Source organism: Pseudophryne corroboree, chromosome 1 (assembly GCF_028390025.1).
Source record: "Pseudophryne corroboree isolate aPseCor3 chromosome 1, aPseCor3.hap2, whole genome shotgun sequence".
In the NCBI taxonomy this organism is placed as follows: Eukaryota; Metazoa; Chordata; class Amphibia; order Anura; family Myobatrachidae; genus Pseudophryne; species Pseudophryne corroboree.
In genome coordinates, this window is record NC_086444.1 from 44,134,532 (window position 1) to 44,206,620 (window position 72,089).

The 72,089-nt window shown below is 45.4% G+C and overlaps 1 protein-coding gene and 1 pseudogene across 1 annotated transcript; both read left to right on the forward strand.

Annotated features, from left to right (window-relative positions):
- The first annotated feature begins 21,709 nt into the window (after positions 1-21,709).
- LOC135055194 (perilipin-2-like) lies at positions 21,710-26,330 on the forward strand. The gene is made up of 8 exons (XM_063958950.1): positions 21,710-21,809; positions 21,993-22,032; positions 22,772-22,967; positions 23,759-23,841; positions 23,951-24,203; positions 24,375-24,559; positions 25,320-25,454; positions 25,749-26,330. The coding sequence occupies exons 2-8, from the start codon at positions 22,009-22,011 to the stop codon at positions 26,124-26,126; spliced, it is 1,254 nt and encodes a 417-aa protein (XP_063815020.1). The 5' UTR covers positions 21,710-21,809; positions 21,993-22,008; the 3' UTR covers positions 26,127-26,330.
- Positions 26,331-35,089: 8,759 nt separating this feature from the next.
- Positions 35,090-51,899, forward strand: LOC135055214 (perilipin-2-like; annotated as a pseudogene).
- The last annotated feature ends 20,190 nt before the right edge of the window (positions 51,900-72,089 follow it).

Genomic DNA, 72,089 nt, shown 5'->3' on the forward strand with positions numbered 1-72,089 from the left:
ACATTAAGGTATTCTGTGTATTTCATTGGTATAAGGTTTAGACATAAAGGTATAGCATTGTGAGCGTCTGCGCCGCTGGTGATCTCCTCGTGGTCTCGAGCGTCCGCTACGCCATAGCGAATCATTACTCTAGTCATAACCAATAACGTGTCCTGTGATCACTGGGCCGTGAGCGAACGTGACGCTTGAGCGTCTCGCCTACGGCGGAGCGATCGTTACGCGAATAGCGTACCTTTATGGTACTTCTTAAGTAAGCAGCGTACAGTGTTCTTAGACTTCATAAAGGGTTGTTTATACGACAAAGGAATTTAGCATTGTCAATTGGGGACTCGTCCGATCCTTCTCATATCTGCACTAGGTAGATCAGCAGACATTATCCCTCCAGCAAAGGGTGGGAGGTTGTCTCGCAGTGCTGACGGGATAAACGTCTGCTTCGCTTAGATAAAGAGTGCTGAAGGAATCCGGGAACCGGAAGTAAGAACAAAACGCTTGTGTCTTTTAAAACTGTTTATTTCTCTTCTGTCTTGCGTATACACGCACGCATACAAATATATCTGCATTTCTTTTCCGATTTCGTATATCACTATTCCTGTTTGCCAATTTTTATAGTTGATAGAAAGTGCTAAAAGAGATTTGCTGTTATTTCATAGTAGAGGTGATAGTTAAAATATAGACCAACACACGGCTTGTCTGGGAGATAAGGCAGTCAGTGTGGTGTGCGGTAGATGATCAGGGATCATCTACATTGATAAAGGTAGAAATTGTGTTACGGTGGATCTTTGTTTTGCGTACACGTGTCCCTAACAAAAGACTTGCGTACGCAATCCAAAGGCAGACGCACGCAGCGTACATTACGCAACGTAGCGTCTGGTTACGCCCACGTAGCTCAAAGTCACGAAAAGCGATAATTAACGCAAAGGCGATAAGTAACGCACAGCGGTAGATAACGCGACGCGGTAAATAACGCAAATCTATTTTTGGAAAATCTGAAATTTAGTTTAACAGATCCTGCTCCTAATTGGTAACACAGTTGGACTGAAGACAATTTCTGCGCAGAAATAGATATAGAAACAAAGTGTACATGTGTTGAGTGAGTGTGTTTTTATCACATAAGTTTATATAACTTAGAGGTTGAACCAAAAGGAAAGTCGGGTACTCGTCAAGGGACATACGTGTAAGTGACATATACGGTGGCTAGGGAGGCATCCTTGGTTAAATAATATTTGAGCATTAGAGTATAGCGGACCATAAGGTAACAAGACCAGGAGGTCATAAGGTAACAAGACCAGGAGGTCATAAGGTAAAATAGACAAAAAGGTCCGCTATAAAGGTACAAGAGGCACAACGCCTGGGGTGTTGGTGCAGAACCCATATAGGCCATAAGCTCTTGCTGAAGGAATCGCGGCCGGAAACATCGATTCCATTAATCTCTCAGTACATAACAGGTAGTGCTTATGTACTGAACGATTGGACCGCACGTAATTGTGTGCAGTAGTTAGTAATCTGACCTAATACCATTAGAGTAAAGTGGTCACAAACGCTATTTGTACATTCTGACGTGATTTGTGTAATTTTTTATTTTTAAAGGGAAGTTCGCTGGTCACTCAGGAACTATCTAACAACCCCACCTTTACTGGAAAGAGTAAGTGTCCTGCGGGTAACCCTCACATGTTCCAGTAAATAAAGGTTCACAGGGGCCCTGGGTTGGGTACAGCAGCTCTGGTTACAGTGATTGCAGTACTGGCCAACGTGGGCGAGAAGTAAGTGGGGTACTTGATAAACCACCACCGCCGGCCTGCCCAGGACATCTTGGTTTGTTTGTAAGGGTTCGCTGAAAACCTTGAGATAAAGATCCAAGGAGGAATAAGCAACACCTGCAGATTATGGGGGCCAGTTGTTCAGGTAGGGGGCGATCAACCTCGGTTCGGGTTGATTCAGAGAACCGACCAGTCGGGTCGGCAAGATACATCATGTGTGAAAAATACGGTAGTCACACAGAGGTTTTATGTGATGAATGGGAAAGAATGACTGTACAAGACAGGGACAAGTTCCCAAGAATAGGTAGCTTCAGTCCAGAAGTGTTACAAAATTTAAGGAGGAGGATATGTCTCGTAAAATCAACAAAGAGACGAATTCAGCATCATGATTATTTACAGTTATGGCACCAGGAAGGTGAGATACAGAGAGGTTTGGCTCTGGCGGCGGGATCTGGGGCAGTAAGGAAACTGATAGCCACAGCCCCGCCACCACCATATATAGCAGGAGAGAAGTTGATTGCGGAGAGAAACGCACTGGGTTGTAAAACACAAACACTTAGTAACCCTGTAAATGTAAATGATGTTAACCAAGTAACTCATGCAATTATTAACCCGTGCAAGTTGTACCCTGTTTTGAACCTTCCTCAGGAGTGTGATCAAGAAGACGATCCAGCAACAATTTCAGCTCTCTCTCTTGCGGCCACCATAGCAGAGACCACAGTAGGCACAGCAACCCCCACGAAATTAGCGAAGGCCCCTAGCGGAGGGATAGGTGAGGTCGTGTCAACGGGTGAGTACGGCACCATGCACTACACTGAAACAATTGTACCACAAGTTGTAGAATCTACGCAGAATGAGGCTGTTAGACTTGCTCCTGTAAGGGTAATAGCAGTTCCCAACGGAAAAACAGATGTGTCTGGAGCCACTCCCATAAGGAACATCGCCATGTACACTCCATTTTCCCGAATGGAATTAAGAACAATAGTGTCCGAATTTCCTGACCCCAGGAAGGACTTAGTTGCTAGCCAAAAATACATCAGGGATCTAGGTAACACTGTAGAACCCAACAACAAGGATTGGCAGATACTGCTAAGAGCTTGTTTACCTTCCAATGTCGACGCAACTCAATTCTTAGCTGACTGTGCATTGGATAAAGATGTACCGCTTACAGACGTGTACAATAAGGATAATGTAAAGAGGATAAATTTACAGCTAAAGGAGTATTTCCCAGCCGTTGTTAAATGGAACAAGATATTCTCCATTAAGCAAAAGGAGTCCGAAACGGCAACAGAATATTTTCACCGGGCACTATTAGAAATGGCAAAGTACACTGGTATAGAAGACATTAAGACCAACCCAAACCATCGAGAAGTAGCAGTATCCGTACTGATGGATGGTTTGAAAGAAACATTAAAAGCTAGGGTACAGACCACGCAACCATGCTGGCGAGGTCTGTCGGTGTCCACATTGAGAGAGGCTGCTATTGATCACGACAGAAACATCACTAGGCACCGGGAGTCGCAAAGTGATAAGTTGATGTCAGTAAGTATACAGGCGCTGACCACAAGGCAGCCTGCGTATGTACCACCGAATCCTGTGGGTAAGGCAAGTGTAATAACATGTTTTTCTTGTAACAGACCAGGACACTATGCACGAGAATGTAGAACAAAGAGTGTACAAAGATCTTTTCAACCCCCTAGACAACGACACGACACACGACATTGGGAGCAGGGTCCACAGAGGCGGAGTTTTGAGCCACATACAGGGGAAACAAAAAGATATCCCCCGAACAGAGATTGGCATGCCTCTGGTAGTCCCCAACTAACTCCCTCACAAGTAGTTGCTGCCAGCGGGATTCAGGGAGGTCAGCATACCCAATAGGGGTGTGGCCATACCTGTAATCTGCAGCCAGTTAAATTGATTGCCAGTCTTGGAAGCGAACCAGAGATTGCAATCAATGTAGCTGGTAAAACTTTAAACTTTCTTGTAGACACAGGGGCGGCCAAGTCAGTGATAAATTCGACAGTGGGCATGAGAACCACTGGTAGGACAGTTCCAGCCATGGGAGTAACAGGAGTAGTCCAGCACTACCCTGTTAGCAAACCAGCCGAGATTACAATAGGGCCTTTGCATACCAAGCATTCCTTTTTGCTGGCTGCATCGGCACCAACTAATCTCCTGGGTAGAGACTTACTATGTAAAATGGGTTGCGTCATTTATTGTACTCCTGAAGGTGTATTCTTGGACATCCCTGAGAATCACGCTCAGGAAGTGCGAGACATGTTAGACTCCCCATCAAAATTAATGTTACATTCCATTATGACAAATAGGAATCCATCCCAAGTAGAAGAGATGACATCTCAGATACCAGAGTCACTTTGGACAAAAGATGGACAGGACACTGGATTAATGGCAAACGTAGCTCCAGTAGTTGTACAAGTAAAAGATGGTAGGATAGCTCCAAAAATCCCACAGTATCCTCTGAAGCCAGAGGTGGAGTTAGGAGTTTTCCCAGTAATAGAGCGCTTGCTACAACAGGGCATTCTAGTAAGAACGTCCAGCACAGCAAATAGTCCCATCTTCCCTGTTAAAAAGAGTGGGGGGAGGGGTTACAGGCTAGTGCAGGATCTAAGGGGGATTAACAAAATAGTTGAGAGTCAGTTCCCCGTAGTGCCTAATCCAGCTGTCATCCTAATGCAAATTCCTCCCACTGCCAAATTTTTCACTGTTATTGACCTCTGCTCCGCTTTCTTTTCGGTACCTCTGCACCCTGACAGCCAATATTTGTTTGCATTCACATACAGAGGAGTCCAATACACGTGGACTCGACTACCCCAAGGTTTCATAGATAGTCCAAGTATATTTTCTCAGGCTTTGCATGATTGTTTACAGTCTTTCCAACCAGAGAGTGGATCAGTATTGATACAGTATGTGGATGATTTACTGCTGTGTTCAGATTCACTGGAAGCTTCCCTGAAGGATACGAAACAGCTCCTGTTTCATCTTTCAGACACAGGTCACAAGGTTTCCAAAGACAAGTTGCAATTATGCCAGACTAAGGTAAAATATTTGGGACACTGTCTAACACAAGGACTGAGACACCTGACCGCTGATAGAATCCAAGCCATTAGAAACATGACACTGCCACAAACCCAGCAACAGATCAGGACGTTTTTAGGAATGTGTGGGTATTGCCGTAATTGGATCCCAGGGTTTTCCATATTGGCGCTACCTCTGCAGGAAATGGTCTCTTCAAACAAACCTGATCGGATTTCGCATACAGACGAATCCGAAACGGCATTTGAGAGACTAAAGCAATGCCTAACGCAGGCACCAGCACTAGGTATGCCAGACTATGGGAAACCCTTTGAACTATACGGAACAGAAAGTGCTGGGTGCGCAGCAGGTGTACTAACACAAAAACACGGTGACGCCAGCAGACCAGTCGCATACTACAGCGCTCAGCTAGACACAGTAGCGCGATCCCTCCCCACATGCTTGCGTAGCGTTGCGGCGATAGCATTGCTAGTGACAAAAAGCGAAGATGTCGTGCTAGGCCACAACCTCACAATCCATACACCACATGCGGTATCTGCCTTATTGAATTCAGCCCAAACCAGACACGTCTCATCAGCAAGGTTTACAAGATGGGAATTGGCATTAATGGCCCCAGTAAACATCACCATAAGGAGATGCAGCGCATTAAATCCTGCAACATTTCTCCCAGGTGTGCCTGGTCAGACACAAAGGGTGGAAGGTGAGAGTGATGGGGAAGGAGGATTTAATGCAAAGGAAGATACACATGATTGTATGGAATATTTGACCCAAAATTTTACCGCAAGGCCTGACATCAGTGACAATCCACTGGAAGATGCAGAACTCACGTTCTACACTGACGGTAGTTGTCATAGACAGTCAGACTCGGGAGACTTGTGTACTGGATACGCAGTCGTAGATGACCAAGACACCATAGAAGCGGAACCGCTAGGCCCACCTCACTCAGCCCAGGTTGCTGAACTGGTCGCCCTAACCAGAGCATGTGAATTGGCTAAGGGTAAGTCAGCCAATATCTACACCGATTCTAGATACGCCTTCGGGGTAGTACATGATTTCGGAGCCTTATGGCGCCTCAGAAATTTCATGACGGCAGCTGGTACACCGATAGCGCATGCAGCATATATAAAAAGGCTTCTAACAGCGATACAGGAACCCGACAGAGTGGCTGTTATCAAATGTAAAGCACATACATATAGCCAAGACCAAGTATCCCTTGGTAACAGCCGAGCAGACGAAGCCGCAAAGCTTGCAGCTGCTACCCCCATACAGACAGACACCACACAACTGATGGTATTTAATACCATCAACACACAGAAGTTGTGTGAGATGCAGAATTTGTGTTCCACACAGGAAAGAGCAGTCTGGAGGGCAAAGGGATATGGCCAGGAGTCCTCAGGGCTCTGGACGGATGGACATGGTAAACCAGTGGCCCCCAGGGAATACCTTCCATGCCTGGCTGAGGCAGCTCACGGGCTGACTCACTTAGGCAGGGAGGGGATGTGCAAATTGGTAAGAGCATACTGGTGCGCCCCAGGATTCTCCTCTCATGCGAGTAAAAGAGCAATGTCATGCCTTACCTGTCTGAGAAAGAATATTGGAAAAGCAATACCTACAGAACCATCCCATATCCCACCTGCCGGCGGCCCTTTCCAGGTAATACAAATTGACTTCATTCAATTACCCCCATGTCGAAATTTGAAATATGTACTTGTCTGTATAGATGTTTTCTCGAATTGGGTCGAAGCATTTCCAGCAGCTACAAATACCGCTATGTTTACAGCTAAGAAAATTGTGCAAGAATTTGTATGTAGATATGGTATCCCTAGAATCATTGAAAGTGATAGGGGTACTCATTTTACAGGTGATGTCTTTCAAGGAATGTGTAAGTTGATGGGAATTGATAGCAAACTGCACACTCCGTACCGTCCGCAGGCGAGCGCGAAGGTCGAAAGAGTGAACAGCACTATTAAAAATAAATTGAGTAAAGTAATGGCAGAGACAGGATTGACGTGGCCAGAAGCTTTACCCATTGTTTTGTATAGCATCAGAACCACTCCCAGGTCCCCTCTTAATCTGTCCCCTTTTGAAATACTGTTTGGTCGACAACCGCATGTCATGATTAACCCTCAGGATGATTTGAAATGTAACAATGAAGTAACTGTAAAATACTTGATTAACATGAGTAAGCAGTTGAGGAATCAAAATGATAATCTGAAGTTGGTGATTCCTGATTTACCAGATAGTAATTGTCATGACATTGAACCTGGGGATTATGTAATGATACGAAATTTTCTACGCTCAGGTTGTCTTATTGATAGATGGGAAGGACCATACCAGGTCTTATTGACTAGCACCACAGCATTGAAGGTTGCTGAGAGAGAGACTTGGGTCCATTCATCCCACTGCAAGAAGGTTGCTGACCCAGAGAAGTCCCGTGATAAGGAACAGACGGTAGAGGTTGTATCACTGGAGTGTCTGTTCCAGGAGGACTGAGGCGGCACCTGAGCCTTGAAGACCGAAAGCAGTTGTCGACATCCCTCTCCCTTTTGTTGTTTTTCTCCACTTCCCATCCCCTCTCCCTTGAAATTTCTTTTTCCCCCTTCTCATTCTTCTCTATTTCCTCCTCAAAGATGGACTTGCCCCAAGAGACTGTGATCCGGATTTTGATGTTAACCATGATGTTGACCAGAGCAGTCTGTTCCGGCGAGAGTACCATAGAGGTCGAGAGAGGTTCTGGAATGGGTTCCGATTATGATGATGGAGGCGTAGTTTTCCAAGATCAACCAAACCGACAAGCAAAGGCGAGTATCAGAAAACGATCCGATAGAAGAAATTGTGATGGATTGTTAGCTGAGGAAAACTGTATCTGTAGGCTCTGTGATAATCTGGTTGAAGATGGATGCATAAAGAAATGCCAATCCAGTTTTAATATCCATATGGACCGGCATCCATTGAGTGACTATCACTCCTTAGTGGGTAACGTATTAAACCAAACAGATTGTTGGGTATGCTCTCAAGTACCTCAGGGTCACAGCAAATCAGGGCTAGTACCATTTCCTTTAACGTTAGGGGAGGTACTTGAGCTAAGTGGTGGGAGACCGGTGGATCGGAGGTTTAACATCTCCAGCCCTCCTAGTTTGAAGCTCCACCAATACCATGTGGATAGGTCCCTCTTGTGTTTTAATATCTCCAATCCCCGTAAGCCGGGAAATTGGGAAGTGTCATGGAGCAACCAAACCATGACATTTTCGCATAGAGCAGATAGAATGCCTACAGATACAGAGCTCGTACGCCACATAGCTAGTAGAGGAAAATCTTTCCGGTATCGATATACCTTAGGAAATAGGATTACTAGAGTTGGAGAGGTATCACCAGGATACTGTGCACATATCGTACAAACTGATACGTGCATTAAGCAGATGGAAGAATTAGGGTCAGGGGATTTCACCTGGAAGGTTTGTAATATGGTCATGTCCTTCTCCGTCCCTTATGTTCTCCCCGATGACGCATATTTCATATGCGGGAGAAAGGCGTACAAGTGGCTTGCCCCAAACTCTGAAGGATTGTGTTATATTGGAAAAGTATTGCCTGAAGTGATGACTGTTACACATGACAAAATGAAGGACATACACCGTGGTGCCCAAGCTCCTTATACTCACACTCATTACGAGCACCGAGTTAAAAGACAACTGTCAGAAAGGTTAGAGCATCCGGCCTCTGATCTTATCCATGAATCCACCGGGATTCAGGTTCTGGTAGCGTTAGATTTCACTCGCACCGCTCGAGGAGTGATAAATTATAGATACATTTCCGCACTCGCCAATTTGTTAGATAATATCACTGAAATGTATGATGACACGTTTAGATACACTGGAAGAGAACTTCAAGCTTACAAAACAGAACTAGTTCAGCATAGGATGGTTCTTAATTATCTTACAGCAGTAACAGGCGGATATTGTGTTACATTGGCAACACAGTACGGCATAAAGTGTTGCACGTATATCACAAATAGCACCGAGGATCCGGTAGAGGTCATAGACCAAAAGATGGACGATATTCTGCAATTAAAGTGGGAATTTCGTCGAAAACACAATCTCACCCTTGCTGCTGTAGGTAATGAGCTGACTAGTTGGGTGTCATGGTTGAACCCGCGAAATTGGTTCTCCGGTTTAGGAGACTGGGCTCAAGGAGTCATAATGGATGTTGGAAAGTTTCTACTATGTATCTTGGGTGTCGTTATATCGATTGGATTGATATTTAGATGCGGGCAGGCTTTAATGAGGTGCAAACAAAGTACAAAAGTGATGAGCTTGAGGAGTGAGGAAACCGTAATTAACCTGGATTTGATTTATGACCCAATGATAGAAACCAGGATGTGATGAAAATGCGATTATACGGCCCGTTTCTTTCACCTGTTTTTCTGCTTTTCTCCAAGATACAAAGACCCCCTTGGACGAGGAAGTTGACGAGACGCTATACAGACAACAGACAAGCACCAAAGAAGAAGATTTGACAACTTTAAATATGGACACTTGATGAACTTTGCCATGGATCCCCAGTTTCCCTAGTATTTTTAAACTCACGCTAGCCCAACATTTTTTTGTAAATCCGATGGCTCTGACAAAGCTATTTGCTCATGCCCAAGGAGCAATACAGCGCAAAGAAGACGACTCTCAACAGATACCGAAAACAACTCCAACCACAGATGTACATTTCCCTGACATAGAATATCATTGCATTTTTCGTAAGTGTTCTTTATCTTCATCTCTACAACCCTCAGGTAACAACACACATAGACGATAGGGAATACAGGCACAGATATCAGCAACCACATACCTCCCCCATTCATGTATCATCAACTAAAATGTGCATCCCCATTTTGTTACAACCACAGCCGAAATGAGCTCGGTAGAGTTTGACAGCCCATCCACAGACCCTTAGTACGGGATAAGAAGGAATTCAAATGTATACTTCGCAATACCTCGAAGCTTGATTTACCACACGTACGGCACGATGATACATGACCCTCCAAACATGGACTCATACACACATGCTTCTGCTTTCTCACTAGGTCATACCCTCTTCACACCTACTCCACTCTTCTTCCTTTCCCCACCATGGAAATCAATTAACCCCTGACTTACATTTTTCTCCTTTTTGAAATGTTTTAGAAGGTGGCAGTTATTATTGACTGCCAAAGGGTGGACTGTCAAAGTCAGAAAAATGTCTCCATGCACGTTGCCATATTTGCACCGCACACTGGTCCGCGCTGCGCATGCGTACGCTCTCCCGTGAAGGCGCATACCCGCAATAGCGTGCACCCGCGGGCGCACGGTATGCGTATTTACGGTAGAGTTTATGTAGTCGTAGCGTGCGACTCATTCGTTACATATTTTCACAATTAATGTAGTTTATAGATCATGGTCCCTTTGATAGATTCTGAAAGTTTGGTTAATATAGAATGTCCCTGAGCTGAGGAATCCCTCTCTGTATTGTAGGAAGGGTCTAACAGGAGTCATGCAGCAGTGTTTGGTACCCATCGGAAGAGTATTTAATCAGCAATATTCCGGTGTTGGTTTGGAGCGTATTAATCGCTCGTGCGAATAGTTATGGACATAAGAAGTTTATGTCCATTTCTATTATTTACACATACTCAGGTATGCGGCGGGAAACCCAGTTTCCCACCCACCTGAGCTGTTTGAAATCGTCACAGCCCACCTGTATGAATCACCCTATGACCTTTTGTTATGATGCAGGGCCGAATTCCGACGTCCAATGGACAATGGGATTGTAGGGACTATGAGATTGCATTGTGTGTGGGGCATAAATAGGCAGGCCGACCATATCCAACTTCACTCTCTCTCATCAACGGTTTTCTGCTGATAACCGGGAGCTGGATATCGAGGCGCATGCGATCGTCACCCTTTGTGCGTAAGTTTCTCTCCGTAATCATATTGTCTTACTGTGAGCCAATCTCTCTCTCTCTCTCCGTCTCTCTCTCTTTTTCCCTTCTCTTTCTCTCACATCTCCCCTAGACTAGTATTGAATTGTATTAGATAGTATTGTATTTAGGTTAGGAAGTCTCTGTTATTCTGTAGTGTATCATTTGTACTGTTATCCCCTTTTTACAAGTATATTAGATATAATACAGTTAATAGGCTTTGGACCCTAAACCAGTATCAGTGTATTTCCTATAGTGTTAAGTGTTCACTTGAGCGTCGGTGACGCTCAAGCAGCTTTGTAGTTAGTCAGGTTACACAAGGTTGCACTTACACCCTGTATTCACATTAAGGTATTCTGTGTATTTCATTGGTATAAGGTTTAGACATAAAGGTATAGCATTGTGAGCGTCTGCGCCGCTGGTGATCTCCTCGTGGTCTCGAGCGTCCGCTACGCCATAGCGAATCATTACTCTAGTCATAACCAATAACGTGTCCTGTGATCACTGGGCCGTGAGCGAACGTGACGCTTGAGCGTCTCGCCTACGGCGGAGCGATCGTTACGCGAATAGCGTACCTTTACGGTACTTCTTAAGTAAGCAGCGTACAGTGTTCTTAGACTTCATAAAGGGTTGTTTATACGACAAAGGAATTTAGCATTGTCAGGACTGTTATGGGTGAGGGGTGATGTGCTGGGAAAGAGGTGCAAGGTCAGAGGCGGAACCAGCCAAAATCTTGCCTAGGGCATCATATTGGCTAGGGCCGGCTCTGGCTAAAGCCCCTAATACATTGCTTATGGTGGTCATTCTGAGTTGATCGCTAGCTGCATTAGTTTGCTGTGCAGTGTTGAGGCAAAAAAATGGCACGTATGCGTGACTTATTATTACAATGAACAATGTAGTTTCACGCAGGGTCTAGCGACGCTTTTCAGTCGCACTGCTGGCCGCAGAGTGATTGACATGAAGTGGGTGTTTCTGGGTGGCAACTGACCATTTTCAGGGAGTGTGCGTAAAAACGCAGGCGTGCCAGAAAAAAATGCAGGTGTGGCTGGGCGAATGCAGGGTATGTTTGTGACGTCAAAACAGGAACTGAACAGTCTGAAGTGATTGCAAGCGCTGAGTAGGTTTTGAGCTACTCTGAAACTGCACAAAAAAACTTTGCCGTCGCTCTGCGATCCTTTCGTTCGCACTTCTGCTAAGCTAAAATATACTCCCAGTGGGAGTCGGTATAGCGTTTGCACCAGTGACGGGGAGGCAGGGGAGGCAGTGCCTCCCCTGTCATAATGATTGAAATAATAAAAAGAAGATATTTATCACAGAGTCTGTGATAAATATCTTCTTTTATTATTGGAATCATTTTTCCCCTATTACTGTGGCTGCATGTTAGGGTGGGAGGCAGCCGGAGAGGTGCCTCCCGCTGCTAACATTAAAGTCCGGGCAGTGGGGGGCGGGGGGGGGGCGGGGTGCAGCAATGGCTTTGAAAGCCCACTGAAAAAGAATGGAGAAGCGGCACCACTACAGGTGCCTCAAAGACAGGGGCGTGCATTCAGCCCCGATGAATGCACGCCCCTGTCACTGCCCCAGATGTGATTGGCCCAGTGGATCCAGTGCTGGATCCGCTGTCCAATCACTAGCGATCCCCCTTCCCGGCTGCAGCAGGCGCCGTGGGCTGTGTGGGCGCCCGCTGCAGCCAGCGCCGCTGACTGACACCAGAGGTCATAATTGACCCCTGGTGTCTGAGCGGCGCTACTAAGGGAGAGACGTCATGAGTCATGACGTCTCTCCATTAGTACAGCAGGTACGAGCCGGCGGACGGAGATGGAGGACAGCGCTGCAGGATCGGTAAGTATTGTGTGTGTATTTTTTTTTTATGTGTTTGTGTTGGGGGCACCACTACAAGGGGCACAGCAACTTTGGGGCACCACTACAAGGGGCACAGCAAGTGGGGGCACCACTACAAGGGGCACAGCAAGTGGGGGCACCACTACAAGGGGCACAGCAAGTGGGGGCACCACTACAAGGGGCACAGCAACTGGGGGCACCACAATGGGGCACCACTACAAGGGGCACAGCAACTGGGGGCACAGCGACTGGGGGCGCAGCTACAAGGGGCACAATTACAGGGGTCACAACAACTGGGGGCACAGCTACTGGGGGCACAGTTACAGGGGTCACAACTACTGGGGGCACAGCCACAAGGGGTACGCTACTGGGGCACAATTACAGGGGTTACAACTACTGGGGCACAGTTACAGGGGGCACAACTACTGGGGGCACAGCTACTGGGGCCAAAGCTACAGGGGGCACAGCGACTGGGGGCACAGCTACAAGGGGCACAATTACAGGGGTCACAACTACTGGGGGCACAGCCACAAGGGGCACAGCTACTGGGGGCACAGTTACAGGGCTCACAACTACTGGGGGCACAGCCACAAGGGGCACAGCTACTGGGGGCACAACTACAGGGGTCACAACTACTCGGGGCACTGCTACTGGGGGCACAGCTACTGGGCTCACAACTATTGGGGGCGCCTGCTCCACCCTCTCAGCCAGCAGCAACACTCTCCCCTGTCTGTGCTAACGTCCTTCCGCGTCAGCGAGTGCATAATATTCATTCATTTCTCTCTATTTCTCTCTCTCTCTCTCTCTCCTCTTGTGGATTACTTCATTTGTAAGTATAATTTTAATTTTTACAGGTACCGGCCTATTGGATTATACTCAGGGTCGGATTGGGAACAAAAAGCGGCCCTGGAAAAATTTGTACTAGTGGCCCCACATGGGCAGCACCAGAGGTGTAAGGTCTAGCCATGGGCCATGGCAGCAGCACCCACCCCCCAAGACTTTCCAGATAGTGGGCATGTCCAGCATCAAGGGGGAAGTTAAAAAGAAAATTAAATTTTATGAGCACATTATATGATACACCTTCAGAATTTAGGAAACTACATCATTCTTAAGAAAGATATTTTCTTGCTTATTACACCAACCATATCCCAATCACTATTTACTCAATCTTATATGTCAGCCAAGCAGGCAGACAGAGCATACACTAGATCATCTGCAATCACAGGCTAAGTGGCAAAGTAATTTTCTTATATAAGCAAATTATTTTGCATCTTATTCATTATGTCTATAAAAAGGACCACATGTCCTCAAACAAAACAGGCCCCACGGGTGCGTCGGCCCACCGGGAAGCTTCCCTGTAACCCCTATGGCCAATCCGCCTCTCATTATACTGGACAAGTGGACGTGACCGGCGTGGGATGTAGGTAAGTAATCTCTCATTTTTACAGGAACTACCTATTGGATTCTATATGGACAAGTGGACGTGACCGGCGTGGGATGTAGGTAAGTATGTGTAAGTGTGTTTTAATACATTTTTACTTTCACAGTGTGTGTGTTGTGTTTTTATTTGGGTATTTTTTTTGTTGTAGAACTACAGGTACCAGCGGGCCCATTATTTCCCCGCATGCTGGTACTTGAGGTTCAACAAAAAACAATATTCTTTTTTTTTTACACACTTATGGCTATCAGCCAGGCACCCACCGCCCAGGGGTGCTGGGGACAGCCTCGGGCTGTACCCCTGGCCCTTGGGTGCTTGGAGGGGGGGACCCCTTGATTAAAGGGGTCCCCACTCCTCCAGGGAACCCCGGCCAGGGGTGACTAGTTGGGGGGGTAATGCTACGGCCGCAGGGACCTACATAAATGTATCCCCCGGCTGTGGCATTATGTCCCTGGCTAGTGGAGCCCGGTGCTGGTTTTAAAAATACGGGGGACCCCTACATCTTTTGTCCCCCGTATTTTTGGAACCAGGACTGGTCTAAGAGCCCGGTGCTGGTTGTCTAAATACGGGGAACCCTTGTTCAATTTTTTCCCAGTATTTAAACAACCAGGACCAGCTCAAGGAGCCCGAGGCTGGTTATACTTAGGAAGGGGGACCTCACGCATTTAAAAAAATTTTTTTTTAACCCATTCAGACCCTTCTCCATTAAGTTAATAGAAGCCCTGGACAACAAAATTGCATTCATGTCCTCCTCCCACTCCCTTCCCAGTCCCAAACACTAATTTTTATTTTTTTTCTATAAAAATGTACAATATATCACAAGTATGATGAGCAGGCAGGCAGCGGGCATTGGCGGCATCGGATTGAGATGCAAATTAGTGGAGGAGGGCTGGGTCAGTTGATGGTGGGCAAGTTTGTAAACCATTGGCGGTGGCAGCAGGCATCGGCTCAGAGGCAGTAGCGGGCATAGGCTCGGCGGCGGTAGGGGTCATCGGCAGAATCCGGCGGACATTATGGCTGTAGTGCCTCACCAGCCATTGACCTCACCGCATGCCACTGGTTTGCACAGCTGCTAAAAACTGCTAGCGAGCGATCAACTCGGAATGACCACCTATGTTCCATAACTTGTACAGTGGAGTCATAACCTGTCATGTCTGTTCTGTTCCTCAGGGCTCGGCTCATTGGGTCTCCGACAACTAACTTGGCTTGAAACAAAACTGCTACCCCGAGGGCACCACCGCCGCCATGGCAAGAGCCGCTACTAATCCCCTGCCCCCAGCTGCAGTGGGCGCTGTGTGCGCCCGCTGCTGCCGGTGTCGCTGACTGATGCTAGAGGTCAAAATTGACCCCTAGTGTCAATGCAGCGCTGCTATGGCAGAGACGTCATGATGTCACTCCCACATAGAGGAGCTGGCACCCGGAGACGACAGCAGCAGCGGTCCAGAAGCAGGAGCAAGGCTGGTAAGTATTTGTGTTTTTTTGTTGTTGTTTTTTTTAGGGTTTCAAAGCGGCGCTACTATTGGGGGCAAATCTACAGGGGGCACTACTATTGGGGCAAATCTACTAGGGGCACAACTACTGGGGGGAAATTAACTGGGGGCACTGCTACAGAATGCAAATCAACTGGGGGCACTGCTACAGAATGCAAATCAACTGGGGGCACTGCTACAGAATGCAAATCAACTGGGGTCACTGCTACAGGAGGAATAGCTACTGGGGGGAAAATTAACTGGGGGTACAGCTACTGGGGGCACAAGTACAGGGAGATAACTGTGGGTATGCCCAGTGGCGTAAGTTCGTCCCAGTAGGCCAGAGGTGAGATAAATATTGGTGCCCCCCCACTTTACTGATGGAGTTATTTGCTCCTGTATAGGAAGCAGGAGAATTCTTACTATACGAAGTTACGCGTAATTCATACTTACCTACTCTCCCGGAAGCTGTGGGAGGCTCCCGTTTTTTGGGGTAGCCCCCCGCACCCCCGGAAGAGTGGGCAGGTCTCCCGCATCCTGCTCGCACCCTAGTGATGCGGGCAGGATGGAGAGATAACCTCCCGCATTCGCGGGTCCGTCGAATGGAGAAGGGGTTAAAATGACGCAAATCGTGTCATTTTAGCCCCGCCCCCTTCTCGCGGAACCGCGAATCGCGGCATTTCCCGATGTGGGGGCGGGGCTTAGTGGTGTCACAGTCCGGCCCCGCCCCGCGAAGAAACCTGCAGCGTCTCCTCTCCGGGCTTCTCCCGGAGAGGAGAAATACAAAGTCGGTAAGTATGGTGTAATTGTCAGAGAAGTAACTTCATGTAGTTAGAATTCTCATATTTCCTATAGAGGAGCAAACAGCTTCATCAGTAAGGTGTCTGCTTCCAGTGTAATAGGTTATGGTTTCTAATCCTGGGTATGACACTTGTAAAATGTGTATCTAAAATATAATAAAAAGGGTGTGACTTGTAAGGTATACCCCTTTTCCACTAGATCCTTAAAACACGGGTAAATGCGCGGGGGCGCGCATTTACCCGTGTTTTTCCCTAGTGGAAACGGGTCCCCCGGCAAATTCCCGGATCAAGTGATCCGGGAATCCTACCCTGGTAGCTAGCCGGGTTGAACACGTGTTCAACCCGGCTAGCTGTCTAGTGTGAACGGGAGCCGTGTCGAGGCGACGCGGCTCCCATTCACAGTGCATAGGGAGGGCGGCGCTGGGAGATCATGTGATCTCCCAGCGCTGCCCCTGCCGCGTCACTAGCGCGTTACCAACCCAGCAAGTGCCGGGTTGGTGAGCGCTGTCTGCAGCACAGATCGCAGCCGTGTCAGGCGACACGGCTGCGACCCGTGCTACTCTAGTGGAAAAGGGGTAGTACAGGGACCAGTGAGGCAATTGGCTACTGATAAGAGAGTAGCAGCTATCAACTTAATTTAATGGTGTCACAGAATGGGAGGAGAGGTGCCCCCTTCAGAGCAGGAGCACGGCGGCAGATGACTCCGTTGCCTCCCAGAGTTCTGCCTCTGGGTATGCCCCTTCCCTATGAAGAAGCCACACCCCTGTTTTGGGATGCGCGCACCAACTGTATTTTACCTGGGGGGTGCCACAGGAAACTTTCGCCATGGGTGCCACAAGGTCTAGAACCGGCCCTGATCCACAGGATAACATTGGGATATAAGGTAGTGTCAGCGGATTGGCACCAATGATCGAAAGCGTTCGGCCTCCCAGAATGTAATGGGCCAGTCCCCTATATCCCCGCCTCCAGGCTGAGGCAATTCTGTTTTCCAAAACTTAAGGCAGGAGCGTCATAGAGAGCCCTAATCAGGCGAGAAGAACACACTTCTGTACAAGATGGAAGAGGTTAGTAGGTGTAAGGATCCTCAAATCGTTTGGGATCCCTGTGGATACTGTGGACTTAGGTGAAAGAGTTATCGACGGTAAGTCTATCATAGCTACTATTTCTCCTGCAGGGTCCACAGATTATCCACAGGATAAATATTGAGATATCCCAAAGCAATTTTAGTGGAGGGGACGATCCTGATTAGACAGAATGCAGCGTCCTGAGAGGCAAAGGCATAATATTTAATGAATGTGTTAATGGAAGACCATGTGGCTGCCTTATATATCTGTTCAGCTGAAGCACCACATTGTGCTGCCCATGACGGGCCTACCTTATGAGTAGAGTGAGCAGAGACCTTAGCTGGTATAGGGATATCAGCTTGAGAATATGCTTCTAAAATCGTCATCTGAAGCCACCTCGCCAGTGTCAGCTTGTCAGCAGACCATCTTTCTGATGGCACAGGTACGATCCACGTAGATCCTTAAAGCACAGACTACGTCCAATGATGACTCTCCCGCAGAAAGGTCCAGCCCTTGGAAAGCCGGGACTACAATTTCTTAGTTTAAGGTGGAAATTAGACACCACCTTAGGAAGATATCCAGATTTGGGACTGTGAACCATTCTATCTGGATGAAATATCAGAAAAGGAGGACGACATAACAATGCCCCTAAATCTGAAACTCTTCTAGCTGAAGCAATAGCCAGTAGAAATAGAACTTTCACTGTCAACCATTTAAGATCCACTTGCTTCAGTGGTTCAAATAGGGGCAATTTGAAGTGCCTTTAGGGCTAAACTTAGATCCTAAGGAACTGTAGGAGGAACAAAAAGAGGTTGGATGTGAAGCATTTCTTAGGAAAAAAAGTGCAAACGTCCTGCAGGTTAGCAATTTTTTTTTAAACCATAGTCAATGCTGACACCTGAACTCTTAAGGAAGCCACCTGTAGACCTTTGTCCATTCCTGCCTGAAGGAATTCTTGGACTCTGGAAACTCTGAAGACCTAGGGTCAAATTTCCTGTCACTACACCATTGAATATTTGGTAATAAATGCGAGCTGAGGAAGGTTTCCTTGCTCTAAGCATTGTTCGAACTACCTGTTGTGAGAATCCTCTTTGTTTCAGGATGGAAGTCTCAAGAGACATGCCATCATAGACAGCTGATCCGAGTGCTTGTAATAGCAAGGACCCTGAGACAGTAGATCTGGACGTTGAGGGAGTAGGAACGGAGTATCCACCGCAGACTCTGCAGATCTGTGTACTGATGTCTTCTGGGCCAAGCTGGAGCTATTAGTATCACGGTGTCCTTTCCCTGTTTTACCTTTCGCATCACCCTGGGCAATAGGGCGATTGGTGGAAACACATGGGCCAGACAAAAGTCCCATCTTACTGACAGGGCATCCACAAAGGTCACTTTGGGATCCTTTGTCCTTGACCTTTATGTGGGAACTTTGTTGTTCTGATGAGAAGCCATGAGATCTATCTCTGGTAACCCCCACTTGTCTACCAGAGTCTGGAAGACCTCGGGGTGTAAAGTTTAGAACTCACTTAGAACTGCTTACCTCCTTCATTGGCTGTGAGTTCCTTCCTGATGATTGAGGTATGCTACTGTCGTTGCATTGTCTGAGCGAATTTAAACTGGTTTCCCCTGAAGAATGTCTTTGCCTGAAAGAGTGCCATATATATATAGCCCGAAGTTCCAATATATTAATTGGCAGGCAACATTCTTACTTGGGTGTTACCCAAGCCTCTTGCATAATCTCCGTGAGCTGTTCCGGCCCCCGGAAATTCAGCCCTGATTGTTTTGGGACGTTTAAACACAGGTGTCTTGGATTTTAACAAAGGCTCTGCTGCCTCCTCTAAGCATAGAATGGCTTTCATAGTACTAAATAGCTCAGGTCTGTCCACTGAGCTGAGGCCTTCCTCCTTGTCTCTGTATGCAGACCCAGAATGCGAGGAATCCTCATCCTCCAAGGAGTCCTCATCTGAAACATGTGTAGACTGTGAGGATGTTGTTTCCTGTTTGTGTGATTTACTTACCACAGGCCTTTCAGCCTGTTTTTGTTGAAAGGCAGCACATTCCTGGACTGGATGTGATAAACCTCAGGGGAATGTTGCATGTAAGGGTTAATAGGGTAACCTATCACTGGTAAAGGAGCTGGCATTATCCGCTCAGCAGTCCTGGATAATGTCTGTGCAAAAGAAGCCCATGGGGGATCAACTTGAACCTGTGCCTGCCTTGGATTATTCAAGAGGCTTTGGTGAAAGCTAAAACAATTTGCACATAATCCATTTTGAACCAGATCCTGAGAGGTTAACCCAGCTTTGCAAGACAAACATGAAATGAGTGTTGGTGCTGCTGGGGAGAGTGTATCCTCATCACCCTTGCCTAGACATGATAAATAAATCACACACCTGTACAGTGTTAACTACACAAATTATAATTGAAATCACTTAAAAACTTGTTAAAGTGACATACAATCTGATCTCTTCCTGCTTTGCACCAGCATTGAGGATCGGAATACACAGAAAACTGACAGAATTATAGTAAAGTCAGCAATCACACTAGCAATCAGTCACAGGTTATACATTATTAAAATAAGCAATATGAGCACATAAACAACTAAAAATACATTTCAAGTATGTAGTAGAAACATATTACTGCATTGCCTTATATATGACTTCAGACGTATTCAGTTGCACAGCGAAAGAAACAGCACCAATAGTTTACAGACTCATATGCATCAGGCACTTATCCAACTACTCGTACTTGATGGTAGGTAGAGACATTGGGGGACATTTACTAAGCAGTGATAAGAGCGGAGAAGTGAGCCAGTGGAGAAGTGCCCATGGCAACCAATCAGCACTGAAGTAACATCTATAATTTGCATACTATAAAATGATACAGACTCAGAGCTGCTGATTGGTTGATGGGGCAACTTCTTCACTGGCTCACTTCTCCGCTCTTATCACTGCTTAGTAAATGTCCCCCTTAGTGCTGTATCATCCGGCTCAGGAGAGTGGGATACAGGGAGACTTAACCCCGCTTCCAGGATCCATCAATACGTTAGTGAATGCTGAGTGGATCCAGATGCCAATAGTGTACACTAACGCTCCGTGAACCTACAGTGAACACAGACGCCCAAGTGAACACCGACGCACCAGTCACACAGCCGCCTATGCTGCAATTGGGTCCTTTAGATACACAGCATCTCAGATGGAAACGGGAAATCAGTTCAAATCGGGAAACTCGGAGGAAACTGATCATGAATCGGGGGAGGACAAGTCACTAGGTAATGAAAGCCAGGACTGAACAAAACAGTGCCTAGGAACAACGAACAATAAAAAGCTGCCACTGTCTTAGATTGGTGTTTGTGTAAGCATTGCATTCCCAAGACAGATAATCTTAGCCTAATGGGCTCTACACATTGCGCGATCCACCACCGAGCTGCCCGATGGCGGATACGGCCGACGGACGACCCAGCGGCGGGGGGGGCAGTGACGGGGGGAGTGAAGTTTCGTCACCCCCCCATCACCTGGCTCCATAGCAGTGCAGGCAAATATGGACGAGATCGTCCATATTGGCCTACATGCACAAGCGACGGGGCACCAGCGATGAACGAGCGCAGAGCCACGCATCGTTCATTGCTGGTGCCTCCACACTGAAAGATATGAACGGTATCTCGTTCATTAATGAACGAGATCGTTTATATCTTTGAGTATTATCGCCCAGTGTGTATGGCCCATTAGACACCTAAGGGGAGATGTATCAGAGCCTGGAGACTAGAGAGAGATAAAGTAGATGAGATAAACTACCAGCCAATCAGCTCCTAACTGCCATGTTACAGGCTGTTTTTGAAAAATGACAGTCAGGAGCTGGTTGGTTGGTACTTTGGGGCAGATGTATTAAGCCTGGAGAAGTGATAAAGCAGTGATAAGTAGAAGGTGATAATGCACCAGCCAATCAGCACCTAACTGTCATTATTCAAATATGTAATGATTGGCTGGTGCGTTATCACCTTTCTCGTATCACTGCTTTATCACTTCTCCAGGATTAATACATTTGCCCCTTTATCTCTAGGTTTACCATACTGTCCCTGGGCTGGCTGACATCAAGTCTGCATTTCATCTGGTTGTAATCAGCTAGAGAACCTGTGTAATCCATGAGTGCTTAGATATAAAGGGACATTATGGTAAGCCTATTTATCTCTCTCCACTTTATCTCTCTCCAAGGCTTAATACATCTGCCCCATGTCACAGAAATGTAGTTAGACACTTATGGAGCTCACAGGAGACACTAATGATCTGCACCCACACCTGTAACTCCTCCTCCTGAGCCCTAGATAGGGGAGGGACAGAGCAGGTCACATGTGAGGCAGCCCCTATAAAAGCCAGGGTGCCCTGAGGTAGGGAGCAGCAGTCAGGAAGGAGCCAGGAGGTTGTGCAGAGCTCAGGATATTGGAATACAGGTAACCACTGGAACACCATCCAATCATTACCATTTGATGGCTGCAAACATTGGAATGCTGCAGTTGAAATATTAGTAGTTGTAAGGGAACCATTGATGGTCTGTAATCATCAGGCAGTGATGTCCATTCCTGAATAACTGCTGCCTTCTGTGCTCTTACATGTGTGTATCTTATGTTTCCTAGGAGGCTGACTGTTAATATGGCAGAGACAGTAGAGCAGCAGGTAAGTACAGTGTGTGGTGACACTATGGTATAGGTGAGGCTGGAGAATGGTAATGGGGATTCCTGTAGGTGGTCACGTGCCCTGTATTGGGATTATTTACACTTAATATTTGGGGATGTGTGCCATGCCCTATGCAGTTAGTGTGCTCCTCTAAACCAGTCCCCCACCCACCCCCAAATGCTACCATTACAGTCCAGGTTTTAAGGATATCTATGCTTGAGCCTAGATTAAATCAAATGGACAGGGGTACTAATTGAGTCACCTGTGGTGAAGCATGGATACTAAAACCTGGACTGTAATTGCAGACTTTGGGGAAACTCTTCTAAACCATACTTTTACTGCAGTTTGGGAGCATTGTATTTAACTTATACACAGAATGGTGTATGTTTGCCCCTGTTCATTTTAAGTAATGGTGGTGGTCTACAACCCCCTTTAACAGTGCAGCCAGATCTTGCATGTGTAATGTGTGCTGCAGTCCCTGATTAATCAACTGGGCCACCTGTAGTCGTGATATTACTGGTCCTAGTAACCTGTGTACTACACAACTGCTGCATCTCAAACTCACACTTGTGTGTTTAAAAACAAACCAAAACTGAGTGGTAACTGCCAATGTTATAGGTCACAACTGAAAACAGTAAATGTGCACCCTGAGCCCTGTCCCCAGGTGTAGCCTCCTGGTCTGCTCAGAGAAGAACCCAGCTGTACGGTGTTGGACTAACTCTGGTTGTTTCTCCTGTAGAACGTTGTGGTCAGATTGATCAACCTCCCCTTGGTGAGCTCAACGTATGACATGGTGTCTTCTGCCTATATTCACACCAAAGATAACCACCCCTACCTGAAATCTGTGTGCAATGTAGCGGAGAGAAGTGTGAAGACCATCACGTCGGTGGCTGTGACCAGTGCCAGGCCAATCCTGCAGAGACTGGAGCCTCAGAGTAGGTTTTGGTATTTTCTGCTGTCTGAGCTTTGATAAGTGTCCTCCTTAAAGATAGTTTCCAGAGATGAGAGATTAGTGTCAGTTAAAAGATATTTGGCTGTTTACATGATCAGTCTCCAAGCCTTGATAAATGCCCCCCCCCCCCACCAATATTAGATCCAGTCTGTCATGCATTATTGACTTCCCTGTACTCGCACACGGGACAGACTTCAGTATTTTACAGCCTAGTATGTCCTTAATTAAAATACACATACATTAAGTACTGTACTCTGTATTCTGCTTGTCATCCAGTTGCTGATAATTACCTCTTGTATGTTTTCTCTTACAATGAGGAGAGCACTGGATTTAGTTGGCATAGCAGTAAAATGCTGATTTATGGTCTTGTATGTTGTAAATAAGGTCTCCTACTATGCAAGAACAAGCCCATCTTAAATCACCTTAGCATAGAAAGTAGCCTAAATATTGGCTGTCCCTGGTCTAAGATGCACATCACTAGGCTAGCAATCGATGGTTCCATTGGTGGTTAGCATCAATGTTGTATAACAATTGATGGCTTCACCCACTGATCATTAACCCCCATCTATTACTCGCAGGGCTGCAGGCCAATCAGGGGGTAGCATTAGGCTCCATGTGCTGGCAATAACATTGGGGCTCTGTACCATTTATGTTGGAGAGCCACTGGATCTCTATATTTGATATCATTGATGGCCAACTCCATTTAGATGCATGTTTGGTGCAATGTATTGTTTCATAAGTGGCTTTTTTTTTTTTTTTTAATAAACCCTTTAGTTGCCCTGGCTAACAACATTGCATGTATAGGATTGGATAAGATTGAGGTGAAGCTGCCCATTCTCTACCAGCCTACTGACAAGGTAACTTTACAGCCCAACAGATATAACTGAATATCATACACACAGGATAACATGCGTTACACAGGTGTGTTGTATAAATGTTCTCTGCAGTACCTGTGTCCTCCTCTAGGTGGTCTCCACTGCCTCTGAGGCAGTTCTTGGTGTTAAGGATGTGGTTGTACAGAGTATATCGGGAGTAGTTGGCAGAACTAAGGGAGCTGTGCAGGATGGTGTAGAGATGACCAAGGCTGCTGTGAATGGGGGCATTGGCACCATTATGGGGAGCAGTGTAGCACAGATGGTGAGCAACCGTGTGGACGCTGCACTGACTACATCGGAGAGTCTCCTGGAACAATACCTGCCACCCACGGACGAGGAGCTGGGTAAGCCAGAACTGATGTGAGCAGTATATTCATGAACTAACACTTGGCCTACTGGGCCACAAAGTATAACTATAGCCATACAACTCTTACTAGACCACTGACAGGCCAGCTGTAAAGCCAAGTCAGACATTTAAATGGCTTCATTGTATTTCAAGCTTTTATATATTTCAGTTAAGGAATCGACAAAAACAGAGGGTTTTGAAGTGGCAGCAGGAAAGCCAAGTTACTACGTTCGCTTGGGGTCGCTCTCTACCAAGGCCCGTAAACGTGCTTATCGGCAAGCCCTGACACGAGTGATGGATGTCAAATGCCGGAGCCAGGAGGCCATTGCTCAGCTACAGAACACCGTTGATCTGGTCAGTTGCAGATTTGTAACCATGGCCACCACCTGTCCAGCATCTTTTGTTGCCATACATGTAGCAGTAAAGGACTATTATTATTTTTTTTATTTTCTAAGAAGCAACATCTAGAATCTTGCTCAAGGTGAAGAAAGGAGCTCATAAACACTTGCATGGTCTGGTTGTAGCAGATGTGATGGCTGGGCTACCCCTGACATGGTTGTATCTGATGTGTCCAACACCCAGTGAGTGGCTGCCGGAAGTCTATATTCCAGCAGCCGTTAATTGTGGTGGTTTGCACCCTTGGTTTCTCACGAGTGTCTCAACACTGCTGTATCGGGAAGCTGGCAGCACCGCCACCTGGTGGTGGAACAGCTGCTGCAGAAATGTACAGTGCAGCACTTCAATTTCCCCACTTTTAAATACCCGGCAGCTGCCAGGTCATAGGAACACTGATTCCTTTAACAGCATTCACCAATGAGCATTGATTATCAGAATATCAATCATCTGATATTGGGGGTTTTTTGTTTCATCTATATCCATTAGTGACATTTTTAATAATCTTCATTATGGAATCCCATATTGATATAAGACCACTGATAACTTCAAGTTCATGCACAGTATACCATAAAAATTGCTATAGGAAAAAAATCATGAAATGGTATTGGATAGTGTTTATGTACTTTAGGCAAAGACTTTCATTATATAATAATCAAAATCAGTGTTTCTGAATAAACCTTTTCTATAATTAAGTGATTAAAGGCTTCTCATCTTTTAGATTGAATTTGCAAGAAAGAACATGAATGGTGCCAACCAGAAGATCCATGATGCTCAGGATAGGATGTACTACACGTGGGTGGAATGGACTAAAAGCACAGGACAGCAAGCTAGTGGGGAGGCTGAGAGCGTGGAGGTAAGCTCATCTACTGGTGTATATGCCAGGTGTCTAAGTATTGGCTGCATAGAAATACTACTCTGATACGCTAACACAGAGGTTCTCAAACTCTGTCCTCAGGGGCACACACAGTGCATGTATTGCAGGTGCACAGGTGTATTAATTACTCACTGACACATTTTAAAAGGTCCACAGGTGGAGCTAATTATTTCACTTGAGATTCTGTGAGGAGACCTGCAAAACATGCACTGTGTGCCCCTGAGGACCGAGTTTGAGAACCTCTGATCTAACATGTAACTTCTGGTTTTTCAGCAAATTGAATCACGCACTTTGACTATTGCCCGGCATCTGACTCTACAACTGCAAACCACCTGTCTCTCCCTGGTGACCGGTGTCCAAGGCCTTCCGCAGAACATCCAGAGCAAGGCTCAGAACATCCGTGTCATGGCTACTGAGGTCTATCAGAACTTCCGTTCTGCCTCCTCCATCAGAGACATGTCTGACGGCCTCTTAGGCACCAGCAAGGAACAATTCACCAAGATGAAGAGTTCTATGGATGACGTCATGGCTTACTTGGTTAATAACACACCACTAAACTGGCTGGTCGTTCCTTTTTACCCACAGCCGGCTGGCTGCGCACATGGGGAGGAAGAAGCTGACGTGACAGACTCTGCTAATAGGGACGATTGACCGCACTTCAGTCTACAGTCACTTTGTACCAAATTCACCCAAGTGGGCTATCACTGATGTGTAGTGGCAAATGTTTCATGTAGCTTTACTGTGTACTTTCACTCATATTTTTACACATGCTTTTTAGGTAAACCTGTATTAATTGTTTCAGCCACCACACAGTCTATGTTGTGCATTTTTGTATATTAAATACTTTTGCTGTAATGGTCTGTGTTCATGATGAAGCTTTGTTCATAACTTTATAAATTTTAACGTTATGTCACTTGGAATGGGGGTAGGGGTGTTAGTAACCAAATATTGCAGACTTCCTGTGCAGTTCTATGGGATGTAAAGGGGGAAAAACCTGATGCTAGTCACAAGGATAAATGTTCTGATACATTACATCCATTGTTGCTCCCTTAATATGTAACTGTTATCAGAGCAGCAGTGCAAGTATGCAGGTACAGAGTACCCTTAAGAATTTGGCAGTGAGTACGCAGTACCACCTGTCACACACTTTGCAATTACCACAATTATAATGTGCCACAAAGCAACAAGACCATGGTGCATGATGGCTCCTCCCACTTTGTCAGGGTTACTGGGAGTGTGACTGGCTGTAATTTTCTGTTTTATAATGGAGGCATTACTATATATTAAATTGGGGGCATTACAATATTTCTATTACACTGGAGGAATTATATATTTGTAGCCTTGCCTCCAGATTCTTCATCCCCCACACACAAAAAGGGGGCTGTTGTGTGGCCATGCTGCTAGTGTCATGGAGCCACTAGCAGTAGGTTGCCATGCCCCCCTCGCAACACATGACCATTTTTGGCATTCTGTACCACTAAAATATTTCTACGTGCACCACTGCATCAGAGCAAAGTAACAGATCAATTAGGATTTCAGTAATCTGGTCCTAAGAATAAATGAGTAGTAAACTACTTTATGGGTGGTAAGACTTTAGCAGCTCTGCTCATTGGGTCTCTGATAATTAGCTTGGCTTGAAACATGGCATTTTAAAATTCAGTCCCCCACAACTGAACTAAAAGAATGTCCTAAAATACGGCTTCACTAGTGTTGTGCAATAATCAGTCACTGGTTAACCAAATTGGCCTGCCTCCCACACCTAATATCGCATGCTTGGTCACAATCTACCTGTAAGGTGCATTGTAAATGGTTCTATGCAGATTACCTGTACATAGGGGATTTTATTTTTTACGTGTAAAAATACATAGTTGCTGTATAACTTTCTCCTAAATCCACAGCAGTAGCAGCTCTTGCCACGGGCAAGCAGGCTTCTTGCCCTGGGCACTGCAACCCAAAGTGCCACCACTGCCATGGCAAGAGCCACTACTAATACCCTGCCGCCGGCTGCAGTGTGCGCCCACTGACTGACGCTAGAGATCAAAATTGACTCCTAGTGTCAAATGCGGCACTACTATGGCAGACGTCATGATGTCTCTCCCACAGAGAGGAGCTGGTCCTTGGAGATTGCAGCAGCAATCCGAAAGCAGGAGCAAGGCTGGTAAGTATTGGTGTATTTTTTTTTTGTTTGTTTTTTTAGGGTTTCAAAGCAGCGCTACTATTGGTGGCAAATCTACAGGGGGCACAACTACAAGGGGAACAGCTACTGGGGGGGAAATCAACTGGGGGCACTACTACAGGATGCAAATCAACTGGGGGCACAAGTACAGGGGGATAACTGTGGGCATGCCCCTTCCCTATGAAGAAGCCACTCCCCTGTTTTGGGATGTGCGCACCAACTATTTTACCTGGCGGGGTGCCACAGGAAACTTTCACCATGGGTGCCACAAGGTCTAGAACTAACCCTGATCCACAGGATAACATTGGGATATAAGATGGCATCAGCGGATTGGCACCAACGATCAAAAGCGTTCGGCTTCCCAGAATGTAACGGGCCAGTCCCCTATATACCTGCCTCCGGGCTGAGGCAATTCTGTTTTCCAAAACTCAAGGCAGGAGCATCATAGAGAGCCCTAATCAGGTGAGAAGAACACGCATGCACACACTTCTGTACAAGAAGGAAGAGGTTAGTAGGTGTAAGGATTCTCAAATCGTATGGGATACTGTGGACTTAGGCGAAAGAGTTATCGACAGTAAGTCTACCATAACTACGTATTTCTCCTGCAGGGTCCACAGAATAAACATTGGGATGTCCCAAAGAAATTTTAGTGGAGGGGACGCTCCTGATTAGACAGGGGAATCCCTCGCCAGAATGCAGCATCCTGAGAGGCAAAGGCATAATATTTAATGAATGTGTTAATGGAAGACCATGTGGCTGCCTTACATATCTGTTCAGCTGAAGCACCATGTTGTGCTGCCCATGATGGTCCTACCTTACGAGTAGAGTGAGCAGAGACCTTAGCTGGAATAGGGAGAACAGCTTGAGAATATGCTTCTGAAATCGTCATCTGAAGCCACCTCGCCAGTGTCTGCTTGTCAGCAGACCATCCTCTCTTGTGAAATCTGTAGAGAACGAAGAGTGTCTGTCTTTCTGATGGCACTGGTACGATCCACGTAGACCCTTAAAGCACAGACTACGTCCAATGATAACTCTCCCGCAGAAAGGTCCAGCCCTTGGAAAGCCGGGACTACAATTTCTTCACTTTAGGTGGAAATTAGACACCACCTTAGGAAGATACCCAGATTTGGGTCTGAGAACCGCTCTATCTGGATGAAATATCAGAAAAGGAGGACGACATAACAATGCCCCTAAATCTGAAACTCTTCTAGCTGAAGCAATAGCCAGTAGAAAGAGAACTTTAGCTGTCAACCATTTAAGATCCACTTGCTTCAGTGGTTCAAATAGGGGCAATTTGAAGTGCCTTTAGGGCTAAACTTAGATTTTAAGGAACTGTAGGAGGGACACAAGGAGGTTGGATGTGAAGCATTTCTTGGAAAAAAAAGTGCAAACATCCTGCAGGTTAGCAATTTTCTTTTAAAACCATAGTCAGTGCTGACACCCGAACTCTCAGGGAAGCCACCCGTAGACCTTTGTCCATTCCTGCCTGAAGGAATGTTAGGAGCCTGGAAACTCTGAAAGACCTAGGGTCAAATTTCTAGTCACTACACCATTGAATATTCAGTAATAAATGCGAGCTGAGGATAGTTTCCTTGCTCTAAGCATTGTTCGAATAACCTGTTGTGAGAATCCTCTTGCTTTCAGGATGGAAGTCTCAAGAGCCATGCCGTCAAAGACAGCTGATCCAAGTGCTTGTAATAGCAAGGACCTCGAGACAGTAGATCTGGACGTTGAGGGAGTAGGAACGGAGTATCCACGACAGCCTCTGCAGATCTGTGTACCAATGTCTTCTGGGCCAAGCTGGAGCTATTAGTATCACTGTGCCCTTTTCCTGTTTTACCTTTTGCATCACCCTGGGCAACAGGGCAATTGGTGGAAACACATAGGCCAGACGAAAGTCCCATCTTACTGACAGGGAATCCACAAAGGTCACTTTGGGATCCTTTGTCCTTGACCCGTATGCGGGAACTTTGTTGTTCTGATGAGAAGCCATGAGATCTATCTCTGGTAACCCCCACTTGTCTACCAGAGTCTGGAAGACCTCAGGGTGTAAAGCCCATTCGTTTGCATGAATGGTGTGTCGACTAAGAAAATCTGCTTCCCAGTTTAGGACTCCCGGAATGAACACTGCGGACAAGGCTGGATGATGAAGTTCTGCTGACCTTAACGTGGTGCTTACCTCCTTCATTGGCTGCAAGTTCCTTCCTGATGATTATGGTACGCTACTCTCATTGCATTGTCTGAGCGAATTTGAACTGGTTTCCCCTGAAGAATGTCCTTTGCCCTAATGAGTGCCATATATATATATAGCCCGAAGTTCCAATATATTTATTGGCAGGCAACATTCTTCCTTGGTCCACTGCCCTTGGAAGCAACTTCTTTCTGACACTGCTCCCCAGCCCTGAAGGCTGGCATCCATTGTCAGAACCTCCCAATCTGAGATCCAAAAGAGTCTCCCTTTGTCCAGATGGGATGTCTGTAGCCACCAGGCGAATTACCTCCTTACTTCCAGAGGAAGGACCATAGTCTGAGTTTTTATTGTCTGATGTAACCCATTCCATTTGGAAAGGATCAGATGTAGATGCCTTTAATGGAATTGAGCATACTCCACCATATCAAATATTGACACAATAGATCCCATCACATGCATCGCTGCGTGAATGGATACCCTTTGACTGCTGTGTAGCAGCTCCTGAATCCTCGACTGTATTGTGGATATTTTGTTCAGAGGTAAAATTACTCTCCAAAGACCTGAATCCAATACAGCCCCCAAGTGTGTCATCCATTGTGATGGAACCAGGGATGACTTTGCCCAATTTATGATCAAACCATGTGTCTGCAAAAAAACTATTGTCTGTTGCAGATGACTCTGAAGCAGGTCCTGAGATTGCGCCTGGATTAATAAATCATCGAAGTACAGACAAATTCTTATCCCCCTGTCGACGGAGATAAGCCGCCATTACCACCATAATTTTGGTGAACACTCTTGGAGCAGTGGCCAGTCCAAATGGTAGGGCCTGAAACTGAAAGTGTTGCTGGAGGATAGCAAACCTGAGATACAGATGGGTCCACGTTTATCTTGACCTTTAATAGGATTAATTGAGACTGGCCAATTGGACTTAATCCCCTGCTGTAATGACTTAATCCCCTGCTGTATTGTTCTCTGTATTGTATTGCAGCTGAGAACTATAGATGAAGGGTTTATGCTAATAAGTCATGTTGTGCCTAGGCACAGAAAACTAGTCAAGATAACCGTGGGCCCATCTGTAGCATTGATGGGACTGTGCTATAGGAAAATGAAGGTAAGCATCCTGGATATCCACGGATACCATATAATCCTCCAGCTCCATGGACAAAATTATGGAATGTAAAGTCTCCATATAAATATGAGGCACCCAAAGGTACTTGTTCAGCACTTTGAGAGTATGGGCCAGAACGAACCATTTGGTTTCTGAACTAGAAACTGGTTGGAATACAAATCTTGTCATCGTTGCACAGGAGGAACTGGAATTATCACTCCTGACTGAAGCAACTTCTGAACTGCCTCTTGCAAGGCCCTGGCCTTTGTTCCACTGAAGATGGTCTGGTACAAAAGAACCTTTTGTGGAGGGTGTTTCTTGAAAGCAAACGCATAACCGTGAGATACCGCTTCTTGCAATCAGGCATCTGTGGTGGACTGCTGCCAGATGTGTGCAAAATGAAGAAGTCGGCCTCCCACCCGGGATCCCACAGGTGGAGGCCCGCACGATCAGACTAATGGCTTATCTTCTGGCTTGGAAGCAGGCCTTCTAGAAGCCCAATGCTTTTTAGTCTTACCAGACTTGTCAGATAGAGACTGTTTGCCATAACCCTTTCCTTTTGCTTTTCCCTGGGTCCAAAAGGGCCAAAAAGTTGGAAACCTACATTTGGATTTGTGTGTTGAAGGAAACTTCACTTTCTTGGAGTCTGCTTCTGACTCCAAAATACTGTTTAATTCTTTACCAAAAAGAATATCTCCAGTAAAAGGCAAAGACTCTAGAACTTTCTTGGACTCTGACTCAGCCTTCCATGTACGTAGCCAAAAAGTTCTGCGAGCTGCTACTGCTGAGGCTGATGCTTGAGAAGCAATAGTACCCATATATAAAGCTGCTTCTTCCATAAAAATAGCCGCCTGTTTAATATGTGCAATAAGAGAATTTTGCTCTCTAGATGCCAATGAAAGATCATCATGTAATGCATCAGCACAGGCTGCCACTGCTTTTGCCATCCAGACTGAAGCCATGACTGGTCTTACAATTGCCCCAGACAAGGAGAAAATGGTTTTTAAAAAACATCTCCTTTGCCTCTGCCTTCAACATCATTAAATGATGTTACAGATAGGAATGTACATTTTCGCACTAATCGAATGACATGCGTATCTAGTTTGGGAGCCAGCTCCCTTTTTAAAAAGTCCACAGCTGGAAGAGGATAATGGGAATTCTATTTCTTTGGAATTCTAAACTTCTTACTGGGTGTTAACCATGCCTCTTACATAATCTCCGTCAGCTGTTCCGGCCCCCGGAAATTCAGTCCTGATTGTTTTGGGATGTTTAAACACAGGTGCCTTGAATTTTAACAAAGGCTCTGCTGCCTCCTCTAAGGATAGAATGGCTTTCATAGCACTAATTTCAGGTGTGTCCACTGAGCTGAGGCCTTCCTCCTCCTCTCTGTATGCAGACCCGGAATGCGAGAAATCCTCATCCTCCAAAGAGTCCCCATCTGAAACATGTGTAGACAGTGAAGATGTTGGGGTAAATTTACTAAGGTGGGAGATTTTTAGAACTGGTGATGTTGCCCATGGCAACCAATCAGATTATATCTATTATCTGCTAGAAGCAGCTAGATAAATGGTAAGTAGAATCTGATTGGTTGCCATGGGCAACATCACCAGTTCTAAAAATCTCCCACCTTAGTAAATTTACCCCGTTGTTTCCTGTCTGTTTGATTTACTTACCATGGGCCTTTCAGCCTGTTTTTGTTGAAAGGCTGCACATTCCTGGACTGGATGTGATAAACCCCAGGGGGAATGTTGCATGTAAGGGTTAATAGGGAAGCCTATTCCTGGTAAAGGAGCTGGCATTATCTGCTCAGCTAATCTGGATAATGTCTGTGCAAAAGAAGCCCATGGGGGATCAACTTTAACCTGTGCCTGCCTTGGATTATTCAAGAGGCTTTGGTGAAAGCTAAAACAATTTGCACATAATCCATTTTGAACCAGATCCTAAGAGGTTAACCCAGCTTTGCAAGACAAACATGAAATGAGTGTTGGTATCCTCATCACCTTTGCCTAGACATGATAGATAAATAAATCACACACCTGTACAGTGTTAACTACACAATTTATGATTGAAATTACTTAAAAACTAGTTAAAGTGACATACAATCTGATCTCTTCCTGCTTTGCACCAGCATTGATAATCAGAATACACAGAAAACTGACAGAATTATAGTAAAGTCAGCAATCACACTAGCAATCAGTCACAGGTTATACATTATTAAAATAAGCAATATGAGCACATAATCAACTACAAATACATTTCAAGTATCTAGAAACATTATTGCATTGCCTTATATATGACTTTAAACGTATTCAGTCGCACAGCGATAGAAACAGCAGCAATAGTTTACAGACTCATATGCATCAGGCACTTATCCAACTACTCGTACTTAATGGTAGGTAGAGACACTGGGGGACATTTACTAAGCAGCGATAAGAGCGGAGAAGTGAGCCAGTGGAGAAGTGCCCATGGCAACCAATAAGCACTGAAGTAACATCTATAATTTGCATACTATAAAATGATACAGAGCTGCTGATTGGTTGATGGGGCAACTTCTTCACTGACTCATTTCTCCGCTCTTATCACTGCTTAGTAAATGTCCCCCTTAGTGCTGTATCACCCGGCTCAGGAGGATGGGATACAGGGAGACTTCACCCCGCTTCCAGGATCCATCAATACGTTAGTGAATGTTGAGTGGATCCAGACACCAATAGTGTACACAAACGCCCATGAACCTACAGTGAACACAGCCACCCAAGTGAACACCGACGCACTAGTCACACAGCCGCCTATGCTGCAATTGGGTCCATTAGATACACAGCGTCTCAGACGGAAGTGGGAAATCAGTTCAAAGCTGGAAACTGGTCATGAACCGGGGGGGAGGGCATGTCACTAGGTAACGAAAGCAAGGACTGAACAAAACAGAGCCTAGGAACAACAAACAATAAAAAGCACACAATATAGACAATACATTAGCACAGTGGTTCTCAAACTCGGCCCTCAGGACCCCACACAGTACATGTTTTGCAGGTAATCCAGCAGGTGCACAGGTGTATTAATTTCTCACTGACACATTTTAAAAGGTCCACAGGTGGAGTTAATTATGTCACTTGTGATTCTGTGAGGAGACCTGCAAAACATGCACTGTGTGGGGTCCTGAGGACCGAGTTTGAGAACCTGTGCATTAGCATGTTAAGCAAAAAGAAACGTAGACTCTCAGAATCATTAATGTGTTGTTAGAACAACCTAGTTTAAAAATATCAAAATATTTTAGCAGCTAAATAGCTATCTTCTGTTTGAATATATGAAATTATTTGTGCTTTATTCTAATTTCCCTGTGCGGCGCTATGGACACTTTGTGGCACCACATAAATAAACGATAATAAGCAGAAAAATCAGCATAAAACTGCCACTGTCATAGATTGGTGTTTGTGTAAGCATTGCATTCCCAAGACAGATAGTCCTAGCCTTAGACACCTAAGGGGAGATGTATCAGAGCCTGGAGACTAGAGAGATAAAGTAGATGAGATAAACTACCAGCCAATCAGCTCCCAACTGACATGTTACAGGCTGTTTTTTTAAAAATTACAGTCAGGAGCTGGTTGGTTGGTACTTTGGGGCAGATGTGTTAAGCCTGGAGAAGTGATAAAGCAGTGATAAGTAGAAGGTGATAATGCACCAGCCAATCAGCTCCTAACTGTCATTTTTCAAATCTGTAATGATTGGCTGGTGCGTTATCACCTTCCACTTATCACTGCTTTATCACTGCTTTATCACTACTCCAGGATTAATACATCTGCCCCTTTATCTCTAGGCTTACCACACTGTCCCTGGGCTGGCTGACATCAAGTCTGCATTTCACCTGGTTGTAATCAGCTAGAGAATCTGTGTAATCCATGAGTGCTTAGATTTAAAGGGACATTATGGTAAGCCTATTTATCTCTCTCCAAGGCTTAGAACATCTGCCCCATGTCGCAGAAATGTAGTTAGACACTTATGGAGCTGACAGGAAACACTAATGATTTGCACCCACACCTGTGACTCCTCCTCCTGAGCTTTAGATAGGGGAGGGACAGAGCAGGTCACATGTGAGGCAGCTCCTATAAAAGCCAGGGTGCCCTGAGTCAGGGAGCAGCAGTCAGGAAGGAGCTAGGAGGTTGTGCAGAGCTCAGGATACTGGAATACAGGTAACCACTGGAACACCATCCAATCATCACCATTTGATGGCTGCAAACATTGAAATGCTATCATTGAATGTTTGATATATTAGTAGTTGCAAGTAGGGAGGCCAATCCCGGGGGAATTTTTTCAATCCTGGGATTTGGGATTAAAAAATGCTCATTCTCAGGATTGCAGTAGGGAAAGTATATGTGGAGGGCAGTAAGGCAGGGTGGATGTAGGGAGCAAGAGAGGGTGGGTGTAGGGAGGATGTAAGGAACAGGATGGGAGGGTGGGTGTAGGGAGCAGTGGGAGGGTGGGTGTGTAGTGAGCATGTAAGATACAGGAAGGGAAGGTGCCAGTGGGTGTAGTGAGCAGAGGGATGTCTGGAGCAGTGAGGGAGTGTGGGTGTAGGTAGCGACAAGTTAAACACTTACTACTTAGGCGGGCCGCGGGCACCAGCCATGGACACACACTGACCGCGCTGGCAGCATTTCAAATGTAGCGCTGGCCGCTTCCCTGATTGGCTGCCGGTCTGCCAGCTCTGATTGGCCGGTGCTACGTTTGAAATGCCGCCAGCGCGGTCAGTGTGTGTCCATAGCTGATGTAACTACATCGCTGACAGCTGGGCAGCGCTGTCGGGCAAAACTGTGCATGCGCACTCGAATCCCGGGATTGGAGGCTCCAATCCTGGGATTCAAATCCCGGCATTTTTGGGCCCAAATCCCGGGATCCCGCCGATCCTGATCCCGGGATTGGCCTCCCTAGTTGTAAGGGAACCATTGATGGTCTGTAACCATCAGGCAGTGATGTCCATCCCTGAATAACTGCTGCCTTCTGTGCTCTTACATGTGTGTATCTTATGTTTCCTAGGTGGCTGACTGTTAATATGGCAGAGACAGTAGAGCAGCAGGTAAGTACAGTGTATGGTGACACTATGGTATACGTGAGGCTGGAGAATGGTAATGTGGATTCCTGTAGGTGATCACATGCCCTGTATTGGGATTATTTACAATTAATATTCAGGGATATATGCTTGTTCGCCTCATGCCCTATGCGGTTAGTAGTGTGCTTCTCTAAACCAGTCACACCCCCTCCCCTCCCAAATACTACTGTTACAGTCCAGGTTTTAAGGATATCTATGCTTGAACCTAGATGATTAAATCAAATGGACTGGGGTACTAATTGAGTCACCTGTGGTGAAGCATGGATACTAAAACTTGGAGTGCAGTTTGGGAGCATTGTATGTAGACTAGGCACAGAATAGTGTATGTTTGCTCCTGTTAATTTTAAGTAATGGTGGTGGTCTACAACCCCCTTTCTCTGACGTCCTAGTGGATGCTGGGAACTCCGTAAGGACCATGGGGAATAGCGGCTCCGCAGGAGACTGGGCACAACTAAAGAAAGCTTTAGGTCACCTGGTGTGCACTGGCTCCTCCCACCATGACCCTCCTCCAAGCCCCAGTTAGATTTTGTGCCCGGCTGAGGTTGGATGCACACTAGGGGCTCTCCTGAGCTTCTAGAAAGAAAGTATAGAATTAGGTTTTTTATTTTCAGTGAGACCTGCTGGCAACAGGCTCACTGCAGCGAGGGACTAAGGGGAGAAGAAGCGAACCTGCCTGCCTGCTTGCAGCCAGCTTGGGCTTCTTAGGCTACTGGACACCATTAGCTCCAGAGGGATCGACCGCAGGCCCAGCCTTGGTGTTCGGTCCCGGAGCCGCGCCGCTGTCCCCCTTACAGAGCCAGAAGCAAGAAGAGGTCCGGAAAATCGGCGGCAGAAGACATCAGTCTTCACCAAGGTAGCGCACAGCACTGCAGCTGTGCGCCATTGCTCCTCATACACACTTCACACTCCGGTCACTGAGGGTGCAGGGCGCTTGGGGGGGGGGGGGGGCGCCCTGAGCAGCAATAAAAACACCTTGGCTGGCAAAAATACCACAATATATAGCCCCAGAGGCTATATATGTGGTAAATACCCCTGCCAGAATCCAGAAAAAAGCGGGAGAAAAGTCTGCAAAAAAGGGGCGGAGCTATCTCCCTCAGACACACTGGCGCCATTTTCTCTTCACAGTGCAGCTGGAAGAAAGCTCCCCAGGCTCTCCCCTGTAGTTTTCAGGCTCAAAGGGTTAAAAAGAGAGGGGGGGCACTAAATTTAGGCGCAATATTATATATACAAGCAGCTATTGGGGAAATTTCACTCAGTTATAGTGTTAATCCCCACATTATATAGCGCTCTGGTGTGTGCTGGCATACTCTCTCTCTGTCTCCCCAAAGGGCTTTGTGGGGTCCTGTCCTCAGTCAGAGCATTCCCTGTGTGTGTGTGTGGTGTGTCGGTACAGCTGTGTCGACATGTTTAATGAGGAGGCTTATATGGTGACGGAGCAGATGCTGATAAATGTGATGTCGCCCCCTGTGGGGCTGACACCAGAGTGGATGATTAGGTGAAAGGTATTAACCGACAGTGTCAACTCCTTACATAAAAGGGTGGATGACGTAACAGCTGTGGGACAGCCGGCTTCTCAGTCCACGCCTGCCCAGGCGTCTCAAAGGCCATCAGGGGCTCAAAAACGCCCGCTCACTCAGATGGCAGACACAGATGTCGACACGGAGTCTGACTCCAGTGTCGACAAGGTTGAGACATATACACAATCCACTAGGAACATCCGTGACTTGATCCCGGCAATAAAAAAAATGTGTTACACATTTCTGACATTAACCCTCTAAAAATGGGTTTTTATGTTGGGGAGAAAAAGCAGGCAGTGTTTTGTTCCCCCATCAGATGAATGAATGAAGTGTGTGAAAAGCGTGGGTTCCCCCCGATAAGAAACTGGTAATTTCTAAAAAGTTACTGATGGCGTACCCTTTCCCGCCAGAGGATAAGTTACGCTGGGAGATATCCCCTAGGGTGGATAAGGCGCTCACACGGTTGTCAAAAAAGGTGGCACTGCCATTTTAGGAATGGCCACTTTGAAGGTACCTGTTGATAAAAAGCAGGAGGCTATCCTGAAGTCTGTATTTACACACTCGGGTACTAGACTGAGACCTGCAGATCGTGCTGCTGCTGCAGCGTGGTCGGTGACCCTGTCAAACATGAGAACATATTAAAGATGTCGTCTTATATATGAGGGATGCACAGAGGGATATTTTGCCGGCTGGCATCCAAAATGAATGTAATGTCCATTCTGTCAGGAGGGTATTAGAGACCTGTCACTGGACAGGTGATGCTGACTTTAAAAGGTGCATAGAGACTCTGCCTTATAAGGGTGAGGAATTATTTGGGGATGGTCTCTGGGACCTCCTATCCACAGCAACAGCTGGGAAGAAATATTTTTACCTCAGGTTTCCTCAGACTAAGAAAGCACTGTATTATCAGGTACAGTCCTTTCGGCTTCAGAAAAGCAAGCGGGTCAAAGGCGCTTCCTTTCTGTACAGAGACATGGGAAGAGGGAAAAAGCTGCACCAGTCAGCCTGTTCCCAGAATCAAAATTCTTCTCTCGCTTCCTCTGAGTCCACAGCATGACGCGGGGGCTCCACAGGTGTAGTCAGGTACAGTGGGGGGCCGTCTCAAAAATTTCAGCGATCAGTGGGCTCGCTCACAGGTGGATCCCTGTTTCATGCAAGTAGTATTTCAGGGGTACAAGCTGGAATTCGAGATGTCTCCCACCCCCCCCCCGCCGTTTCCTCAAATATGCCTTGCCGACGACTTCCTCAGGCAGGGAGGCTGCGCTAGAGGCAATTAATAAGCTGTATTCCCATCAGGTAATACTCAAGGTGCCCCTACTTCAACAAGGACGGGGTTACTATTCCACACGGTTTGGGGTACCGAAACCGCATGGTTCGGTGTGACCCATTTTATATTTAAAATCCTTGAACACATACATAAAAAAATTCAAGTTCAAGATGGAATCGCTCAGGGCGGTTATTGCAAGCCTGGACGAGGGGGATTACATGGGATCCCGGGACATCAAGGATGCTTACCTGCATGTCCCCATTTACCATCCTCGCCAGGAGTACCTCAGATTTGTGGTACAGGATTACCATTACCAAGTCCAGACACTGCCGTTTGGACTGTACATGGCACCGAGGGTGTTTACCAAGGTAATGGCCGAAATGATGATACTCCTTCGAAAAAGGAGTTTTAATTATCCCGTACTTGGACAATCTCCTTATAAGGGCAAGGTCCAAGGAGCAGTTGCTAGTCGGGGTAGCACTATTTTGGAAAGTGCTACAACAGCACGGTTGGATTCTAAACAGTCCAAAGTCACAGCTGGTTCCTACGACGCGTCTACTGTTCCTGGGGATGGTTCTGGACACAGAACAGAAATAAGTGTTTCTCCCGGAGGAGAAAGCCAAGGAGCTGTCATCTCTAGTCAGAGACCTCCTGAAGCCAAACAGGTATCGGTGCATCATTGCACGCGAGTCCTGGGAAAAATGGTAGCTTCCTACGAAGCAATCCCATTCGGCAGGTTCCATGCAAGAACTTTTCAGTGGGACCTGTTGGACAAGTGGTCCGGATCACATCTTCAGATGCATCGGCTGATAACCCTGTCTTCAAGGACCAGGGTATCTCTACTGTGGTGGCTGCAGAGTGCCCATCTTCAAGAGGGCCGCAGGTTTGGCATACAGGACTAGGTCCTAGTGACCATGGATGCCAGCCTTTGAGGCTGGGGGGCAGTCACACAGGGAAGAAACTTCCAGGGACTTTGGTCAAGTCAGGTGACTTCCCTACACATAAATATTCTGGAACTGAGGGCCATTTACAATGCCCTGAGTCAGGCAAGGCCTCTGCTTCAAAACCAGCCGGTACTGATCCAATCAGACAACATCACGGCAGTCGCCCATGTAAACCAACGGGGCGGCACAAGAAGCAGGATGGCAATGGCAGAAGCCACAAGGATTCTCCGATGGGCGGAAAATCATGTGTTAACACTGTCAGCAGTGTTCATTCCTGGAGTGGACGACTGGGAAGCAGATCTTCTCAGCAGACACGACCTCCACCCGGGAGAGTGGGGATTTCATCCAGAAGTCTTCCAAAGGATTGTACACCATTGGGAAAGGCCACAGGTGGACATGATGGCGTTCCGCCTCAACAAAAAGCTATAAAAGATATTGCGCCAGGTCAAGGGACCCTCAGGCGATAGCTGTGGACGCTCTGGTAACACCGTGGGTGTACCAGTCGGTTTATGTGTTCCCCCCTCTGCCTCTCATACAAAAGGTACTGAGAATAATAGGAAGGCGAGGAGTAAGAACGATACTCATGGTTCCGGATTGGCCAAGAAGAGCTTGGTACCCAGAACTTCAAGAAATTATATCAGAGGACCCATGGCCTCTGCCGCTCAGACAGGACCTGCGGCAGCAGGGGCCCTGTCTGTTCCAAGACTTACCGCGGCTACGTTTTGACGGCATGGCGGTTGAACGCCGGATCCTAAGGGAAAAGGGCATTCCGGAGGAAGTCATTCCTACGCTGATTCAAGCCAGGAAAGATGTAACTGCAAAACATTATCACCACATATGGCGAAAATATGTTGCTTGGTGTGAGGCCAAAAAAGGCCCCAACAGAGGAATTTCAACTGGGTCGATTTCTGCATTTCCTACAAGCAGGAGTGTCTATGGGCCTAAAATTAGGCTCCATTAAGGTACAGATCTCGGCTCTGTCGATTTTCTTCCAGAAAGAACTAGCTTCAGTACCTGAAGTTCAGACATTTGTAAAAGGAGTGCTGCATATTCAGCCCCCGGTTGTGCCTCCAGTGGCACCTTGGGTTCTCAACGTGGTGTTGAGTTTCTTAAAATCACATTGGTGTGAGCCACTAAAAACCGTGGATCTAAAATATCTCACGCGGAAAGTGGTCATGTTGTTGGCCTTGGCTTCGGCCAGGTGTGTCTCAGAATTGGCGGCTTTGTTATATAAAAGTCCTTATCTGATTTTCCATATGGATAGGGCAGAATTGAGGACTCGTCCCCAGTTTCTCCCTAAGGTGGTATCAGCTTTTCACTTGAACCAACCTATTGTAGTGCCTGCGGCTACTAGGGATTTGGAGGATTCCAAGTTACTGGACGTAGTCAGGGCCTTGAAAAATTATGTTTCCAGGACGGCTAGAGTCAGGAGAACTGACTCGCTGTTTATCCTGTATGCACCCAGCAAACTGGGTGCTCCTGCTTCTAAGCAGACTATTGCTCGCTGGATTTGTAGCACAATTCAGCTGGCGCATTCTGCGGCTGGACTACCGCAGCCAAAATCTGTAAAAGCCCATTCCACAAGGAAGGTGGGCTCATCTTGGGCAGCTGCCCGAAGGGTCTCGGCTTTCCAACTTTGCCGAGCTGCAACTTGGTCGGGGGCAAACACGTTTGCTAAATTCTGCAAGGTTGATGCCCTGGGTGAGGAGGACCTGGAGTTCTCTCATTCGGTGCTGCAGAGTCATCCGCACTCTCCCGCCCGTTTGGGAGCTTTGGTATAATCCCCATGGTCCTTACGGAGTTCCCAGCATCCACTAGGACGTCATAGAAAATAAGATTTTACTCACCGGTAAATCTATTTCTCGTAGTCCGTAGTGGATGCTGGGCGCCCATCCCAAGTGCGGATTGTCTGCAATACTTGTATATAGTTATTGCCTAACTAAAGGGTTATTGTTGAGCCATCTGAGAGGCTGTTATATTCATACTGTTAACTGGGTATAGTATCACGAGTTATACGGTGTGATTGGTGTGGCTGGTATGAGTCTTACCCGGGATTCAAAATCCTTCCTTATTATGTCGGCTCGTCCGGGCACAGTGTCCTAACTGAGGCTTGGAGGAGGGTCATGGTGGGAGGAGCCAGTGCACACCAGGTGACCTAAAGCTTTCTTTAGTTGTGCCCAGTCTCCTGCGGAGCCGCTATTCCCCATGGTCCTTACGGAGTTCCCAGCATCCACTACGGACTACGAGAAATAGATTTACCGGTGAGTAAAATCTTATTTTAACAGTGCAGCCAGATATTGCATGTGCAATGTGTGCTGCAGTCCCTAACTGATCAACTGGGCCACCTGTAGTCCTGATATTACTGGTCCTAGTAACCTGTGTACTATGCAACTGCTGCATCTCAAACTCACAATTGTGTGTTTAAAAACAAACCAAAACTGAGTGGTAATTGCCAATGTTATAGGTCACAACTGAAAACCATAAATGTGCACCCTGAGCCCTGTCCACAGGTGTAGCCTCCTGGTCTGCTCGGAGAGGAACCCAGCTGTATGGTGTTGGACTAACTCTGGCTGTTTCTCCTGTAGAACGTTGTGGTCCGGTTGATCAACCTCCCCTTGGTGAGCTCAACGTATGACATGGTGTATTCTGCCTATATCCACACCAAAGATAACCACCCCTACCTGAAATCTGTGTGCAATGTAGCGGAGAGAAGTGTGAAGACCATCACGTCGGTGGCTGTGACCAGCGCCAGGCCAATCCTGCAGAGACTGAAGCCTCAGAGTAGGTTTTGGTATTTTCTGCTGTCTGGAAACTATCTTTAAGGAGGATGCTTATCAAAGCTCAGAGATTAGATTATTGGCAGTTAAAGGATATTTGGCTGTTTACATGATCAGTCTCCAAGCCTTGATAAATACCCCCCCCCCCAATATTAGATCCAGTCTGTCATGCATTATTGACTTCCCTGTACTCGCACACTGGACAGACTTCAGTATTTGACAGCCTATTATGTCCTTAATTAAAATACACATATAGTAAGTACTCTAGATTATGCTTGTCATCCAGTTGCTGATAATTACCTCTTGTATGTTTTCTCTTACAATGAGGAGAGCACTGGATTTAGTTGGTGTAGCAGTAAAATGCTGATTTATGGTCCTGTATGTTGTAAATACGGTCTCCTACTATGCAAAGAACAAGCCCATCTTAAATCACCTTAGCATAGAAAGTAGCCTAAATATTGGCTGTCCCTGGTCTAAGATGCACATCACTAGGCTAGCAATCGATGGTACCATTGGTGGTTAGCATCAATGTTGTATAACAATTGATGGCTTCACCCACTGATCATTAACCCCCATCTATTACTCGCAGGGCTGCAGGCCAATCAGGGGGTGGCATTGGGCTCCATGTGCTGGCAATAACATTGGGGCTCTGTACCATTTATGTTGGAGAGCCACTGGATCTCTATATTTGATATCATTGATGGCCAACTCCATTTAGATGCATGTTTGGTGCAATGTACTGTTTCATAAGTGGCTTTATTTTTTTAATAAACCCTTTAGTTGCCCTGGCTAACAACATTGCATGTATAGGATTGGGTAAGATTGAGGTGAAGCTGCCCATTCTCTATCAGCCTACTGACAAGGTAACTTTATAGCCCAGCAGCTATAACTGACTATCCTACACATAGGATAACGTGTTACACAGGTGTGTTGTATAAATGTTATCTGCAGTACCTGTGTCCTCCTCCTCTAGGTGGTCTCCACTGCCTCTGAGGCAGTTCTTGGTGCTAAGGATGTGGTCGTACAGAGTATATCGGGAGTAGTTGGCAGAACTAAGGGAGCTGTGCAGGATGGTGTAGAGATGACCAAGGCTGCTGTGAATGGGGGCATTAGTACCATTATGGGGAGCCGTGTAGCGCAGATGGTGAGCAGCCGTGTGGACATGGCACTGACGACATCGGAGAGTCTCCTGGAACAATACCTGCCACCCACGGACGAGGAGCTGGGTAAGCTAGAACTGATGTGAGCAGTATATTCATGAACTAACACTTGGCCTACTGGGCCACAAAGTATAACTTTCTCTGGCTGGGTCCACAGGATTATCCACAGGATAACATTGGGATATTGTCAAGCGACAGCGAAAATGGCACCAACACGGTCACAAGCTTTCTGGCCTCCCAGGATGCATTGGGGCCTCCACTATATAGTCCCGCCCACTGACTCAGTCAGATCAGTTTTTTGCTTGGTGCGGCAGGAAGCCGCATGGTCACAGGGCTGCTGTGAAAGCAGCCTCAAGTTTTCATTACTTTATTTTTATAGACTTACTGTTTTGGTTTGAGCGACTTCTCTTAACAGCGTCTTAAACGTGTATTAGAAAGAGTCGCTCCAACAACTCCCCACCGGGTCGCAACAACGCTTACCTTCGCGGTACAGTGCTGTCTCGACGGGCGTCTGTGTCGGATGTTCTAGCAGGTCCAGCAGACGTAACCAGGCTGTGGCCGGACCATGGGGAGACGGTGAGTCTATGGACTTCCTCTTACTAGAGGGGTCAGGACACAGCTACACTGATTTGGTGGAGACTACAAACAGCGTGTTGATGCGCCGAACATCTCGAGTGTGACAGCGCTACGCTCCGGGGATCATAGGCGCCAGGACTAGGTGAGGCCGCGATCCTGGGAGTTTAAGTCAACAGGGGGTTTCAGACGCTCTCCTGGTCGTCCCTCCTCAGAGTTCATGGCCAGTTCCCGCGGGTCTCGTTTCATGAACTGAATGACCTCACTTCCGGCTCAGACGCTACCACGAGGGTACTCGGTCGCAGCTTAGACGCTGCGGTTGTGTACACTGGATATAAACCCGCCCAGACCGAGTCGCAGGCCTTTAGTGTCTGCATGCACGTGGAGTCGCTCAGCGTCCGTGTCCGTTATCAGTTACCAAGAGCGGCAGTGTACACCAGTAGCGTCTGAATCCACTCGGCGTCTTTCGAGCGTCTTTGCTTGGATATGGAAGTGTGGTGAGTCTCCCTGTATCCCGCTCCCTGGAGGCAGGGTATACAGTACTAAAAATTCCTTCTACTTCGTGTGCACTGTTAATTTTTAGTACCTATTGCATATGAGACCTGTATATTACTGTGTTTTCTGCATGTTATGTTGAAAAAGAACCAGTTAAACAGAAGTACAATTTTCCTACTTATGTATAAGTTATTATGGAGGTTGTATTTTCATATGACAATGTCTAATGCTTTAACATGTGACTGACTGCTAGTATGTGTGCTGACTTTTCTGTGTAATGTCAGTCCTGTTCTGACCCTCAAATCAGGTGCACTGTGGTCAGATTGATTTCACCTCTATATACTGATTATAGGGTGTGGTTCAGTCACAAAATTGTGTAGTCAATATCAGAAAAAATGTCTGTGAGCGGCAAAAGTGATGAGGAGAATTTGTCAAGCACTCCTACAGCCCTAACATGCTTATCTTGTAAGTCAGGGGTAATTGATATGATTCAATTGGTCACTTATGAGTGTTTGTGTGCAAACTGTGTCGCTTTTCAGCGAAGTAAAAAACAGGTTAGCTCCAGTAGCACCACCTCAAGGGTTAGGTTACACTATGAACCCATACATGCAACTCCCTTCCTATGGTTTGGTTCCAGTAGCCTCTACAAGCAACCAGGGGGTAGGTAAGACTAAGACAGATACGTCTGTATGGCAGACTACACAAGAGGATACATCGGATGATGATGCGGAAACAATAGATTCAACTCCGTATGATGATCAATTGCAGAGCTTTAGTTCAGATGATGTAGCTGAACTCATTAATGCAGTAAAGGCTGTGCTTTCTCTGGAAGAACCAGCCAAGACAGCGTTAAAAGCAAAAGCACCTGTATTCAAACGAACAAAGTCAGTGAAAGCTGAATTTCCAGCGTCAGAGGAGTTGACGGAAATGATGGATGAGTCTTGGGCAGCGCCCGGTAAAAAGTATAAGATTCCTAGGAGATGGGATTCTTATTATCCATTTCCTGCTGGAGATTGTTCGAAGAGAGAAGTTCCTCCAAAAGTAGATGCACATGTTCTGCAACTAGTGCACAAATCTGCTTTGCCACTGTCATTTACCTCTTTGAATGATGTCACAGACAGGAGGGTAGAGAGCCTATTGAAAAATATTTTTTTTCTCTTGTGGGTGCAGTGGTAAGACCTGCTATGGCTTCGGCCTGGGTAGCAAAGGCAATGGGCGAATGGATAGAGCAACTAGAGAATGACATCCCCTCTCCTACTAGGGAGCAAGAGGATCGTCTTTGCCGTTTAAGACAATCTGCCCAGTATTTAGAAGAAGCAGCCATTGATGTAGGCACTGTTGCTTCTAAAGCTTCAGCCCTGGCAGTAGTCTCTCTCAGAACAGTCTAGCTACGGACCTGGAAGGCAGATGCGGAGTCCAAGAAGGAATTGGAAGCATTGCCTTTCGTGGGTAATATATTATTTGGAAAACCTTTATCGGATATCCTAGAGTCAGAGGCTGAATCGAAGGTCAGTTTTCCGGCTACCTACAACCCTAAGTCCAAGGGTTTAAAATTTTGCTCATTTCGCTGGCAAAGCGAAAGGTAAAGAGGAGCCTAAACAACCCCAGTTTAAATCCAGGGGTAGGCAGCAGTGGGCTAGCAAAAAGCCAGCTTCCAAACCTGAACAAAAGCCCTCAGCCTGAAGAGACGGGCCTCCGCCTGGAGGATTCCAGGGTTGGGGGCCGACTCCTGCAATTTGCACCCACATGGCAACAGTCAACAACAGATGCCTGGGTGCAGAAGGTAGTATCTCAGGGGTATGGGTTCCCATTCAGGAGGCAGCCTCCTCAAAGATTTTTTTTTTGCACCAGCCCGTCTCGTATAGAGTCGAAGGACAATTCCCTGCAAGAAGCAGTCCAAAAATTACTGCAGTCAGGTGTGATTGTCCCAGTACCTCCATCACAAAAGGGACCGGTGTTAGTCCAATCTGTTTCTAATCCAGAAACCAAATGGGTCATATCGACCAATTCTAAATCTGAATATGTTGAACAATTACATATGGATCCCGAAGTTCCACATGGAGACGTTACGCTCCATAATGTTGGCTATGGAACCGGGAGACTATATGGTATCTCTGGATGTGCGGGATGCTTACCTACATATGCCTATAGCACTATCACATCAGTGTTACCTCAGGTTTGCCATCCTCAAGGAACACTTCCAGTTTCAAGCTCTGCCCTTTGGGCTAGCTACAGCACCCAGGGTGTTTACCAAGATCATGGTGGTTATGGCAGCTTGTCTGCGCAAACAAGGGATAAGGATATTCCCATACCTAGACGACCTATTAATCTTAGCACAGTCGCAAGATTTACTGTTGAGCCATCTCCAACAGACGATAGTTTGTTTACAGAGACACGGGTGGCTCATAAATTGGGAGAAGTCGTCCCTGAATCCATCACAGCGGATGGTTCATTTGGGAGCCATATTGGATTCAGACCTACAGAGAGTTCTCTTACCAGAGAAGAAAATAGTCAAGGTGCAGGTCATGGCTCAGGAAGTGTTGCAAGCCCAGACAATGTCAGTCCATGCAGCAATGCGACTGTTGGGTCTGATGGTATCAACGTTCGACATGGTGGAATATGCGCAATTCCACTCCAGACCATTGCAGCATCTCATTTTGACAAAATGGAACGGAAATCATCAAACAATAAAGAAGCAGATGATAAAGATTCCAGTAAATGTAAAAAGGTCTCTAGCATGGTGGCTACAGACAGACCATTTAAACAAGGAGACCCTTTTGGATAAAAGAGTGGCAAGTCCTGACGACAGATGCCAGCCTGCAAGGTTGGGGGGCGGTACTCGGAAGCCTATGGTTCCAGGGAAAATGGACCGCAAGGGAAAGTCGCCTGCCGATTAAATCTGTTAGAAATAAGAGCCATTTACTTGGCCCTAGTTCAGGCAAAGGACAATCTACAAGGAAGACCAGTCCAGATCCGCTCAGACAATGCGACGGCAGTAGCATACCTAAATCAAGGAGGGACTCACAGCAAGAGTCTGATGGAGGAAGTAACTCCCATTCTAAAGTGGGCAGAACTCCATCTCCCAGCATTGTCAGCAGTATTTGTCCCGGGTGTACTAAATTGGGAAGCGGATTTTCTCAGTCTGCACACCATTCAGGAAACCGAATGGGCACTACACCCAGAAGTGTTTCGGACACTGGTGAACAGATGGGGTCTACCGGAGATAGACCTTATGGCGTCTCGTCTAAACAACAAAGTTCCGAGGTACGGATCAAGAACAAGGGACCCAGGAGCAGTCCTGGTAGACGCACTGTCAGTAGAATGGAGGTTTCAGCTGGCATATCTGTTCCCTCCAATATCTCTGTTACCCAGAGTAGTGAGAGAGCTAAAACAGGCAAAAGGAGCAATCATTCTAATAGCTCCAGCTTGGCCAAGAAGGCATTGGTACACAGATCTGTGGAGAATGTCCGTGGAAGCACCGATACTGCTCCCTCAACGTCCAGATCTGTTAATGCAGGGTCCTTGTCAGTCATCTGGATCGCCTGTCTTTGACGGCGTGGCTGTTAACCTCTATCTTAGAGGCTAAAGGATTTTCAAAGCAAGTAATCCAAACCATGCTTAGAGCAAGAAAGCCTTCTTCGGCCCGTGTATATCATAGAATATGGCAAGCCTATATTCATTGGTGTTCTGGAAAAAATTACAATCCAAGAGCCTTTAAAGTAGCTAGGATTTTGGATTTTCTGCAGGCAGGATTGGATAAGGGGTTGAAGGTTGCTTCCTTGAGGGTGCAAGTCTCAGCGTTGACTGTGGTTTCAGCAGAAGATTGCTGACCTACAGGATGTACGTACGTTTTTCCAAGGAGTAGTACATATTCAACCTCCATTTGTTCCTCCTGCAGCTCCCTGGGATTTGAATTTAGTTCTTAAATTTCTCCAGGGTCCTTTGTTTGAACCACTTGAGAGAGCGGATCTTAAGTGGTTAACGATTAAAGTTCTTTTTTTACTGGCAATGGCGTCAGCCAGAAGAGTGTCAGATTTAGGAGCATTATCATGTAAGTCTCCTTTCCTAAGTTTTTTTCCAGACAGAGCAGTTCTCAGAACGAGATCTAGTTATCTTCCAAAGGTGGTATCAAAGTTTCACCTGAATGAAGAGATTGTAGTCCCAGCTTTTCAGGTATCGGGACTATCTGCGGGAGAAGCGTCACTAGACGTGGTCCGGTCTTTAAAAATCTATATAGATCGTACTAGTGCCATCAGGAAAACAGATTCCCTCTACGGATTCCATAGGAGAGGTTGGCCTGCTAGTAAACAGACGCTGGCGAGATGGCTCCGAGTGGTAATATCTGAAGCTTATTCTCATGCAGATCTCCCTATTCCGGCTAATGTCTCTGCGCACACTACACGTAAGGTAGGTCCTTCTTGGGCAGCACAACAGGGTGCATCAGCAGAACAGATATGTAAGGCAGCCACATGGTCTTCCATAAACACATTCATCAGACATTATGCCTTGGATACTTTTGCCTCTCATGACGCAGACTTCGGGCGAAAGGTCCTCCTGTGCAATCAGGAGCGTCCCCACCACTAAAATGGCTTTGGGAATCCCAATGTTATCCTGTGGATAATCCTGTGGACCCAGCCAGAGAAATAAACGTTATGGTAAGAACTTACCATTGATAATGTGATTTCTCTTATGTCCACAGGTATCCACAGGGATCCCACCCGGACGCATCTGATTTGAGGATCTAGACAAACACTAAAAACCTCTTCCTTCTTGTATGGAAGGGTGTGCATGTGTGTTCTTATCGCCTGTACAGGTCTCTACCTAATGTTCCTGCCTATAACCGCTGTGGAAAGAACTGATCTGAGTCAGTGGGCGGGACTATATAGTGGAGGCCCCAATGCATCCTGGGAGGCCAGAAAGCTCGTGACCGTGTTGGTGCCATTTTCGCTGTCGCTCGACAATATCCCAATGTTATCCTGTGGACATAAGAGAAATCACGTTATCAACGGTAAGTTCTTACCATAACGTTTATATAGCCACACAACTCTTACTAGGCCACTGACAGGCCAGCTGTAAAGCCAAGTCAGACATTTTAAATGGCTTCATTGTATTTCAAGCTTTTATATATTTCAGTTAAGGAATCGACAAAAACAGAGGGGTTTGAAGTGGCAGCCGGAAAGCCAAGTTACTACGTTCGCTTGGGGTCACTCTCTACCAAGGCCCGTAAACGTGCTTATCAGCAAGCTCTGACACGAGTGATGGATGTCAAATGCTGGAGCCGGAGGCCATGGCTCGGCTACAGAACACCGTTGATCTGGTCAGTTGCAGATTTATAACCATGGCCACCACCTGTCCAGCATCTTTTGTTGCCATACCTGTAGCAGTAAAGGACTATTATTTTTTTTTTTTTATTTATTTTTTTTCTAAGAAGCAACATCTAGAATCTTGCTCAAGGTGAAGAAAGGAGCTCATAAACACTTGCATGGTCTGGTTGTAGCAGATGTGATGGCTGGGCTACCCCTGACATGGTTGTATCTGATGTGTCCAACACCCAGTGAGTGGCTGCCGGAAGTCTATATTCCAGCAGCCGTTAATTGTGGTGGTTTGCACCCTTGGTTTCTCATCCGTGTCTCAAACACTGCTGTATCGGGAAGCTGGCAGCACTGCCACCTGGTGGTGGAACAGTTGCTGCAGAAATGTACACTGCAGCACTTCCACTTCCCCAGTTTTAAATACCCAGCAGCTGCCAGGTCATAGGAACACTGCTGCCTTTCACAGCAATCACCGATGAGCATTGATTATCAGAATATCAATCATCTGATATTGGGTTTTTTTTGTTTCATCTATATCCATTAGTGACTAATTTAATAATCTTCATTATGGATTCCCATATTGATACAAGACCACTGATAACTTCAAGTTCATGCACAGTATACCATAAAAATTGCTATAGGAATAAAACCATGAAATGGTATTGGATAGTGTTTATGTACTTTAGGTAAAGACATGTTCATTATATAATAATCAAAAAATCAGTGTTTCTGAATAAACCTTTTCTAGATTAAGTGATTAAAGGCTTCTCATCTTCTAGATTGAATTTGCAAGAAAGAACATGAATGGTGCCAACCAGAAGATCCATGACGCTCAGGATAGGATGTACCACACGTGGGTGGAATGGACTAAAACCACAGGACAGCAAGCTAGTGGGGAGGCTGAGAGCGTGGAGGTAAACTCCTCTACTGGTGTACATGCCAGGTGTCGAAGTATTGGCTGCATAGAAATACTACTCTGATACTTTAACACAGAGATTCTCAAACTCTGTCCTCAGGGGCACACAAAGTGCATATTTTGCAGGTATCCCAGCAGGTGCACAGGTGTGTTAATTACTCACTGACACATTTTAAAAGGTCCACAGGTGGAGCTAATTATCTCACTTGCGATTCTGTGAGGAGACCTGCAAAACATGCACTGTGTGCCCCCGAGGACCAAGTTTGAGAACCTCTGCTCTAACATGTAACATCTGTTTTTTCAGCAAATTGAATCACGCATTCTGACTATAGCCTGGCATCTGACTCTACAACTGCAAACCACCTGTCTCTCCCTGGTGACCGGTGTCCAAGGCCTTCCGCAGAACATCCAGAGCAAGGCTCAGAACATCAGTGTCATGGCTACCGAGGTCTATCAGAACTTCCGTTCTGCCTCCTCCATCAGAGACATGTCTGATGGCCTCTTAGCCACCAGCAAGGAGCAATTCGCCAAGATGAAGAGTTCTATGGATGATGTCATGGATTACTTGGTTAATAACACACCACTAAACTGGCTGGTCGTTCCTTTTTACCCACAGCCAGCTGGCTGCCCACATGGGGAGGAAGAAGCTGACGTGACAGACTCTGCTAATAGGGACGATTGACCGCACTTCAGTCTACAGTCACTTTGTACCAAATTCACCCAAGTGGGTTATCACCGATGTGTAGTGGCAAATGTTTCATGTAGCTTTACTGTATACTTTCACTCATATTTTTACACAAATGCTTTTTAGGTAAACCTGTATTGTTTCAGCCACCACACAGTCAATTATGTTGTGCATTTTTGTATATTAAATATTTTTGCTGTTATGGTCTGTGTTCATGATGAAGCTTTGTTCATAACTTTATAAATTTTAACGTTATGTCACTTGGAATGGGGGTAGGGGTGTTAGTAACCAAATATTGCAGACTTCCTGTGCAGTTCTAAGGGATGTAAAGGGGGAAAAACCTGATGCCAGTCACATGGATAAATGTTCTGATACATTACATCCATTGTTGCTCCCTTAATATGTAACTGTAGATAAAGTTAATTATTTACCTTTTAACATAAGCTATATACTTATTATAAACAATGTACACAATAGGCGCACGAGGTGCCGTAATGGTATGCACTTTGCGTAGCAGACGCTAGGCCGTGGTCGAGACGCACGAGCGGCACATTCGCTTATGCTTAGTATTGAGCACGCTGTAGGCGGCCCGAGTACCGTAATGCTACGCTATTGGCGTAGCGGACGCTGTACCGTGAGAGTGGGATACGAGCGGTGCTGACGCTCACTGAATTACACACAGAAAACCTTAACAACACACCTAAAGGGTATGCTTATGCTGTAAACCTTAGTACTGTAATATTACCACAATGTAACACTGATTAACCTGGATGATATGAAAGCTGTTTGAGCGATTGAGACGCTCAAACCCTTTATAATGTCTAGTGAAACACACACACTACTTGCTAAGGTTCTAACACCTTTATAGATGATATTAGTAAGTAAAAGGGAAAAGAAAAACAGTTTACAGCTTATACACTACAGACCTGACATTAATACCTAAACACAATAACTAAACAGAAATATTAAACACTAGCGAACGATCACAAATAGAATAAACACAAAGAGAATAAATGGCAAATACTTATAGGAGAACAATCGCATACACACAGAGTAACGAAGTGGCCACAGAGAAACTTACACACGTGGGAATGACTCGCAGGCGCTATCTGGAAACAAGCTCTCAGTCATCACGGGGAAAACCTTTGTGGAGAGAAGTGAGCTGGTCTGGCTATGGGGGTCTTTATATACACAATATACTGTACAATACAATGGTCCTATAATTTCATTGGACACAGGAATGTCCCTCTGCATTATAACATAAGGTCATAGGTGGATTCGAACAGGTGGGCTGTGACTATTTCAAACTGCTCAGATGGGAGGTATCCTCAGGATTCCCGCCGCATGGATAATGAACTGTAAATACAGTAAATGTCCATAAACTACTCATAGACATAACTATACGCAGGAGCGATTAATCTCTTCCTAACCAACACTGGATTGCTTCTAATAAAATACTCTTCAGTTAGGTACTAGACACCACTGTTCAACCTTTATCAGACCCTTCGTATCATGCAAAGAGGAATTCCCAAGTCCCTGAACCATTTACACTAAACATACTTGCAGACATTATTAAGGGGAATATTATCTACAAAACACACTATAAAGGTTAAATATGCTGCGATCGAGTCGCCCGCTACAAGCCCACAAACTCTACCGTAACTACACATCCCCATGCACAGGTGATGTCGGAGCGTCCCTTACGCAACCTTAGGGGATGCGTACACACGGGGGAGTGGGTGCACGAGCAGCGGGCATGTGCATTGGGGTTAGTACAAGGCATTGGGAATAACAATATTTTTCAACTTTGACACGGTTATCAGAGCAGCAGTGCAAGTATGCAGGTACAGAGTACCCTTAAGAATTTGGCAGTGAGTACGCAGTACCACCTGTCACACACTCTGCAATTACCACAATTATAATGTGCCACAAACCAACAAGACCATGGTGCATGATGGCTCCTCCCACTTTGTCAGGGTTACTGGGAGTGTGACTGGCTGTAATATTCTGTTTTATAATGGAGGCATTACTATATATTAAATTGGGGGCATTACAATATTTCTATTACACTGGAGGAATTCTATATTTGTAGCCTTGCCTCCAGATTTTTCACCCCCCACACACAAAAAGGGGGCTGTTGTGTGGCCACGCTGCTAGTGTCATGGAGCCACTAGCAGTAGGTTGCCATGCCCCCTCACAACACATGACCACGCCCATTTTTGGCATTCTGTACCACTAAAATATTTCTACGTGCACCACTGCATCAGAGCAAAGTAACAGATCAATTAGGACTTCAGTAATCTGGTCCTAAGAATAAATGAGTGGTAAACTACTTTATGGGTGGTAAGACTTTAGCAGCTTGGGGCTCGGCTCATTGGGTCTCTGATAATTAGCTTGGCTTGAAACATGGCATTTTAAAATTCAGTCCCCCACAACTGAACTAAAAGAATGTCCTAAAATACGGCTTCACTAGTGTTGTGCAATAATCAGTCACTGGTTAACCAAATTGGCCTGACACCCTCACCTAATATCGCATGCTTTGTCACAATCTACCTGTAAGGTGCATTGTAAATGGTTCTATGCAGATTACCTGTACATAGGGGATTTTATTTTTTACGTGTAAAAATACATAGTTGCTGTATAACTTTCTCCTAAATCCACAGCAGTAGCGGCTCTTGCCACGGGCAAGCAGGCTTCTTGCCCTGGGCACTGCAACCCAAAGAGTGCCACCACTGCCATGGCAAGAGCCACTACTAATCCCCTGCCGCTGGCTGCAGTGGGCGCCGTGTGCGCCCACTGACTGACGCTAGAGGTCAAAATTGACTCCTAGTGTCCAATGCGGCACTACTATGGCAGACGTCATGATGTCTCTCCCACAGAGAGGAGCTGGTCCTTGGAGATTGCAGCAGCGATCCGAAAGCAGGAGCAAGGCTGGTAAGTATTGGTGTATTTTTTTTTTTTTTTAGGGTTTCAAAGCAGCGCTACTATTGGTGGCAAATCTACAAGGGGAACAGCTACTGGGGGGGAAATCAACTGGGGGCACTACTACAGGATGCAAATCAACTGGGGGCACAAGTACAGGGGGATAACTGTGGGCATGCCCCTTCCCTATGAAGAAGCCACTATTGATTTATGGAATCTTATTTATGATTATTAATATTTATTATATCATATATGGTATTTAATATATGGATATATTTTAATTAATATGCGTTTATCATATATATCTGCAAATATATTATGTCAGGCTTACTAAGTGGCTGATAAATATATGCAGTCCTTATATATATATATATATATATATATATATATGACTTATGACATTATGAAGTTAAGATTCCTTAAAGAGAGTTCAAGCTTGAATATTACCGCTCTTTTTATATGATTCTTTATTTACAGGCAGATCAAATCGTACAGAATAAGATATACACAGTAGTGATATATATACTAATTATAATTATATTAAGCTATGCTATGTTTCCTTCGTTACATAACATAAAACAACATGACATAAGTTTCACAAACAGTTTCAATTATTATCATATTTATACTTGCAAGTTAAAGATTGCCATCCCAAGAATCATTCCTTCTGCATGTTCTCCATGACTTCTCCTCCTGACTGACTTCCTTCCTTCTCCTTCTTCTTCTCCCTCTCCCTCTTCCTTCTAACTCCTAACTACAAGTCTGGTCCTTTTATCTCATATTTTACCAATTCAAACTATCATATTCTCATAGTTTCCAATGGAATAGGTAATTATAGGTTTGTCAGATTCCAAGGTGTAATAAAACAAACATTGAACTGGGCTGTCGTGTCCTGTTCACAGAGGCATGGTGTCATAAAAGTGTGGTGTCCACACTGCCTTAAGCAAGTATAGTATTGTAAAATCTGGAATGTCTTTTCATCCAAAGTTCTGTTGTATTGACAAGTTTTCCTGGGGTCGGTTACACAATGTTTTATCAATGGATGTGATCTCTTTTCATAGTAGTTAATTTATGCTCCCTAGCTTTAAACCTTCACTGGACAATAGACAAACCAGTAGATTCTGATCTACTGTAAGCACACCTGTGAATTCCAATGACCAACAGAGCTCTGTCACATACCTATTATCATTTATGGCCTAATACCTTTTCTCTACAATGACTCTTGATCTTACTGTAACCTCTCTGGCCTTATTTATGACTAGAGCAGAATAAACCTGTTCCCTACACTATTTTTTTACCATCTTGCAGTAAAACACAAATATACAGTATATCTATATAAACACATACACAAACCTAATTTCTTAAATCAGCTAAACATTACCTCATACATTCAAACTTATTTCATATCTATTCCTTACTATATATATCCAGTATACTGTCCACTATGGTAACATCGCCTATTTATAATGAATTATATTTTGATTCAGACAACATCTTATGGCCTAATATTATACTAAGTGCGGACAATTACCTATAAGGCAACAGTCGCCCCCTTGTGGCCATGAGAAATTATTTTGATTGGCCACACATTAAACTAGCGTAGTTGCTTCCAAATACATTTCAAAATATTCTTCAAAACATAACTTTTGTTGTAACCATAATATATACCATAAGTGTAATAATAATAACCATTATGATTTTTAAAAAATCTCTAAAAATTCTTAGCTTACCTAACCTTATTCTACTTTTTAACTAAAGCAGACCAAGACTGAGGTTTTTATTCAGTATTCATGAGGAAAACTAATTTCTACAGACATTTGGAATACCATAGCCCAATTGTAGACCTTTTTTCTGTATCTGGATCAGTACATTTGGACATTTTTGCTGTTCTTGGCTGTAGCAATTTACTGGGATAAGACTGTCATCTGCGTGGTTTGCTTGCAATTGGAGACGCCTTGCGTCTGCATTATGGAGGCAGTTGAAGTAGAATTCTTCATAGCAGCTGCTCCTTTGCTTGCCATTTCGCTGTTTGACGCAGAGGGCTGTGTATTTTGCGTACTATGATCTTGAGTTTGCAACTCAGTACTTGTGATGACCCTCGGTAATGGTCTTTATACAGTATTTAGCAGTTCTGTTTCCTTTGCGTTTATCCAATGCCGCAGTTGTGACAAGTGTCCATATTGCTTTTGCACAAACAGGTTGTGATTTTGAATAGAACAGGCATATATGAAACAGTCTTTTTTTTCTTTTTTCTCTTTCTTTCTTTCTTTCTTTCTTTCTTTCTTTCTTTCTTTCCTTGCTTGTTAATAGTAGGTCTTAATTGTCTTCGGGCAATAGTACCACAAATGGCTGTGAGTAGTACACCTACTCTGTTCTGTATTTCCTCACTGAATAAATTACCATGCAGTCTTAAGTCTCCTTATTCTACCTTGAACCTATTTATACATCTCAATCTTAAATAACCCTATACCAGTTTAACCCATATAAAGGCGTTTTCTATCCTACCTATATTTTGACTAATAATTATTTAAAATGCTTTTGATGTGTATATAGTAACATCCTATCAATACAATAAATGAATACAATTTTGCTTCAAACAGATATTAAATATCATTTAGGAATGGCTTTGACTAAATCTAATTCCATCCAGTATCAGTTTATATGCAGCCATGTGCATATACAGTGACCCTGTTATGCTACAGTTAATTCTCTTAGACTTGTTACAGTCTGTATTAAGAGAATTATTCATCCCACTTAATAATCTTGTCCCAATTTGTTAAAACGTGGTATACCATCCTGTATTAGATATTTAATTACTTTTGAAGCTTTTACGAAGGAAGCATAGGTAGTATCTACTGTGTAATATTAAAAAAACATAAAATATTTACAAGGTATATAATACAATTATATTATATATATATATATATATCAGACAAATGTTTACATATATTTGATTAAGGTATATGAAGGGATGAGACAGTTCTGTATAATCATAGTGATGAGATGTACTGTACACTGTTGTGGGAGTGTACATGTAGTTTGAAAGACAAGTAATGATTACTTGTGATGAAAGGGTTAATGAAAACCTTCCCCTTTCTTGTGAAATTGGAAAACTCCTTGAGGATTTGTCCATATATCAGTCTTTAGGGATGCTATGTAGAATTTGCTGGACAGCAGCGATGAAAGGGTTAATGAAGACCTCTTCCCTTGTAAATTGGAGTCTTTTTTGGAGTCTTGCACCATTCTGTATACAGGTTGCCAGGATTACTATGAATCAAACAAAAATACATACAATGAATATCACAGATATTTATACAGTGATTTAACATAGCTTGCTATGCATTCTGTCCTATCTGCTGCATGTTATCAGGTACAGAATTTACAAATGTGTCTTTAAAGATTGAAGAACAAACAAACAAACAATTGTTTCTGGCCTGTGCCAATCTTTCCTGTCACATTGTGTGTCAATGACAGCACAATTGTCGTTGCAGATATGATGCTGGTTTAATTTGGAAACTGTGGCTGTTTGAACATCAAAGCAAACAATGGCTACATTGGATCTAACAAGTAAAGGAATGATACTACCGTATTCACTTGTGACCATACTCCCTTGTGATGCAGCCAGGGCCCAGACTGTCTTCAACCATAGCGTTTGCTGCTTGGCATGGCTCCTTAGTCTGGAAGAATCTTGGAGCTTCTGAAAAAACCTACTTTTGTGGGGAGAGAAACTTGTTAGACTTTGCCAAATATGTATTGCAGGTCCCAGGGCTTTCTGTCTTTCCACACCTGTAATAAAATGGTTATGGCACCAGGGCATAAAAACATTCTCATCCTGGTGATCCTTTTTGTCATTGTTAATTGGTGTGTGGGTGGCAGAATGACATTCTGCATGTGGTCTCTCTGAGAGCATGCAAACATTTGCACCATCACTAGATTTCCCTGAGTGTTGTGTGGGGGTTACAAAAGTTTGGGAACCTTGTTTGTAAACATGCATTCCTGAATTAATTTCATGGATTTCCCCTTTAAACATGTTTCCAGGTGAATACATTTCAAGGTTTGCAACTCTGGTTGCCATGGGAGTTTTCACCATGGGGAACTTCTCCACCCCTGTGTGCACTGTACTGCTGCTATCAGTGTTTAAATCTGCTGACAATTCACCTTTGCCTAAGGGCATAACAAATTCTTCATTTACATTGGGAACTCTGAGAGTGTATTCAGCAGAATACTCATAATCTGAATTACACTGATCTTCCCCCTTACTAGACACAGTATAGGGGACATCTCCTATTGCTGCTACCTCCTTTACATTAATGTGCTGTCTGATGATAGACACATCCTGCACATTGCTACTTTCTTCCTTTACCAAAGAGGCTGTTCTGCTGGTGGTCTGTGTGACCATAGCAGACTCTGTGTGCTGCACATGGACAATGCTGTCCTGAGTCTCACCTACATCTACAATGTTCTCCCTTGTACTTTCTTTTATCTCCTCCTGAGAGGTCATGACAGTTTGCTTACAATCTGCCAGGCTTTTTGCTTCTGCCCCAAACTTTTTTTGTTTATTTTTCTGTTTAAGGGACTTAAATAATGAATGCATTTTTGCATTAATGGTCAGGCACGCCTTACGAAGACGTGAACCTGATCCTTCTTTACATTTCTGTTTGGCTTCTAAAGCCGCAGTTCTGCGCATTTTTCCTAATGCTGCTGCAACTTTTTGCATATTTAACATTACAATGCTAAATTTATATATTCTTTGTTTTTAGTACTGAAGGTATCCTCTCCTTAAGATTGACCGGTGTCTTAAGGTTAAACTCTAATACCTGGTACATTTATACATTTATTTGGAAATACTCATTTCCACTGTGCACATTTTCTATTCTAGGCCTTTAAATTCTTTATTCTCATTTGTAACCTATTCCACTGTGATCTTGTACTTTGCCAGCAGGCTTATAGCCATTGGTGCTGCTTCCTAATAGATATTATGTTAGTTAAAATAACGTATATTGCACTAACACATTTATCCTAGGTTATACAGAATACAAAATTGACATTACACAATGGTAATAAATTTTCATAGATACATCCCCACCGTGATTCTGCAGATTTGGTAGCCAGCTTATAGCATTTGCTACTCCTCATAAATATTATAAATCAGATAATCAGATTCAGTAATAACAAGTCCCTTCGTGGTCGCCAATATTGATTTATGGAATCTTATTTATGATTATTAATATTTATTATATCATATATGGTATTTAATATATGGATATATTTTAATTAATATGCGTTTATCATATATATCTGCAAATATATTATGTCAGGCTTACTAAGTGGCTGATAAATATATGCAGTCCTTATATATATATATATATATATATATATATATATGACTTATGACATTATGAAGTTAAGATTCCTTAAAGAGAGTTCAAGCTTGAATATTACCGCTCTTTTTATATGATTCTTTATTTACAGGCAGATCAAATCGTACAGAATAAGATATACACAGTAGTGATATATATACTAATTATAATTATATTAAGCTATGCTATGTTTCCTTCGTTACATAACATAAAACAACATGACATAAGTTTCACAAACAGTTTCAATTATTATCATATTTATACTTGCAAGTTAAAGATTGCCATCCCAAGAATCATTCCTTCTGCATGTTCTCCATGACTTCTCCTCCTGACTGACTTCCTTCCTTCTCCTTCTTCTTCTCCCTCTCCCTCTTCCTTCTAACTCCTAACTACAAGTCTGGTCCTTTTATCTCATATTTTACCAATTCAAACTATCATATTCTCATAGTTTCCAATGGAATAGGTAATTATAGGTTTGTCAGATTCCAAGGTGTAATAAAACAAACATTGAACTGGGCTGTCGTGTCCTGTTCACAGAGGCATGGTGTCATAAAAGTGTGGTGTCCACACTGCCTTAAGCAAGTATAGTATTGTAAAATCTGGAATGTCTTTTCATCCAAAGTTCTGTTGTATTGACAAGTTTTCCTGGGGTCGGTTACACAATGTTTTATCAATGGATGTGATCTCTTTTCATAGTAGTTAATTTATGCTCCCTAGCTTTTAACCTTCACTGGACAATAGACAAACCAGTAGATTCTGATCTACTGTAAGCACACCTGTGAATTCCAATGACCAACAGAGCTCTGTCACATACCTATTATCATTTATGGCCTAATACCTTTTCTCTACAATGACTCTTGATCTTACTGTAACCTCTCTGGCCTTATTTATGACTAGAGCAGAATAAACCTGTTCCCTACACTATTTTTTTACCATCTTGCAGTAAAACACAAATATACAGTATATCTATATAAACACATACACAAACCTAATTTCTTAAATCAGCTAAACATTACCTCATACATTCAAACTTATTTCATATCTATTCCTTACTATATATATCCAGTATACTGTCCACTATGGTAACATCGCCTATTTATAATGAATTATATTTTGATTCAGACAACATCTTATGGCCTAATATTATACTAAGTGCGGACAATTACCTATAAGGCAACACCACTCCCCTGTTTTGGGACGTGCGCACCAACTATTTTACCTGGCGGGGTGCCACAGGAAACTTTCGCCATGGGTGCCACAAGGTCTAGAACCGGCCCTGATCCATAGGATAACATTGGGATATAAGATAGCGTCAGCGGATTGGCACCAACGATCAAAAGCGTTCGGCTTCCCAGAATGTAACGGGCCGGTCCCCTATATACCCGCCTCCGGGCTGAGGCAATTCTGTTTTCCAAAACTCAAGGCCGGAGCGTCATAGAGAGCCCTAATCAGGTGAGAAGAACACGCATGCACACACTTCTGTACAAGAAGGAAGAGGTTAATAGGTGTAAGGATTCTCAAATCGTATGGGATACTGTGGACTTAGGCGAAAGAGTTATCGACAGTAAGTCTACCATAACTACGTATTTCTCCTGCAGGGTCCACAGAATAAACATTGGGATGTCCCAAAGAAATTTTAGTGGAGGGGATGCTCCTGATTAGACAGGGGAATCCTTCGCCAGAATGCAGCATCCTGAGAGGCAAAGGCATAATATTTAATGAATGTGTTAATGGAAGACCATGTGGCTGCCTTACATATCTGTTCAGCTGAAGCACCATGTTGTGCTGCCCATGATGGTCCTACCTTACGAGTAGAGTGAGCAGAGACCTTAGCTGGAATAGGGAGAACAGCTTGAGAATATGCTTCTGAAATCGTCATCTGAAGCCACCTCGCCAGTGTCTGCTTGTCAGCAGACCATCCTCTCTTGTGAAATCTGTAGAGAACGAAGAGTGTCTGTCTTTCTGATGGCACTGGTACGATCCACGTAGACCCTTAAAGCACAGACTACGTCCAATGATGCCTCTCCCACAGAAAGCCGGGACTACAATTTCTTCATTTAAGGTGGAAATTAGACACCACCTTAGGAAGATACCCAGATTTGGGTCTGAGATCCGCTCTATCTGGATGAAATATCAGAAAAGGAGGACGACATAACAATGTCCCTAAATCTGAAACTCTTCTAGCTGAAGCAATAGCCAGTAGAAAGAGAACTTTAGCTGTCAACCATTTAAGATCCACTTGCTTCAGTGGTTCAAATAGGGGCAATTTGAAGTGCCTTTAGGGCTAAACTTAGATCCTAAGGAACTGTAGGAGGGACACAAGGAGGTTGGATGTGAAGCATTTCTTGGAAAAAAAAGTGCAAACATCCTGCAGGTTAGCAATTTTCTTTTGAAACCATAGTCAGTGCTGACACCCGAACTCTCAGGGAAGCCACCCGTAGACCTTTGTCCATTCCTGCCTGAAGGAATGCTAGGAGTCTGGAAACTCTGAAAGACCTAGGGTCAAATTTCTAGTCACTACACCATTGAATATACAGTAATAAATGCGAGCTGAGGATGGTTTCCTTGCTCTAAGCATTGTTCAAATTACCTGTTGTGAGAATCCTCTTGCTTTCAGGATGGAAGTCTCGAGCCATGCCGTCAAAGACAGCTGATCCGAATGCTTTAATAGCAAGGGCCCTGAGACAGTAGATCTGGACATTGAGAAAGTAGGAACAGAGCATCCACCGACAGCCTCTGCAGATCTGTGTCTTCTGGGCCAAGCTGGAGCTATTAGTATCACTGTGCCCTTTTCCTGTTTTACCTTTCGCATCACCCTGGGCAACAGGGCAATTGGTGGAAACAAATAGGCCAGACGAAAGTCCCATCTTACTGACAGGGAATCCACAAAGGTCACTTTGGGATCCTTTGTCCTTGACCCGTATGCGGGAACTTTGTTGTTGTGATGGGAAGCCATGAGATCTATATCCGGTAACCCCCACTTGTCTACCAGAGTCTGGAAGACCTCAGGGTGTAAAGCCCATTCGTTTGCATGAATGGCGTGTCGACTGAGAAAATCTGCTTCCCAGTTTAGGACTCCCGGAATGAACACTGCGGACAAGGCTGGATGACGAAGTTCTGCTGACCTTAACGTGGTGCTTACCTCCTTCATTGGCTGCAAGTTCCTTCCTGATGATTGAGGTACGCTACTCTCATTGCATTGTTTGAGCGAATTTGAACTGGTTTCCCCTGAAGAATGTTCTTTGCCCTAATGAGTGCCATATATATAGCCCGAAGTTCCAATATATTTATTGGCAGGCAACATTCTTCCTTGGTCCACTGCCCTTGGAAGCAACTTCTTTCTGACACTGCTCCCCAGCCCTGAAGGCTGGCATCCGTTGTCAGAACCTCCCAATCTGAGATCCAAAAGAGTCTCCCTTTGTCCAGATGGGATGTCTGTAGCCACCAGGCGAATTACCTCCTTACTTCCAGAGGAAGGACCATAGTCTGAGTTTTTATTGTCTGATGTAACCCATTCCATTTGGAAAGGATCAGATGTTGTAGATGCCTTTAATGGAATTGAGCATACTCCACCATATCAAATATCGACACAATAGATCCCATCACATGCATCGCTGCGTGAATGGATACCCTTTGACTGCTGTGTAGCAGCTCCTGAATCCTCGACTGTATTGTGGATATTTTGTTCAGAGGTAAAATTACTCTGCGAAGACCTGAATCCAATACAGCCCCCAAGTGTGTCATCCGTTGTGATGGAACCAGGGATGACTTTGCCCAATTTATGATCAAACCATGTGTCTGCAAAAAAACTATTGTCTGTTGCAGATGACTCTGAAGCAGGTCCTGAGATTGCGCCTGGATTAATAAATCATCGAAGTACAGAAAAATTCTTATCCCCCTGTCGACGGAGATAAGCCGCCATTACCACCATAATTTTGGTGAACACTCTTGGAGCAGTGGCCAGTCCAAATGGTAGGGCCTGAAACTGAAAGTGTTGCTGGAGGATAGCAAAACTATAGATGAAGGGTTTATGCTAATAAGTCATGTTGTGCCTAGGCACAGAAAACTAGTCAAGATAACCGTGGGCCCATCTGTAGCATTGATGGGACTGTGCTATAGGAAAATGAAGGTAAGCATCCTGGATATCCACGGATACCATATACTCCTCCAGCTCCATGGCCAAAATAATGGAATGTAAAGTCTCCATATGAATATGAGGCACCCAAAGGTACTTGTTCAGCACTTTGAGAGTATGGGCCAGAACGACCCATTTGGCTTCTGAACTAGAAACTGGTTGGAATAAAAATCTTGTCCTCGTTGCACAGGAGGAACTGGAATTATCACTCCTGACTGAAGCAACTTCTGAACTGCCTCTTGCAAGGCCCTGGCCTTTGTTCCACTGAAGATGGTCTGGTACAAAAGAACCTTTTGTGGAGGGTGTTTCTTGAAAGTAAACACATAACCGTGAGATACCTCTTCTTGCAATCACGCATCTGTGGTGGACTGCTGCCAGATGTGTGCAAAATGAAGAAGTCAGCCTCCCACCCCGGGATCCCCCAGGTGGAGGCCCACACTATCAGGCTGATGGCTTATCTTCTGGCTTGGAAGCAGGCCTTCTAGAAGCCCAATGCTTTTTAGTCTTACCAGACTTGTCAGATAGAGACTGTTTGCCATAACCCTTTCCTTTTGCTTTTCCCTGGGTCCAAAAGGGCCAAAAAGTTAGAAACCTAGGTTTGGATTTGTGTGTTGAAGGAAACTTCACTTTCTTGGAGTCTGCTTCTGACTCCAAAATACTGTTTAATTCTTTACCAAAAAGAATATCTCCAGTAAAAGGCAAAGACTCTAGAACTTTCTTGGACTCTGACTCAGCCTTCCATGTACGTAGCCAAAAAGTTCTGCGAGCTGCTACTGCTGAGGCTGATGCTTGAGAAGCAATATTACCCATATATAAAGCTGCTTCTTCCATAAAAATAGCCGCCTGTTTAATATGTGCAATAAGAGAATTTTGCTCTCTAGATGCCAATGAAAGATCATCCTGTAATTAGTGATGAGCGGGTTCGGTTTCTCGGAAACCAATCCCCCCCGAACTTCACCCTTTTTACACGGGTCCGAGGCATACTCGGATTCTCCCGTATGGCTCGGTTAACCCGAGCGCGCCCGAACGTCATCATCCCGCTGTCGGATTCTCGCGAGATTCGGATTCTATATAAGCAGCCGCGCGTCGCCGCCATTTTCACTCGTGCATTGGAAATGTTAGGGAGAGGACGTGGCTGGCATCCTCTCCGTGTATTGTTGATGCAAATATTTGTGCTTGCTTTACTTATTGCTTAATTGTGGGGACTGGGGAGCAGCTGTATATTAATATAGGATGAGTACGGTGCAGAGTTTTGCTGATCAGTGACCACCAGTATACGTTGTCTGCCTGAAAAACACTCCATATCTGTGCTGCATTGTAGACAGTATATAGTAGGAGTACAGTGCATAATTTTGCTGACCACCAGTATATAATATATAGGAGTACGGTACAGAAGGCCACTGCTGTACCTACCTCTGTGTCGTCAAGTATACTATCCATCCATACCTGTGGTGCATTTCAGTTTTGCACAGTTTGCTGACCACCAGTATATAATATATAGCATTACGGTACAGTAGGCCACTGCTGTACCTACCTCTGTGTCGTCAAGTATACTATCCATCTACATTCTATACCTGTGGTGCATTTTAGTTTTGCAGTTTGCTGACACAGTGACCACCAGCATATATAGCAGTACGGTACGGAAGGACACTGCTGTACCTACCTCTGTGTCGTCAAGTATACTATCCATCTAAATTCTATACCTGTGGTGCATTTTAGTTTTGCAGTTTGCTGACACAGTGACCACCAGTATATATAGCAGTACGGTACGGAAGGCCACTGCTGTACTTACCTCTGTGTCGTCAAGTATACTATCCATCTACATTCTATACCTGTGGTGCATTTTAGTTTTGCAGTTTGCTGACACAGTGACCACCAGTATATATAGCAGTACGGTACGGAAGGCCACTGCTGTACCTACCTCTGTGTCGTCAAGTATACTATCCATCTAGATTCTATACCTGTGGTGCATTTTAGTTTTGCAGTTTGCTGACAGTGACCACCAGTATATATATCAGTATGGTACGGTAGGCCACTGCTGTACCTACCTCTGTGTCGTCAAGTATACTATCCATCTAGATTCTATACCTGTGGTGCATTTCAGTTGTGCAGTTTGCTGACACAGTGACCACCAGTATATATAGCAGTACGGTACAGAAGGCCACTGCTGTACCTACCTCTGTGTCGTCAAGTATACTATCCATCTAGATTCTATACCTGTGGTGCATTTTAGTTTTGCAGTTTGCTGACAGTGACCACCAGTATATATTGCAGTACGGTACGGTAGGCCACTGCTGTACCTACCTCTGTATCGTCAAGTATACTATCCATCTACATTCTATACCTGTGGTGCATTTCAGTTGTGCAGTTTGCTGACACAGTGACCACCAGTACACAGTGTCGGACTGGGGCATTAGGGGCCCACCAGGGAAATGTAACTCCAGGGGCCCACTGAAGGGGTGTGGTCAACTGCTAGTAGGTGTGGTCATCAATGGGAGGGGAGTGACCATCCCCACAAACGACACATATTATGTATTCTCCAATTTTCCCAGAAACAGGACTGTGCCCAATTTAATGTACCGTCTTTGGCACTCAGTCACTGCCACACACTCTGTGTCTCTCACACACACTGTGGGCGGGATGTACCAAAGGATCGCGGTACATTTCGCCACTTACTGCATTGATACTAATCGCATATGATCCGGGAGTCCATTGATGTATGCGCAGAACAGTGGCATCCGCAGGGGATGCTGGGAGGGTTCTGTGACAGAACCCTCTCCACATCGCACTGCGGAAGAAGACCCATAGGCCTCTACAGGGTAACACCAGCAAAAGCTGGCGTTACCCTGTGTGCGTAGAACTGGGGCATGGAGGTAAATACATGTGAAAATGCGTTAAAAACCCAGAAAACAGGGTTTTTACCACATTTTCACTTTAGTACATCCTGCCCAGTGTCTCTCTCTCTCTCACACACACACACACACACACACACACACTGTACCTCTATCTAACACACACACACACACACACACACACACACACACACTCACAGTGCCACTCTCTCTCTCACATATACAGTACATGCACTTATTACATCATACCCTTAAACCCAGCAACTAGATTTTACACATTTGTACTTATTGCCACACTGATCCTTTCCTCTGTGTTATATGTGTGCCCCTTCACTATGGCAGTCTGCAGTGGTACTGTATGAGACGTTGAGCTGCCACCGCTTCCCGGTTCCCTCCTATGGGGCCGGGCTGCGCATGTATGTGACAGGAGGAGGGATGGATCAGGCCTGGGCTGGCCAGTGTGGCCATTGCGGTAGCTGGTCCCTGGGGCAGACAGGTAGATTGACATGACACCGGCAGGCAATCGGGCAGGTGGATATGACAGAGTCAGGCAGGTAATATAAACAGTCAGGCAGTCAGACATGTGGATGTGACACAATTGGCACACGGGTAGATGTATGTGACGCAGTGAGGTATGTGGGTTGATGTGACACAGGCATGCAGACAGGTAGGTGAACGCGGGGCAGACAGACAGGTAGTGGATGTGACGCAGAGAGAAAGGCAGTATGTGGATGTGACGCAGTCAGGCAGGTAGTTGTGACGCAGTCAGGTAGGTGGATGTGACAGAGAGAAAGGCAGTAGGTGGATGTGATGCAGTCAGGCAGACAGGTAAGTAGTTGTGACGTAGTCAGATAGACATGTAGGTGGATGTGAAGCAGAGAGAAAGGCAGTAGGTGGATGTGACGTAGTCAGGCAGACAGGTAGGTAGTTGTGACACAGTCAGGCAGACAGGTAGGTGGATGTGAAGCAGAGAGAAAGGCAGTAGGTGGATGTGACGTAGTCAGGCAGACAGGTAGGTAGTTGTGACACAGTCAGGCAGACAGGTAGGTGGATGTGACGCAGAGAAAAAAGCAGTAGGTGGATGTGACAGTCAGGCAGACAGGTAGGTGGATGTGACACAGAGAGACAGGCAGTAGGTGGATAGATGCAGTCAGGCAGAAAGGTAGGTAGTTGTGACACAGTCAGGCAAACAGGTAGGTGGATGTGACGCAGAGAGAAAAGCAGTAGGTGGATGTGACACAGTCAGGCAGATAGGTAGGTGGATGTGACACAGAGAGACAGGCAGTAGGTGGATAGACGCAGTCAGGCAGAAAGGTAGGTAGTTGTGACACAGTCAGGCAGACAGGTAGGTGGATGTGACGCAGAAAGAAAAGCAGTAGGTGGATGTAACACAGTCAGGCAGATAGGTAGGTGGATGTGACACAGAGAGACAGGCAGTAGGTGGATAGACGGAGTCAGGCAGACAGGTAGGTGGATTTGACGCAGACAGGTAGGAGGATGTGACGCTGACAGACAGACAGACAGACAGACAGGTAGTAGGTGGTTGTGACGCAGACAGGCAGTAGGTGGATGTGATGCAGTCATGCAGACAAGTGGATGTGACCCAGTCAGCAGGCAGGTAAGTGGATGTGATGCATACAGACAGGCAGTAGGTGGATGTGACGCATACAGACAGGCAGTAGGTGGATGTGACACAGTCGGGCAGACAGGTAGGTGGATGTGACACAGTTGGGCAGACAGGTAGGTGGTTGTGACACAGACAGGCAGTAGGTGGATGTGACATAGTTGGGCAGACAACAGTTGGTGGATGTTATGCACACAGATAGGTATAGGGACGCAGGCAGAAAGACAGGTAGGTGTATGTGACACAGGCAACTATTTAACACATTTACTCTGTACTTCCTCTCACACATGCTTTCCACGTTACATGTATGTCCCTTCATTGCTCGGTGTGGCTGAGGCTCCCTGGTTCCACCTTCTTATTTTCTTCAATTTCTGGCTCTTCTGACTGCTATGCATGGCGCACATGCAGATTGGCTCCTCCCCACTGATTCTTGCTGCTGCTGCACCACGATGCAAACTGCTGCCCGCCTCCTCTCCTCTGTGCACCTCACTAGTAGACAGCACTCCTCCCCACGCTGCTGCAGCCGCAGCACTGATTCTAGGAATGTAATCAGTGCAGACTCCGTCTCTGTGCAGGGACACGGAGCGGCTGCAGCTGGACTCCTGTTTGACCCTTGCTGACGTAATCGCGCTGATTCCAGCAGTAGCGGAATCAGTGCTAATGCTGCTCCTCAAAGGGCTCACTGATTGATCCAGCTGCAGGCTCTAACAATGCAGCGTCCTTGCCCTGGTTATAGTAAACGGCGCTGGCACTGTATGCTCCGCCCTCTCGCAAAAGAGGGCATGTCTAATCATCAGTAGGGCCTACCGGTGGTTTCACCGGCTCCCCGGTGGCCCAGTCCAAGCCTGCCAGTATATATAGCAGTACGGTACGGAAGGCCACTGCTGTACCTACCTCTGTGTCGTCAAGTATACTATCCATCTACATTCTATACCTGTGGTGCATTTTAGTTTTGCAGTTTGCTGACACAGTGACCACCAGTATATATAGCAGTACGGTACGGAAGGCCAGTGCTGTACCTACCTCTGTGTCGTCAAGAACACTATCCATCTACATTCTATACCTGTGGTGCATTTTAGTTGTGCGCAGTATATATAGTAGTAGGCCATTGCTGTTGATACTGGCATATAATTCCACACATTAAAAAATGGAGAACAAAAATGTGGAGGTTACAATAGGGAAAGATCAAGATCCACTTCCACCTCGTGCTGAAGCTGCTGCCACTAGTCATGGCCGAGACGATGAAATGCCATCAACGTCGTCTGCCAAGGCCGATGCCCAATGTCATAGTAGAGAGCATGTAAAATCCAAAAAACAAAAGTTCAGTAAAATGACCCAAAAATCAAAATTGAAAGCGTCTGATGAGAAGCGTAAACTTGCCAATATGCCATTTACGACACGGAGTGGCAAGGAACGGCTGAGGCCCTGGCCTATGTTCATGGCTAGTGGTTCAGATTCACATGAGGATGGAAGCACTCATCCTCTCGCTAGAAAAATGAAAAGACTTAAGCTGGCAAAAGCACAGCAAAGAACTGTGCATTCTTCTAAATCACAAATCCCCAAGGAGAGTCCAATTGTGTCGGTTGCGATGCCTGACCTTCCCAACACTGGACGGGAAGAGCTTGCGCCTTCCACCATTTGCACGCCCCCTACAAGTGCTGGAAGGAGCACCCGCAGTCCAGTTCCTGATAGTCAAATTGAAGATGTCACTGTTGAAGTACACCAGGATGAGGATATGGGTGTTGCTGGCGCTGGGGAGGAAATTCACCAGGAGGATTCTGATGGTGAGGTGGTTTGTTTATGTCAGGCACCCGGGGAGACACCTGTTGTCCGTGGGACGAATATGGCCATTGACATGCCTGGTCAAAATACAAAAAAAATCAGCTCTTCGGTGTGGAATTATTTCAACACAAATGCGGACAACAGGTGTCAAGCCGTGTGTTGCCTTTGTCAAGCTGTAATAAGTAGGGGTAAGGACTTTAACCACCTCGGAACATCCTCCCTTATACGTCACCTGCAGCGCATTCATCATAAGTCAGTGACAAGTTCAAAAACTTTGGATGACAGCGGAAGCAGTCCACTGACCACTAAATCCCTTCCTCTTGTAACCAAGCTCCTGTAAACCACACCACCAACTCCCTCAGTGTCAATTTCCACCTTACATAGGAAAGCCAATAGTCCTGCAGGCCATGTCACTGGCAAGTCTGACGAGTCCTCTCCTGCCTGGGATTCCTCCGATGCATCCTTGAGTGTAACGCCTACTGCTGCTGGCGCTGCTGTTTTTGCTGCTGGGAGTCGATCGTCATCCCAGAGGGGAAGTCGGAAGACCACTTGTACTACTTCCAGTAAGCAATTGACTGTCCAACAGTCCTTTGCGAGGAAGATGAAATATCACAGCAGTCATCCTGCTGCAAAGCAGATAACTCAGGCCTTGGCAGCCTGGGCGGTGAGAAACGTGGTTCCGGTATCCACCGTTAATTCAGAGGCAACTAGAGACTTGATTGAGGTACTGTGTCCCTGGTACCAAATACCATCTAGGTTCCATTTCACTAGGCAGGCGATACCGAAAATGTACACAGACGTCAGAAAAAGAGTCACCAGTGTCCTAAAAAATGCAGTTGTACCCAATGTCCACTTAACCACGGACATGTGGACAAGTGGAGCAGGGCAGACTCAGGACTATATGAATGTGACAGCCCACTGGGTAGATGTATTGCCTCCCGCAGCAAGAACAGCAGTGGCGGCACCAGTAGCAGCATCTCGCAAACGCCAACTCGTTCCTAGGCAGGCTACGCTTTGTATCACCGCTTTCCAGAAGAGACACACAGCTGACAACCTCTTACGGAAACTGAGGAAGATCATCGCAGAATGGCTTACCCCAATTGGACTCTCCTGGGGATTTGTGACATCGGACAACGCCAGCAATATTGTGCGTGCATTACATCTGGGCAAATTCCAGCACGTCCCATGTTTTGCACATACATTGAATTTGGTGGTGCAGAATTATTTACAAAACGACAGGGGCGTGCAAGAGATGCTGTCGGTGGCCCGAAGAATTGCGGGCCACTTTCGGCATTCAGCCACCGCGTTCCGAAGACTGGAGCACCACCAAACATTCCTGAACCTGCCCTGCCATCATCTGAAGCAAGAGGTGGTAACGAGGTGGAATTCAACCCTCTATATGCTTCAGAGGATGGAGGAGCAGCAAAAGGCCATTCAAGCCTATACATCTGCCTTCGATATAGGCAAAGGAGGGGGAATGCACCTGACTCAAGCGCAGTGGAGAATGATTTCAACGTTGTGCAAGGTTCTGCTACCCTTTGAACTTGCCACACGTGAAGTCAGTTCAGACACTGCCAGCCTGAGTCAGGTCATTCCCCTCATCAGGCTTTTGCAGAAGAAGCTGGAGACATTGAAGGAGGAGCTAAAACAGAGCGATTCCGCTAGGCATGTGGGACTTGTGGATGGAGCCCTTAATTCGCTTAACCAGGATTCACGG

Coding starts and splice junctions, on each gene's coding strand:
- LOC135055194 (XM_063958950.1), top strand. CDS start 22,009: ATGGCAGAGACAGTAGAGCAGCAG. Junction 22,033..22,771: donor CAGAGACAGTAGAGCAGCAG/GTAAGTACAGTG, acceptor TTTCTCCTGTAG/AACGTTGTGGTCAGATTGAT. Junction 23,842..23,950: donor TCTACCAGCCTACTGACAAG/GTAACTTTACAG, acceptor GTCCTCCTCTAG/GTGGTCTCCACTGCCTCTGA.